The sequence below is a fragment of the Gopherus evgoodei genome, chromosome 1 (assembly GCF_007399415.2).
Source record: "Gopherus evgoodei ecotype Sinaloan lineage chromosome 1, rGopEvg1_v1.p, whole genome shotgun sequence".
NCBI lineage: Eukaryota > Metazoa > Chordata > Testudines > Testudinidae > Gopherus > Gopherus evgoodei.
In genome coordinates, this window is record NC_044322.1 from 153,398,594 (window position 1) to 153,462,207 (window position 63,614).

The 63,614-nt window shown below is 44.1% G+C and overlaps 1 protein-coding gene across 1 annotated transcript; it reads right to left on the reverse strand.

Moving 5' to 3' along the window:
- Positions 1 to 28,837: 28,837 nt before the first annotated feature.
- Positions 28,838 to 51,382, reverse strand: LOC115643911 (protein mono-ADP-ribosyltransferase TIPARP-like). The gene is made up of 6 exons (XM_030547954.1): positions 51,322 to 51,382; positions 36,842 to 37,241; positions 32,107 to 32,278; positions 31,729 to 31,916; positions 29,986 to 30,258; positions 28,838 to 29,279 (listed from the first exon to the last, which is right to left on the reverse strand). Exons 1-6 carry the CDS (start codon positions 51,380 to 51,382, stop codon positions 28,838 to 28,840), a joined length of 1,536 nt encoding a protein of 511 aa, XP_030403814.1.
- Between the last annotated feature and the right edge of the window lie 12,232 nt (positions 51,383 to 63,614).

Here is a 63,614-nt window from a genome sequence, read left to right on the forward strand (position 1 = left end):
AAAGGGGCACATACACTCTAGCCAGTTCATTACAATATACTGTAGGGACCAATTCAGCAGAGGGTGCAGTTTGCTCAGTTCATTTGCTCAGAGCTGGAGGGGAACAGACCTGCAGCCCACAGATCCAACAGAGCAGAGCCGAGGGAAGCCTAAAGGCTCTGACATAACTGCCCAAAGGGGCCCTCCCTTTGGGGAGGGAGGACTCAACCCAGAGACAACCAGAGAGAGAAGTATCCTGTGACCTTGGATGTTGGTAACTCTCTCTTACTTCTTTTGGTTTGGCTTTCCCTACCAGGGGAAGGCTTTGGACTGAGCTGACCCTGGAGGAGAGGGAGGAGGACAGCCTCAAGCAGCCTTGGTTGCCAAACTACTGGTAGCCCAAAGGACCCTGGGTTGGAGCCTGGTGGAGTGGGAGGGCCTGGGCTTCCATCCCGTCAACCCCCTTGGCAGTCGGGTTGCGGCAAAGACCACTAGGCCATGCTCCCCAACCAGATCCCAAGTGAGGACCATTACACCTGCGTTGTTCTGCCTTCGCTGCTCTTGTTACTTGTGCTAGCTGGATTCACGCCGATGCAGGTAGGCTAGGTGGCATATAGCTTTTTCTGTGTAGATATAGCCACGAAAAGACAGGCCTGTAGCCCCAGTTGCTGATGCTCTAGGGGTGAACACCCAACAAAGTGAGCATCACAAGGACATATAAGCCTCCCCTAGGCACATCAAACATCCACTGCGTGCGCTGGACTCGGGCTATATTGCTGGTCAAGTGGTGCATCTCTTAACCTCCATTTTGGGCTTGCAGCTTGAGGAGAGCTTTTTGAAAATGAATTTGGCTAAATTAAACTGAAGTAAAATAAAAGTAAATTGAGTAAAATGAAGAGGATTCAGATGGCCTACTAAGAATACCCACTGTGGCAGCGTGTTCCTATGCTTTTCCTATGCTCCAGCTGTTATGGTTGTGAAGAAAACCTACAAGAGATGACTGAAATGGAACTGATGCAACAATATCATCCTGAATTTACACAGAGACTGAACCAATAGCTCTGATGCGTGAACAACCCCAATCATTTCAATAAGTGCTAACTCAAATGCAAGCAATGATCCTTTAAATGTCAGTATGGTTAACTACAAACCTGAGAGAAAGTATCCTATTATGAAGATCTACACAATGTACTGTGAGTTGACTGCTCATGTTGGGTAGCTGGATGTGGAGAGATTGTGATTAGTTTCATTTTCCGTAAGTGGGGTTCAGCTTCGAAAAATTTTGGGGAGATGCCTCAAAGTGCAAAAGGAAAGGCTTCTTTCTACTGCTCTTTCCCATCTTTCAATTAATCGGTGGATTAATGTATTAAAATAAAACTTGTTTAATTATTTGGCCAGGGCTAATCAACTAGCTGCCTAATGTACACAGAACCCAGACTTTCTGGTTCTTGCCCAAAGTTACAGATAGATACTTCATGATCCACAGGAAGTGGACTGCTTACTGCGGTGCCTAATGGCATGCAGGTATTTGCATGGCTGTTTGGTTCTCAGTGAATCTCACATTGCAAGGTTTATGTAAATGAATGTTTTTGCAGGCTCCTGTAAATACTTGTGATCTTTCATATGTATGTGTGAGAAATATTTCCTCCAGGCCCTGGGAGAAAGAGACCTGAAGTGACTTCGTGCTGAACCCAGCTCCCTCCCATTAGCATTCAAACTGCTGCTTGGCTCTGCCAAACTGCTTGGCAAACTCATTGTGGTTTTTATTTTTATTTATTAGTAGGCCATTCAAGTGTGGACTTTACAGCTGTGACAAAGCAGGCACTCACAACACAATAATCTAGACAGAGGTACAAAATGACTGCTCTATATCTGACCTCTCAGTCCTCATCCTCGAAGGAAACCTCCATGACACCTTCAAAAAACAAACCTATGAGCTTAAATTCATGATACTGCAAAACACTAAGGCTATCTCTGCACTACAGCTTATGTTGGTATAACTTATGTTGCGACATGAGTTACACCATGCCACCATGCCACCAGCCATAAGTGTGGCTGTGGACAGCCTTATGGCAGCAGGAGAGCTTCTCCCACTGACATAGCTTCTCTCGCTCATGGGGGCTGGAGTAGTTAAGCCAATGGGAAAGCTTGCTCCCATCAGTTTAGATTGGCTACATTAGAGAGCTTACAGTGGCTCATTGGTGCTGCTGTGAGCTCTCTAGTGTAGCTGTGGCCACGTCCACACTACAGAATAAAATTGAAATTATTAAAATCGATTTTATAAAACAGGTTTTATAAAATCGATTTTACGCGTCCACACTAGGGCACATTACTTCGGTGGTGTGCGTCCATGGTCCCAGGCTACCATCGATTTCTGGAGCGTTGCACTGTGGGTACCTATCCCATAGTTCCTGCAGTCTTCCCTGACCCTTGGAATTATGGGTTACTACCCCAGTGCCTGATGGGGCAAAAATCACTGTCGTGGGTGGTTCTGGGTACAGCCTCACCCCCTCCCTTCCTGAAAGCAGCAGACAGCCATTTCGCGCCTTTTTTACTGGGTGAACTGAGAGCAAATGCCATAGCACATCAAGCATGGACCCTGCTCTGATCAGTACTGCGATCATGGACATTGTAAACAGCTCACGCATTCTCATGCTGTCTATGGTGAACCATGAACTGCAAACGCAGGAGAGGAGGAGGCAGCTACGGCAGCGCGGTGACGAGAGTGATGAGGACCTGGAGACTGATTTCTCCCTAATCACGGGCACCCGCGCTTTGGAGCTCCTGATGGTAATGGGGGAGGTTCTACCCATTGCTCGCTGATTTTGGGCCCGGGAAACAAGCACAGACTGGTGGGACCGCATAGTTTTGCAGGTGTGGGACGATTCGCAGTGGCTGCGGAACTTTCGCATGCGTAAGAGCACTTTCTTTGAACTTTGTGACTTGCTTTCCCCTGTCCTGAAACGCCATAATACCAGGATGAGAGCAGCCCTCACAGTGGAGAAGCGAGTGGCAATAGCCCTCTGGAAGCTTGCAACGCCAGACAGCTACCGGTCAGTTGGGAATCAATTTGGAGTGGGAAAATCTACTGTGGGGGCTGCTGTGTTGCAAGTAGCCAAAGCAATCATTAAGCTGCTGCTATAAAAGGTTGTGACTCTGGGAAACGTGCAGGTCATAGTGGATGGCTTTGCTGCAATGGGATTCCCTAACTGTGGGGGGGCCATAGATGGAACCCATATCCCTATCTTGGCACCGGAGCACCAGGGCACCCAGTACGTAAACCGCAAGGGGTACTTTTCAAGGGTGCTGCAAGCACTGGTGGATCACAACGGATGTTTCACCAACATCCACGTGGGATGGCCAGGAAGGGTTCATGACGCTCGTGTCTTCAGAAGCACTACTCTGTTTAAACGGCTGCAGCAAGGGACTTACTTCCCAGACCAGAAAATAACAGTTGGGGATGTTGAAATGCCTGTAGTTATCCTGGGGGACCCAGCCTATCCCTTGATGCCATGGCTCATGAAGCCATACACAGGCAGCCTGGACAGTGGCCAGGAGCTGTTTAACTACAGGCTGAGCAAGTGCAGAATGGTGGTAGAATGTGCATTTGGCCGTCTAAAAGGGCGCTGGAGAACTTTACTTACTCGCTCAGACCTCAACCAAACCAATGTCCCTTTTGTTATTGCTGCTTGCTGTGTGCTCCATAATCTCTGTGAGAGTAAGAGGGAGACCTTTATGGCGGGGTGGGAGGCTGAGGCAAATCACCTGGCCGCTGATTACGCGCAGCCAGACACCAGGGCGATTAGAAGATCACAACAGGAAGTGGTGCGCATCAGAGAAGCCTTGAAAACGAGTTTCATCATGGGCCAGGGTACGGTGTGACTGCTGTGTTTGTTTCCCCTTCATGAACCTCCCCCCTGTATTGACTCCTGCTGCAAGCAACCTACCCCCTACTTCCATTACAGCTTGCTTATGGAAATAAAGTCATTCCCTGTAACCAATCCACCCTCCCACTTGCTTTGAAAAGCATGTAATTATAAGAAGAGTAAGAGAAATAACAAGGTACCCCGGGAGTGGTTTGGGAGGAGGGAAGAAAAAGGCCATTAAGGACATTTCAATATAATGACAGCCTTTTGGTTGGACTGTCCAAGGGGGTGGAGTGGGCGGGTGCAGAAAGCCTTCCCCCACGCGTTCTTACACATCTGGGTGTGGAAGATATGGAACATGGTGAGTACTGAGGGAGGCTAAACATGGGCTGGAGTGGCACTCTGTGACCCCGCAGCTCTTCCACCAGACTTCGGAGGATGTCAGTTTGATCGCTCAGCAGCTGCAGCATTGCATCCCGCCACCACTGATCTTGCTGCCGCCACATCTCATCTCGAGCGTCCCTCCTGTCCTCACGTTCACTGGCATCTTTCCTGTAGTTTGCTACCACGTCCTTCCACTCCCCCCAGATGAGCTCTTTCATTGCGGGTTACTGCCATGATTTCTGTGAACATTTCATCCCGTGTCCTCTTCTTCCTCCTCCTTATCTGAGCTAGCCTTCGGGCTGGAGTAGGGAGGCTTGAAAAATTTGCAGCTGCATGAGTGGGGGAAAAGAGTGATAGAAGGATCATAAGAGATACATTTCACAGAACAATGGTTACTCTCACAGTGAACTACACTATTCACCGTACATAGCACATGTCACTTCACTACAAGTTCGCCTTTGGATTCTTTTAGTATTTAGTGCCTGCAGCTGTGGTGTAACAGATCAACACAGACGCAGGTCCGGGGATTACAATTCAGCTTGCAGGCGGTCATGGTAAGGCCTACATCTAAAATGGCAGATCACCCTCTCCCTTCCCCCTGCAACCCCCCCCGTGTGGCTATTAGCAGGTAAAATTCCTGCTGGCCAGCCAACTGCTAAAAAGCACATCTTTTGCTTTTTTTTCTTATGCCTTCAGAAGGAGCAGCAGAGGAAATACTGTGAATTGTGTTCCCCCCGACTCCGCATGTCGGCTATAATGGCAGATCACTGAAACCCTCTCCCCTCCCCCTCCCCCCCCCACCGCGTGGCTATTAGCAGGGAAAATTCCTGCTGGCCAAATGCTAAAAAGCTCAGCAACATTAAAGACACCTCCCCGTAGGAATCGGCAGCTTTTTCCCTTCCCCCCGCATGGCTACCTGCAAGGGAAGGATTTCTTTTAAGCCGCACGAAAGCATCACCGTAGGAATGGTCATCTCTGTCCCCTTAATAAAATACATTAATTTTCACTAGGTGACCATGAACGATATCACTCTCCTGAGGATTACAGACAGAGAGAAAGAAATTATACTTCTTGAATGCCAGCAATCCCCGGGACCATACGCAGCTAGGCTTTGTCATGCAATGATACCCGATTCTGTGCTCCAGGCATGGCATGGTAAAGTTTCGTACCATGGTGGACGGAATAAGGCTGCCCTGCCCAGAAACCTTCTGAAAAGGCTTTTGGAGTACCTCCAGGAGTGCTTCATAGAGATGTCCCTGGAGGATTTCCGCTCCATCCCCAGACATGTTAACAGACTTTTCCAGTAACTTTAATGCCAGCTAATGCATGCAAGCCCTCATGGCAAATCAATCATTAAAAAACGCTTGCTTTTAAACTATGTTTTATATTTAAAAAGGTACACTCACCAGAGGTCGCTTCCATGGCTTCACTGTCTGGGCTAGTGGCTTGGGAGGGCTGGGAGTTTAATTCTGTCTGGGTCACGAAAAGCTCCTGGCTGTTGGAGAGAATGGAGTGCTGTGTGCTTTCAGCAAGGTCTTCCTCCTCTTCCTCCTCGTAATCTTCCCCCTCCGCTGAATCCTCAGCCATGGGTGAGATTATTACCCCCACTTCGGAATCCACAGACAAGGGGGGGCTTGTCGTGGCGCAGCCCCCTTAAATTTTATGCAGCTCAGCGTAGAAGCGGCATGTTTTTGGCCCAGATCCGGATCTGCCATTTGCTGCTTTGGTTTTCTGGTAGGCTTGTCTGAGCTCCTTCACTTTCACTCTGCACTGCACTGAGTCCCTGCTATGGCCTCTCTGCCTCATGGCATTAGAAATTTTTTCAAAAGTTTTTTCATTTCGTCTTCTGGAACGCAGTTCTGATAGCACAGAATCTTCTCCCCATACAGCGATCAGATCCAATAACTCCTGTGTGGTCCACGCTGGAGCTCTTTTCCTATTCTCAGGAGACTGCATTGTTACCTGTGCTGCTGAGAGCTCCACGCTGGCCAAACAGGAAATGCAATTCAAAAGTTTGCGGGGCTTTTCCTGTATACCTGGCCAGTGCAGTAGAGTTCATTTACCTGTCCAGAGTGGCCACTGGTGCACTGTGGGATACCTCCCGGAGGCCAATAACTTCGATTTCCGTCCACACTAACCCTAAATCGATTTAGTAATATCGATTTTAGGGTTACTCCTCTTGTTGGGCAGGAGTACAGAAATCGATTTTAAGAGCCCTTAAAATCTATTTAAAGTGCCTTGTAGTGTGGACGGGTACAGCGTTAAATTGATTTAACGCTGTTTAAATCGATTTAACGCTGTAGTGTGGACCAGGCCTGAGCCTTAAAAATCATGGATTTAATAAAGATACTGGTTTTATGGATCATTACAGCAATCTGTAACCCACTATGCCTCTTCTGTCCTGCCACTATAGAGGTGTTAACTGCCCACTCTCTTGCAACATGTGTTAAATCTTTATCAGTCCCATCCTTCTATTTAGCTGTCACACTTTTCCAGACCTGAAGAAGAGCTCTGTGGAAGCTTGTCCCTCTCAGGATAAAGCGTGTAACATAATGACTGGTGTAGACAAGGCAGATAGAGAACTTTATTCTCTCTATCTCATAACACAAGAACAAGGGATCATTCAATTAAATTAAAAGGTGTTGTCACAGGGGAGCGGGCCCTCTATAGGGGTTGGGGCTCAGTTTCACTTGTACCAGGCTTAGCCTTTCTCCTCAGGTAAAAGAAATTACAGCAGCAATCACGTGACAAAGACGAGCCTGTGAGTAGAAAATAGGCTTTTGAGGGACTATAAAGACAGCCTGAGCTGACCCAGGGTGAGTTTGGGAAGGGAGCTTACTAGGTAGAGGGAAGGTAGCAATTGTCCAGAGCTCCTGAGCAGAAGGATCTGGTGGGGCAGGAACCTGTTGAGGGCTAAGTCTCAGCTGAGGGGCATGCAGGAACCAGGATCCTACTGAATTAGAAGGGAATCAGAAGGAAACTGCACAGCCAATCCCACTGCTGGCTGTATCCACTGCCTTGAAGGGTGAGAGAGACTGTGTTGTGCCTTAAGAAGGTCTGTGCATGTATAACATTTTATCACCATTTACAAGTTACAGAAAGGAAGTACCACAAGAGCAACCTGCCATATTTATCAGTGATAACATAGCCCAGCGGCTGAAGGACCATGAATGAGTCTGCACTCACTTTTCAAAGAACACTACAGCCTCTCCTACACGCCTGGAAACTGGATATAGCCAGGAATGGCTTCAGCAGCAAAGTGCTTGCCTGCACTCTGCAAGCAGGTCTCTATCTACTGTGTTCCCTCTGCCTCTGGGTTCCCCTCTCCCAGCCACCGTGCGGTGTATGGCTCAACCTTCAAACCTGCTGCTGTGGGACATGTGCAAACAAAATGTGTGACGTGTTGTATCTGTATGTGTGGAGGCTGGTAGGGGCAGTGTGCTGGAGGAGAAGCTGAGCCCTGAGTAGGGGGTGGGGCTTCTCTGAATAGGTGTCCTATAAAGGTAATTAGGCAGCAGCATAGACAGCTGCAGTGGCACAGGAGCCAGCAAATAGAGTTGTAAACAGGGGAGTTTGAGCGGGACTTTACAGGAGGAATTTGGGGGAAGACTAAGAGAGGCAGGCAGAGGAACACACAGGCTACTGAAGGGAGTGTGCAGTGTTCTAGCAGTGTCTTGGTGCTTGTTGGGGGTTTGTTTTGCTGTGGGTGGTGGTGTTTTGAGTTGGTTTGTGTTTCCCAGATTTACAGGATTTAGGTGGGAAACCTATGACAGATACAGAGGCAGCAGTTGTAGTGACCCAAGCAGTGGAAGGCACAATGAAGATTGTGTCTGGATGTGGAAGCTGTGGCATGTACATGATCCTGGGGAGTGTACCTGAAGAGTTCTGTCTGCATGAAGTGCCACCTGAAAGAGCTGATGGAAGAAAAGATCCGAGGATTGGAGATGCAGGTGGAAACTCTGGTCGAGTTTAGAAGGGGGTTCGAGTGGATGATGGAGCAAAGACCTGATGAGGCTGAAGGGAAAGCTCAGACTTGCAGATAGAAGCAGGACCAAAGAACTCTGAGGGGAGACTGCTGGGTGAGGAAAGTGGACGGTGGAAGCATGTCACTAAGGGAACCAGGCAGAGGAAAAGACAGGCTAGTGATGGAGCAATAGAGCTCAGGAACAGGTTTGCGGAGTTGGAAAATGAAGGGACACAGCAGGTGGTCACTGAAGGTGAGAGGGCAAGGAAGAAGAGAAGAGCAGCTAGCCCTATAAGGAGAGGGGACGAGTCAATGGAGATGACACCAAACATCAGCCCCAGGAGGATACGGGATGGGTTGCAGAGAATTGCAAAGGTGAATAGGAATCGAGAGGACTTGCAGCCAGAGGGAACAGGGGATAGACCAGAGTTTAGGATGAAGGCTGGCACAATTGATTAAGAGAGCTTTAAACTAGGAATTGGGGGGAGATGGTTGGGAGATGTCCAGATAATCTCTACGCCGGATTTTAACATTGAGAGGGAAGAAAACGAAGCAAGAAAGGATACTGTCGTGGGTAGGAGAAAGGACATATGGAGGAAGGGTACTGTAGATACAATTCTAATAGGTGATACTGGCAGTAGAATGTCTGGGCCTAATCGGGTAAAGAATGTGAGGGAAGCCAAACAGCAAGAATTAAGATGTTTGTACACTAATGTGAGGAACCTAGGTAACAAAACGGAGGAACTAGAGGTACTGGTGCAGGAAGTGAAACCGGATATTATATGGATAATAGAAACATGTGGAATAGTAGTCAGGACTGGAGTACAGGTATTGAAGGGTATCTGCTGTTTAGGAAGACAGAAATAAAGGCAAAGGTGGTGGAGTAGCATTGTATATCAATGATGAGGTAGACTGTAAAGAAATAAGAAGGGATGGAATGGATAAGACAGAGTCTGTCTGGGCAAAAATCACATTGGGGAAGAAAGCTACTAGAGCCTCCCCTGAGATACTGCTTGGGGTGTGCTACAGACCGCTGGAATCTGATTTGGATATGGATAGAGACCTTTTAATGTTTTTAATGAAGTAAATACTAATGGGAATTGTGTGATCATGAGAGACTTTAACTTCCCAGATATAGACTGGAGGACAAGTGCTAGTAATAATAATAGGGCTCAGATTTTCCTAGATGCAATAGCTGATGAATTCCTTCACCAAGTAGTTGCTGCACCAAGAAGAGGGGATGCCATTTTATATTTGGTTTTGGTGAGTAGTGATGACCTCATAGAAGAAATAGGTGTAGGGGACAACCTTGCTTTGAGCAATCATGAGCTAATTCAGTTTAAACTAAATGGAAGAATAAACAAAAATAGATCTGTGACTAGGGTTTTTTAATTTCAAAAGGGCTAATTTTAAAGAATTAAGGAAATTAATTAGAGAAGTGGATTGGATTGAAGAAGTTGGGGAACTCAAAGTGGCGGAAGCCTGGAATTACTTCAAGTCAAAGTTGCAGAAACTATCAGAAGCCTGCATCCCAAGAAAGGGGGAAAAAATCATAGGCAGGAGCTGCAGACCAAGTTGGATGAGCAGCCATCTCAGAGAGGTGATTAAGAAAAAGCGGAAAGCCTACAAGGAATGGAAGCTGGGAGTGATCAGCAAGGAAAGCTACTTTATTGAGGTCAGAACATGTAGGGATAAAGTGAGAAAGGCCAAAAGCCACGTAGAGTTCCCTTGTAAAGGGAATTAAAACCAATAGTAAAAGGTTCTATAGCCATATAAATAAGAAGAAAACAAAGAAAGAAGAAGTGGGATCGCTAAACACTGAGGATGGAGTGGAGGTTAAGGATAATCTAGGCATGGCCCAATATCTAAACAAACACTTTGCCTCAATCTTTAATGAGCCTAATGAGGAGCTTAGGGATAATGGTAGGATGACAAATGAGAATGAGGCTATGGAGGTAGATATTACCACATCTGAGGTAGATGCCAAACTCAAACAGCTTAATGGGATGAAATCGGAGGGCCCAGATAATCTTCATCCAAGAATATTAAAGGAACTGGCACATGAAATTGCAAGCCCATTAGCAAGAATTTTTAATGAATCTGTAAACTTGGGGATTGTACCGTATAACTGGAAAATTGCTAACATAATTCCTATTTTTAAGAGAGGGAAAGAATGTGATCCGGTCAACTACAGGCCTGTCAGTTTGACATCTGTAGTATGTGAAGTCTTGGAAAAAATGTTGAAGGAAAAAGTAGTTAAGGACATTGAGGTCAATTGTAATTGGGACAAAATACAACATGGTTTTACAAAAGGTGGATCGTACCAAACCAACCTGATCTCCTCCTTTGAGAAGGTGATGGATTTTTTTAGACAAAGGAGATGCAGTGAATCTAATTTACCTCAATTTCAGTAAGGCATTTGATACAGTTCCACATGGGGAATTATTAGCTAAATTGGAAAAGATGGGGATCAATATGAAAATTGAAAGGTGGACAAGGAACTGGTTAAAGGGGAGACTACAAAGGGTTGTACTGAAAGGTGAATTGTCAGGCTGGAGGGAGGTTACTAGTGGAGTTCCTCAGGGAAACGCGTGCCGCCCTAACTGCACATGGACTGCCCCGCAGTCCACGGTGGCAATTTGGCGTGCTGCTTGGGGCGGCAAAAACAGTAGAGCCAGCCCTGCTTCCATCTGATGCCTCCCCATCTTATAACAATAGTTCTTGTTGTTAATCCCTAAATGCATGACCTTGTACTTTTCATCCTATTACTATTACTCCAGTTTACAAGGTCATCCAGATCTTCCTGTATGATATCCCGGCCCTTCTCTGTATTGGCAATACCTCCCAGTTTTGTGTCATCCACAAATTTTATTAGAACATTCCCACTTTTTGTGCCAAGGTCAGTAATAGAAAGATTAAATAAAATTGGTCCCAAAACCGATTCCTGAGGAACTCCACTAGTAACATCCCTCCAGCCTGACAATTCATCTTTCAGTATGACCCGTTGTAGTCTCCCCTTTAACCAGTTCCATATCCACCTTTCAATTTTCATATTGATCCCCATCTTTTCCAATTTAACTAATAATTCCCCATGTGGAACTGTATCAAATTCCTTACTGAAATCGAGGTAAATTAGATCAACTGCATTTCCTTTGTCTAAAAAATCTGTTACCTTCTCAAAGAAGGAGATCAGGTTGGTTTGGACTGATCCACCTTTTGTAAAACCATGTTGTATTTTGTCCCAATTACCATTGACCTCAATGTCCTTAACTACTTTCTCTTTCAAAATTTTTTCCAAGACCTTACATACTACAGATGTCAAACTAACAGGCCTATAGTTACTCAAATCACCTTTTTTCCCTTTCTTAAAAATAGGAACTATGTTAGCAATTCTCCAGTCGTACAGTACTGATTCATTAAAAATTCTTGCTAATGGGCTTGCAATTTCATGTGCCAGTTCCTTTAGTATTCTTGGATGAAGATTATCTGGGCCCTCCGATTTCATCCCATTAAGCTGTTTGAGTTTGGCGTCTACCTCAGATGTGGTAATATCTACCTCCATAGCCTCATTCTCATTTGTCATCCTACCATTATCCCTAAGCTCCTCATTAGGCTCATTAAAGATTGAGGCAAAGTGTTTGTTTAGATATTGGGCCATGCCTAGATTATCCTTAACCTCCACTCCATCCTCAGTGTTTAGCGATCCCACTTCTTCTTTCTTTGTTTTCTTCTTATTTATATGGCTATAGAACCTTTTACTATTGGTTTTAATTCCCTTTACAAGGGAACTCTACATGACTTTTGGCCTTTCTCACTTTATCCCTACATGTTCTGACCTCAATAAAGTAGCTTTCCTTGCTAATCCCTCCCATCCCATGCATAGGTGGCAGGTTTGTATAATTTTTGGTGGTGCTCAAAATGGTGGTGTCCCCCCGCTCCTGCCCTGTAAGCCGATATAAAATGAAGCTACAATGCATGGGCACCACAAGATTACAAGGGTCAATTAAAAGTGGAAAGTCAGAAGCAGCACTTGCCTGCTTCAGTATATGGTATTATATTTTGTTGCACCTGTTGTGACAAAGTGAGAATGTTCTTTATGTTTTCTCTGAATACTGTGTGGGTGCCTCAGTTTCCCCTGCAAGGTGCCAACTGAAGGTGTTGGGGACAAAGAGATCAGGTGTCCTCCTTGTCCAGAAGAGACATAAAGGCCAGAGGAGGGAGTGCCAGTTTTGAGCTGGCTGGGGAAATAGGGAGAGGCCCAGAACTTGGTCCTGACTGAGGGGTCCTGTTTTCTGTACCTGCAAGCTCTGTTTTAGACTGTGTTCCTGTCGTTTAATAAACCTTCTGTTGTACTGGCTGGCTGAGAGTCAAGTCTGACTGCAGAGTTGGGGTGCAGGGACCTCTGGTTGCCCGAAGATCTGCCTGGGCAGACTCACTGAGGAAAGCGCATGGTGTGGAAGGGTATGCTGAATGCTCCGAGGTCAGATCCAGGAAGGTGTAAGCTTCTTGCTCTGGAGACAGTATGCTCAGAGAGAGGAAGCTCCCCCAGAGTCCTAACTAGCTTTGTATGGAGTAGTTCCAAAGAATCCCAGCATCCCCTTCTACACCATGCACTTCGCGGAAGTCCGCACAGGCACTGACACTCCCTCCTCTGGCCTTTGTCTCTTTTCCAGGCATTAGGAGGCCACCTGATCTCTTTGTTCTCCAACATCTTCAGTTGGCACCCTGCAGGAGAGCAGCCCAGGACATCAGTTGCCCTGAGACAGAGTTTCAGCCATTCTCTGTGCAGATGGCATCACACTGGCCCTCTAGGGCTCTACAACAATCACACCCCCTTATCCCACCATCTAGATCCTTGAGAAATGCACAGGGGAAACTGAGGCACCCAGACAGTATTCAGAGAAAACATTAAGAACATTCCCACTTCGTAACACCTGTATACGACTAGTTATATACTTTAAAGGGTGTAAAATAATCAAGTATTATGCGAAACACAATGATACTCCAAACTGACCAGCAAATTTAAGTTGCATGTTTTCCCCCTCAGGTGAGGGCTCTGGGGTGGCTGGGGATGAGGGGTTCACACTGCAGGAGGGTGCTCAGGGTTGAGGTGCTGGGGGCTGCCCCAGGGCTAGGGCCAGACTCTCCTCCCCACCCACGCCACTGGCAACAGCAAGCTTCAGGGGAGGAAGCTTGCTGTTTTTCCCTCTCCCCCTCCCCCCGGCAGCACACTCACTCTGCACCATGGTCACTGCACATGCTCCTAGGGCCTCTCTCAGGTCTCAAAAGCCCACTCGCCTCCCCTATGGTGGGTACCGGGGGGAGGGGTTGCCATCATGTGTCATAGACTCATAGACTCATAGACTCATAGGTCAGAAGGGACCAATCTGATCATCTAGTCTGACCTCCTGCACAAGGCAGGCCACAGAACCCCACCCATCCAATTTTATAACAACCCCTAACCCAGGACAGAGTTATTGAGATCCTCAAAATTGGTTTGAAGACCTCAAGCTGCAGAGAAACCACCAGCAAGCGACCCGTGCCCCACGCTGCAGGGGAAGGCGAAAAACCTCCAGGGCACCTGCCAATCTGCCCTGGAGGAAAATTCCTTCCCGACCCCAAATATGGCGATCAGCTAAACCCTGAGCATGTGGGCAAGAGTCACCAGCCAGCACCCAAGAAGGAATTCTCTGCAGTAACTCAGTTCCCATTCCATCCAACATCTCCCCGCAGACCATTGAGCAGACCTATCTGGTGGTAATCCAAGATCAATTGCCCAAATTAACAATCCTATCATAACATCCCCTCCATATACTTATCAAGCTTTGTCTTAAAGCCAGGAAAGTCTTTTGCCCCCACTACTTCCCTCGGAAGGCTGTTCCAGAACTTCACTCCCCTAATGGTTAGAAACCTTCGTCTAATTTCAAGTCTAAACTTCCTAATATCCAGTTTATACCCATTCGTCCTCGTGCCTACATTAGTACTAAACTTAAATAATTCCTCTCCCTCCCTAACGTTAACCCCCCTGATATATTTCTATAGAGCAAGCATATCCCCCCGCAGCCTTCTTTTGGCCAGGCTAAACAAGCCAAGCTCTTTGAGTCTCCTTTCATAAGGCAGTTTTTCCATTCCTCGGATCATCCTTGTAGCCCGTCTCTGAACCTGTTCCAGTTTGAATTCATCCTTCTTGAACATGGGACACCAGAACTGCACACAGTATTCCAGATGGGGTCTCACCAACGCCTTGTATAACGGTACTAACACTTCCTTATCCTTGCAGGAAATACCCCGCCTGATGCATCCCAAAATCGCATTTGCTTTTTTAACAGCCATATCACATTGGCGACTCATAGTCATTCTGCTATCAACCAGTACCCCAATGTCCTTCTCCTCCTCCGTCGCTTCCAACTGATGCGCCCCCAACATATATCCAAAATTCTTATTATTAATTCCTAAATGCATAACCTTGCACTTTTCACTATTGTATTTCATCCTATTTCTATTACTCCATCCCTTGCTGCTGCCCCTCACCCTAGCCTCACTGGGGATGGGGGATAAGGCTGCTCCTTGCCCAGCGTGGGGCAGGAGTGGGGACAGTAGGGTGGTGGCTCGGGGGGTAGAGTGTCACAAAATTCACCCAAGCCCCAGCTGCTCAGGTCTAGGAAGCCCCCATCTCCCCTGTGGTGGGTGGGTGGGTGCTTGGGAGGGGACTACCATCACATGTGGCTTCCTTCTCTGCTGCAGCCTGCTGCCCCTCACCCTAGCCTCACTGGGGATGGGGTTGCCCCTTGCCCAGCATTGGGCAGGAGTGGGGGCTGCGGGGGGGAGGGGTGGATCACAGGGTCAAACCTCACCGAAGCCCCAGCAGCTGCTCAGGTGAGTGAGGTCCACTCCAGATGTCCATCTCCTGGCCAGAAGTCCCCCTGGCGTCTCCTCCAGGTGGGTGCTGGGGGACAGGAGAGAGGGCTCCCAAGCACGTGCGTGCCTCCTCCGCCCTTCTCTCTCCCTCTCCCCCTCCCCCTCCTGAGGAGCTCCAACAGTCTGCCCCGCTGCTCTTTATAGCCTTAGGCAGAAGCAGTGGCAGGAAGCAGGTAGCAAAAGCAAGGGAGGGACAGGGGCTGTTTTTTTTCAGGCAGGGAAGCTTTGAGGCAGGGGAGCAGGGCCGCTCCAGGCAGGGCCAGGGGAGAAACCCAGCTTCAAATATTGGTGGAGCACAGCCCCCAGCCTTGAATATTCCTAGTGCTCGGGCACCACAAGCCTATATAACCTGCCACCCCTGATCTCATGCCTGCTTTGTCTTTTTACTAACTCAAACATAATATACACATAATAATTTCACATACATTTCATGGTGACATTAATTACGAGTGTGCTATTAGTTTTCAAATGGTATATTACAAGACATCTTTTAAATAAATATGACAAGTAAGTACTGAGCTGGCCAGGCCAACTGAGATTTACTGTTCCACACCAGGGAGCCCACTGGCATCTAGAATAGGGGTGCCCTTAGGGTCACAAGGTGTTACAGAAGCATTTGGTCTTGAGGTCTGAGCTGAAGGAGGCAAGTGTAGCAGCATCATAATCTGCCTCCTACCAAGTTTATGAGGCCCTCACTTTCATGAACACTAAAAATTCACTCCAATAATGATTCCACTAGACATGAAATATCACAGCTGCGTGTGTCATTCTGTGTGTTTCAGAGGCTCACTGTGCTTCAGGAGAGCATTTGAACTCTGCTACAGAGACAGCAGTTTAATTCTTACTGTAGCACCAGAGTGGAAAATGCAATTCACAATAGCTACAGGAAGTTGCAGTACAACAGGCTTGTCTATTTGACCAGTTGCCTCCAAGGGAAAAGAAAACCAGGGAGATTATATTCATTCTTCCAGCACCACTGCTTATTTTGTCAGTGCAATAAACTCCATTAGCAGGACTGCAATCAAAGACTCAGCGAAAAGATTAAACAAACAACAGCAAATGAATGTAACAGTGTGACTCTAGGCTTATTTGTTTTTAGTGTCAGTGTAATTGGACATTAAAGAGTGGGGTAATTTTTTGTTGCTGTTGTTGTTTCTAATTTAACAGTAGAGAGGTTGGTGGTATCTGCACTAAACTCAAAGCCCCGTAAAGAGAAACTCTGGATTTGTTTATTTTTCAAAAGAGACAATTACAAGAGTCATGAACATAAAAAGTGACCACACACTCTCCCTCACCCACACAACTCCAGCTGCCTATCAGAGGCACAGAAAGGCAGAAAATGTTTTGCTCCTCAGACTGTTTAAGGTGCAGTTAGTTATTTCTTGTCTAGTTTGCAGTTTTTACTTCTATATATATATATAAAGTCACTTGTTTGTCAATTCCTTTCCCACAGCTCACACATATAACTCACCACACATAACAGAACATAAGGACATCCATAGTTTGTCAGACCAATGGTCTATCTAGCTCAATATCCAATCTTCCCACAGTGGTCGGTGCCAAGTACTTCAGAGGGAATGAACAGAACAGATAATCATCATGTAATCCTTCACCTGTAGTCGACTCCTAGCTTCTAGCAAACAAAGGCTAGCGGCACTCAGAGTATGGTGTTGCATCCCTGCCCTTCCTGGAAAATAATCATTGATGTACCTATCCTCCAGGAAATTAACTAGTTCTTTTTAGAATTCTGTTATACGTTTGGCTTTCACAACATCCCCTGACAGAGTTCCACAGGTTGACTGTGTGTTTTGTGAAGCAATACTTCCTTTTGTTTGTTTTAAACCTGCTGCCTAGTAATATCATTGGGTGACCCCTAGTTTTTGTTTTATGTAAAGGAGTAAACATTTCCTTATTCATTTTCTTCACACCAATCAAGATTTTATAGGCCTCTATCATATCCCCTCTTAGTCGTCTCTTTTCCAAGCTGAAAAGTCTCCATCTTTTTAATCTCTCCTCATACAGAAGCTATTCCAGACCCCTAATCATTTTTGTTTTCCTTCTCTGAATCTTTTCCAATTCCAGTATATCCTTTGAGATGGGATGACCAGATCTGCATGCAGTATTCGTGATCTGGGCATACCATGGATTTATATAGTGGCCTTATGATATTTTCTGTTTTATTATCTATCCATTTCCTAATGAGTTCTAACATTCTGTTAGCTTTTTTTTAAGTGTTGCTGCACACTGAGCAGATGTTTTCAGAGAACGATCCACAGTGACTCCAAGATCCCTTCCTGCAGTTGTAACAGCTAATTTAGACCCCATCATTTTGTATATATGGTTGGAATTATGTTTTCTAATATGCATTACTTTGCATTTATCAACATTGAATTTCATCTGCCATTTTATTGCTCAGTCACCCAGTTTAGTGACAGCCCTTTGTAATTCTTTGCTGTATGCTTTGGACTTAATTATTTTAAGTAATTTTGTATCATCTGTAAATTTTGCCACCTCACTGTTTACTCCTTTTTCTAGATCATTTATCAGTATGTTGAACAGTACTGGTCCCAGTACAGACCGCTGGGGTGCCACTGTTTACCTCTCTCCTTTCTATCTTTTAACCAGTTACTGATCTATGAGAGACCTTCACTCTTATCCCACAACACCTTACTTTGCTTAAGAGTGTCTGGCGAGGGGCCTTGTCAAAGGCTTGTCCACATGTTTGTTGACCCCCTCAAGAAATTCTAGCAGATTGGTGAAACATGATTGCTCTTTACAAAAGCCATGTTGACTCTTCCCCAACAAATTGTGTTAATCTATGTATTTGATAATTCTGTTCTTTGCTATAGTTTCAACCAATTTGCCTCATACTGTAGTTAGGCTTACTAGCCTGTAATTGCTGGGATCACATCTGGGGCCTCTTTAAAAAATTGGCATAACATTAGCTGTCCTCCAGTCATCTGGTACAGAAACTGATTTAAATGATAGGTATATCACATTTAGTATTTCTGCAATTTCATATTTGAGTTCCTTCAAGCGCTTAAGTGAATATCATCTTGTCCTGGTGACTTTTTACTGTTTAATTTATCAATTTGTTCCAAAACCTCCTCTAAAGATACCTCAATCTGGGACAGTTCCTCATATTTATCACCTAAAAAGAATGGCTTAGGTGTGGGAATCTCCCTCACATCCTCTGCAGTGAAGACTGATGCAAAGAATTCACTTAGTTTCTATGCAATGGCATTATCTTCCTTGAATGCTCCTTTAGCATCTTGATCATCCAGTGGCCCCACTGGTTGCTTAGCAGGCTTCCCGCTTCTGATATACTTAAAAAAAACTGTTGTTACTTTTTCAATCTTTGACTAGTTGCTCTTCAAATTCTTTTTTGGCCAACTAATTATACTTTTATACTTGACTTGCCAGAGTTTATGTTCCTTTGGAAAGATAGTAGTGCAGAAATTTCTGTAGTCAGGAGAGATCTTGTTCAGGAGGAAAAACATACTGACAGGACAGATGGTAGAGCTTTTGTTAGTAGCGGGGGTCACAAAATCCTTGTGCCTTTGGCTAAAGTGCATATGGAAACAGAATTTGCAAGCTAAATTAACAGTTGCTGCTGTTCCCCCTAACCCAACCCAAACATTAATGGGAAATGACTTTTTCAATGTGGCTCAGACTATCCAGGGCTCTGTCAGAAACAAGAAGGAATCTTGTGCTAAAGCCCCAGAGGGAAAGACTGAAGTTACAGAAACTGCTGGGGAAATGGGAGAGTGTCTCTTTAATTCCTCTGCAGTAGTGGAAAATAGCTTGCTGCCAGGAGTGGGTGTGGTTGAGACCAGCTCCTACCTGGTGGCTACAGACAGGTTTTTCTCCAGGGGAAAGGGAAAGTTTTGCCTACCTGTCCAGGTTGCAGATAAGAAAGGGATGGACCTCAGTCTAGAATGCTTAGGGAGATGTCTCCTAGAGGGAAGTCCAGAGGAGAGGGATGGAATCCTAGGGACTGCTGAAGTAGGTGAGGGTTCCATGGGCCCTGTAACTGGAAGCAAACCCAATTCAAAGTGGGAGGAGGGTGTAGTGCTTACTAGTGAAAGAACTGTTCTGACTGTTAGCTGTGAGCGCACAGTTGAACAGGGGATAGATGCCACTCTAGAGAACACAGAGGTGTGTGCCTTAGAAGGGGACCCAGAGAAGCAAGTTAGAAAGGGATGTGGAAGAGTGCGGGAATGTCTCCTCACTGATTACATGGGAGGATTTACCAGTAGAAATTTGCTGGATTAGTATCTGGGTTTCCAGGCACCCTACCGGTGGCTCAGGTTTTAAGAGGAACTGTGTAACTGGTATCCCGGAGGGGAGCAGTCATACAACAGACCTCTCAGGAACAGAAAGAGGGGAGACAGAGGGTACCACAATCCAGTTCCCACTTTTACACAATGTTGTTCCTGATGTACTTGTGAAAACTAACTCTGTCTCTTAAAGGCAGAATGAGGGTCTTTCTAATGACTTGTGTGTCAGTGAAAATGCTAATAACCCATCTGACAAAGGGGAGGAGGCAACCATTTACCAGGTAGGTAAACTCCTCCCAATAGCTAAGCATGGATAATGGGAGTGAGAAACACAAAAGAACCGTGGGGGGGGCAGGATTCTTCACATGGGCTTAGCCCTGAAGATGAAATGCAACTCCACGGGGGAGGGCTAGTAACATGCCAGGTCTACTTACACCCTTTCCTTTCCAGAACCCCAAAGACATACATGAATTAAGAACCTTTACTGAGGGGAATACTGAACAAAACACTAAAGAGGAAGGAAAACCTGTATCTGAACACATACCGTGGTATGGGAAGGAGTTGAAAAATACAATAAATGCTGAACAAACAGGACTGTCTGAACAGAAGGCATGGTATGATAATCATACTTGGAAGCACCTCCCTGTCATGAATTTACTGGTGCAGTTATGTCTCTTAATACACAGTCTATGGGCTGAGACAAAGAATTTGGTACTGATGGTAAATCCTTTAAAAATGTGTAACATGCATGATTTTTGGAAGAAACTTTGTACGTGCCAGGAGTGGTAACAAAGTCCTATAAGAATACTGCTTCTCACCTTGTGTTAGGACTACAGCAGGGTTTTTTTCTTTTCTCTCTCTCTTACTGCATTGTATAGAACTCCAAATTGTATGGCTACAGCTTGTATCAAAGGAATTAACACATTTGTTTCTGAAGGGGTGTAACACATCATGATTTAAAACACCCTTGTCAAATTCCGGTTGGAAGGAATACAGTACTTCATTGTTAATGCATTCCGTTAAGATACAAGAGAGAACACAGAGCTACTATGACCTCCTTGACCTTCCCCAGGGGAAAAAAACTACAACTGTAAGTAACTTTAAGCATTAAAGGGATCCCTTGGGAGTAGCTGAGCAGAAGGAAATGGTATGTATGTGCTGCTCTTCTAATGGCGACATAGTGAAAACGTACTGTCTTCTACACATTTCTAATGATGCTGATCTTGTAATTGAGAAAAATACAAACTAGACAGTAGATCACCAGGGGCTAAATTCAGCTCTGGTGTAAGAAGGTGTGATTCCACAGAATTCCAGTGACTTCATTGGGATTGTCTTTACTTAAATTAGAACTGAATTTTGCCCAGGATGTACCTTATTACAACAGGTCCAGACGGTAAAGTTACAAAGTTGCCGTTTAGGTTTTATTTTTTTACAATTTTTTTCCCCTATAAGATGCTCTTCCATTGTATAAATCACAGGAAAGATATATGCAGTGGATATTGCTCACAATCAGAGTCTGCATTCATTTCAACCTCCCATATATTTCAGTTGTCTCATTTGAGTTCTGTACTGATTTTTATTGCTGTGTATAATTATTAAAGAGTACAAACATCTGAGGAGACTCTGAAACCGACAGGCTGTGAAAGCCTTAGTTAATAGTATGCACAAGACACTGATCTCACCTGACACCCAATGTTGCACAAAGACAAAAGCAATTTTGCTTGAAGCAATCATGCTCAGAAAGAAGCAGCACAATAGTTTGGGGTCTTTACATTGACTCTGAGCATCTGGGATCATGAAGCAGGAGCAGTGTGATCCTGGTTGAATGCTTTCAATCAGCAGAAAACTATATGTACTTCAGATATAACATATTTTTAAAATATCCTAGAATCAGCCAAAACTTACCATTATATCTTCCACTTTGATGTCATTTTAAGATAATGGAGGTTGTGAGTGCTCTGCTAGTATGAAAACCAGGCTCAAAGTCTCAGTTTCAGCTTTCAAAATCAATGGCCATTTTTGAAAACTTGTCTGGAAGTAATTTGTCCAAGGTCACAAAGGAAGTCAGTGGCAAAGGTTGGGGTAAAATTTGGAATACCTAATTGACACACCGGTGTGTGGGTCATTAGTTCACACTTCTGATCATAAGATTATTACTTACACTTCTGATAAATGTGAAAAATTAAGTTTTTCAGAGTGAACATTTGGAAAATTCACATAGATTCATAGATTCACAGACTTAAGATCAGAAGGGACCATTATGGTCATCTAGTCTGACCTCCTGCACAATGCAGGCCACAGAATCTCACCCACCCACTCCTGTAACAAACCCCTAACCTATGTGTGAGTTATTGAAGTCCTCAAATCGTGGTTTAAAGACTTCAAGGTGCAGAGAATCATCCAGCAAGTGACCCGTGCCCCACGCTGCAGAGGAAGGTGAAAAACTGTATCTCATTCATATCAGACAGTGTTTTAACCATCTAATAGTTCAACCTGTGCAATTCCTATCTCCAGACTTCTAAATATGCCTCCTCCAAGGAAGGCTCAGAGAGTTTATATATACAGTTGAGGGCAGAATCTCCAAGGCTGAATGACAGCTCTCCCTTGATACTGATCATTAGCAGAGAGCTTTAAACATATAGAAGCACTTGAGGTAGAAAAGAGAAAATAAGCTGAGACTTTGAGGTTTCTTCATCCGAAAGAAGACAGGCAAGAGAAAAGATTATGCATTTAAAAAAAATAAAATTGCTTAAAGGAAACTGCTCCAATAACACCCAATGGACTAACTGGAGATTTCACAGCCTTTTGTTGCTGTGATGTGATGTAAAATATTTCAATAAGTCTTATGTGTACCACTCCTTCAACCCCATCAGGTACCGTCAAAGGTTGCAAGGTATGGATCATGGATTTTATGGTATGGTATGGTATACACTCTGAGATGGGAAGAGGTTGGTACCTCTGTAAAATAATGCCAACAGCTAGCAAGTGCCTCCCTATACTCCACATTGTTCCACTGGGATTTGATGCTTTCCCAAAAACTAGTTCCAAGATTTCAAAAATTGTTTTTGTCCTGAATTGGGACAAAAATTCAAAATCTTGGAATTTTTAGAGGAAGGAAATATTCAAAAAATATTGCATTTCAATCTTATCAAAACAATAAGAATGAAATGCTTTGTTCATGTTGAAACATTTTCTTTTAACTCTATCATCTCAACTTTTATATTATATTACATTTATAATGTAAAAAAGTTGTAATGATAACATCAACATTAAATGTTTTGATAATTTTCTGTGAACATTTTGACATTCAATACATTTCTGTGACTGAATGCACCCCTGTATTCACACCCCATACATTATTGTAATAATCTTTGTACTAAATATGCCTTGTGAGGTATCATTTGAACAATAATAATCACTAGTCAATATCTTGATCAAATGTGTGTAGCAACAGTATATGTAACGTTATGTATATAGTCTGAAGTCATGACTGAAGTGTGTTTACCAGACAAGTCTGGGGAGTGGGTAAATCTGTTTGTCAAAGACAAAGGATAAGCTGGTGCTCCAGCCAGATGTCATGAAAGTTGATGGGTAATCACCTATCAAGTGGTCATTCTTTGGCAAGGAAGATGGTCAGGAACAAACAGATCTGCATCTTAGCAAACAACAGTATGAAACCTCTTTCATCATGAGACTCCATCACTACAATCTCAAAATGGGAATGAACTTTATCTAGGGGTAACCCTCAGGAAAATGTGTTTCAAAGGACTATAACAGGCAGGGCAAAAACACTTCAAGGTATCTTTCTCTATCCATCTCTTGCACTTTCACCTGAGAAGACAAAAGAAACAGGCCCATTTGACTTTGGGAGAGATCCTGGCCTGAAAATTGGTCAGCTTTGTTGCTGGGAGCACATGGTAGGAATTTTATCTTGAACCAAGTCTAGTTTGTTAAGCTAAATACTAAGAAGCATTTTATTTTTATTTCTCTTGTAACCATTTCTAACTTTAATGCCTTGTACTTGTACTCACTTAAAACCTATCTCTTTGTAGTTAAATAAACTTGTTTTATTTTTTAATCAAAACTAATCCAATATTGTGTTTAAACTGAATTTTGGGGGTAAGTCAATTTAAGGAAGCAAACTGTTGTATATTGATCCCTTTAAAAGGACAATGAACTTAAAAATATCTGAACTGCCCAGGAGTGGGCTGGACAGTGCAGGACACACTTTTTTAAAAAAATGTGGGACTAGGAATGTGTTGGGGGCACCCTGCAGGTAGTAACCAAGGCTGCTGGAAGCCAGAGTGTGGCTGGTGTGCTGCTGACAGGCTGCTGGAGTCAGAGTTACTGGACCAGAGCTGTAGCAATACACAGACTCTCAAGGTGTGACCTGAATGCTCTTTGCCTGTTTGTGAGAGACCCAAGTTGGAAGCTACAACAGAAAATCATTGTGAGGCACCCCAGGTTGCTGAGTAGGGGTGACACAGCCCCTCACTGGTCTGGATTGCACCCCAGAATGTCATAGTTCCCCAAACATTTCTGATTCATGGAATCAGCAAATTCCAATCGAAAACTATTCTGTTAGAAAACTATTGACCAGCTACAAAAGATGGACTTTGTCAGGTTTTCTGGTTCTCTTTTGAAGGTGAAAATTTCAACAGGCGGATTATGAACCAGTGGACTTTCCTTTAAGGGGAGTAGCCTGAAAAACCTCTCATCCTTTCCTGTTTCTGGGGCTTAGGCTTCAGCAATAAAGGGTAAAGCCAGTACAGGTGTGAGCACACAGGAAACATGGGAAAGGGGAGGCACACAAAATACAGTGAAAGTTGAGTGCTTTAATTCAAAACCAAACCAAACTGAACTTTACTTATCTGTATTATATGTAGGCTTGGAATAAATTATCGGTAAATGTTGCTCTCCCTATACTCTCATAACTGACGAAAAATATTTCTATTGATAGTAACTGACATTTATAGATGGACAATGGAAGAACTTGAGAACTTCTTAGAGTCAAAATCCAGTGACTTAGACTTTTGTATTAGGCTTCTTACAAATGGACAAGCAAATGAATAATTTAAAAAAGGTATTTGTTGATTTAAGGATATTTACTTTGTATATTTTGACATGTGATGTTGACAATTTGTGTGTTAATAGTTTATAAAGCTTTGACTTTTTGAATTTCAACCTCTTCTATCCTTAACTATCTGACCCTCCTCCCCCATAATTTCCTGCAACTATGAAAATACAAATTGATAAAAATCTAAAAAAAAATTGCTTAAAAATAAGCATTGATATCATCTGTCAAAAGTATAACAAAAACTGAATTCTGCTAAGTCTAATTATATGGCAATTTGTAACCACTCCCCTTTTAGGCACATTACTATCCCTGCATTCTCAGCTAAAAGAAACAATAAAGTTAAAAAAAGTGAAAAAGTAAGTTGAAATTCAGAGCACCCAGGAACATGTACATTCTGTTTTCCAGCTCTGCGTTACCTCCCTCCCTCTGCCCCCTTGGTCTCTCTCAATATTTTAATAAGGTAAAATAACATATTGGAGTGTTTTATGAAACTCTAATAACTTGTTTAGGCCTGAAAAAGATCATGTGTAGTGCCTGCTAATCTAACAATTAATTATCATTATTTCAGCTGAGACTTCCCTTTCCTTTAAAGAAAAACCATACTACCTCTAATGCTTTTCAACAGTATCAAATGGACTGTGAGATTTTCAGTAAGGATAGTTAGAAAATGCTAGATCTATTTATGCAGGGAACAAAGAGGAAAATAGAAAAGCCAGTCATTATGCACAGTGCATAAGCAAAGTATTCAAAACACTTTTACCAACTGCATATTTGTAAATATTCCCCTGGGCAAAAGGATTCAAATCCAGGGTTTCTTTAGGAACACCTCTTAGGATTTAAAAACAAAATCTTCACAGAACAGCTGGAGCCATTTGCTGTGACAAATCTGATGCTACTCTCCAAATTTTATGGGTAGCTAAAGCCCTGCAATAGATGGCATATCATACACTTTTGCTGTCTATATTCTTGTGTTGTGAACACAGATATTGTAATTTGACAATGAGGAAGAAAAAAAAGATGGCTCCGGTTTGCAATGGCAAAACTATACATTCTCTCAGCACTCACTGTAATTATTGTTAGTGGAGTTTAGGAACACCTATTTGGTGAACATGCTTGAACTCTGGTTTTTCCTGTATTAAGGTATTATTCTGGGCAGAAAACAGTCTGGCTCTTCTATTGCTTCTTGAATGCCTGCTTCCTGGACCTCAGTCTCACACAGTTTCCCACAGTCTCTCCACATTTATAGAGAGAACCTGATAAAAACAAATAAGAGGGGGGAAATAAGCTACTTGAGACAATAATTATGGAAATTCTGCAAAGCAAAATTGAGGTGAAATATCAGTGAGATTCTTAGGAAAAGGTGGAAGTTTCACTACTTGGGACAAAGCTCTAATGAGAATAATCTACTGAGGAGATATTATTGTGCTGTATTTAGCTGTATAATTACCTTGTTTTCTGTGTATTAAATTTCTTGGGGTCTGTTGTTGGCTGAGGTGGTTGCTATATTTTGAAGGAGAGTGGATATAGCATTACAGTACTTTTTCAATTTGTCCTTTTTGTTGTTAGTATTCATGTTATAATAATATTTATACTAATTTATACAGTGCTTTGAAATCCTCCCAGTTTGCTGTTAGTCAAGATTCAAAAATTCATTTTTGTTGGCAGGGAAATCACATGCTAAAATTATAAGAAATAATTCTAGGTTTTTGGCTTTTTTTATTGTTTATTTATTTTTGGTCTGGAAATCCAATAATAATATCTCCCTTGTTGGCTGCAGGAGACTTTCTCTTCCAGCCTGTGATGGGGCATCTGTCCAACAAAGGAGTAAAAACGGTCAACCTCAACAGGCAGCAGTTGAGATGAATCCTTTGAGTGGCCTAGAGAGGCTGCCTGGGGTACAGCCAATAGGAGAGAGGCTGTAAGGAGCTGCCAGTCAAGGCCCAGCAGGCTTACATAAAAGGAGCTGTAGGTCAGAGTTGAGGTCAGTGGTTCCTGGGTGCTCAGGGAGTGGGTACTGTGTTCCTGAGAGACTGAGACAATAGGAAGCACCTTGGACAGAGCAGTTGGTGGCAGGGACTTGGGGGAGCTCCTGGTGAGCTGCAGGGGTTGAGCAACTGAATGCCCTGAGGCAAGGGTGAAGAAGGTGCTGGGGCCATGGGGAAGTAGCCCAGGGGATCATAGCAACGTTGAGAGGATCTAGATGCTCAGCAGGAGGCTGCTATCTCACAGATTCCCTGGGCTGGAACCCGGAGTCTGGGTCCCTGCCACTTGCAACAGGGAAGTGGCATTATTATTGGACTGTGACACTAATCCCTGGAAGGGGAAAACACAGATGATGGCACAGCTGGAAGGCTGAGTTGCGAAGAGAGCACTGCAGTTCCTGAAGCTGCGAGAGGGGCTTGCAGATGCAGAGATGGAGGGATGGTGTGCAGACCATGGACGGGTGCATCGGCCTTGAGCTAATCCCCACAGCTACCAGGAGGAGGTGCCAGTCTGGTGGTGAGTGGAAGGCATGCTTTGTTTTCATCAGATCAAGCTGTTTTTATCTGTTTAAAATATGTTTTTATGTTTAAATTGTCACCCACAATTCTAAGCATCAAACTAATACTATTTTGAAAGCTATTTTTAAATACCAGAAACCAGTATAACATATGATAATGTTTAGACTTACAATACACAGTATCAATGAACAATTCTTTACAATTAGAGATAGTGTTTAAAAATGAATAGAGTAACCCACAGGACACTGGCCAGTTCCTAACAGTCAGGCTCTGGCTGTTTGCAAGAGGTTTTGTGGCTCAGGTAGAGGGAACTAGCACAAGGGAAAGTTCCAGAAATTGTGAGAGGGAGCACTTGGCTAGAGCTAGTCATGACCTGCCTGTTCCTACGGCTGCTGGAAAAAAGCCAAAGGTCCAGCCTGTGCTCTCCATGTGATCCACCAGATACAGGAAATCGCTTAACATCCACTCCTACATAATCTCTTGTATTTGTCCTCACACCGTCTCTCTTTCTCTTTCTCACTCTCTCTCACACAATACCTTAAATAAATATCACACATCTACTTGTTTTAAAAGCTAAAAAAATGCAAACAGTTCTAAATACCAGAGTAGCAGTATTTTTAAAACAACCACTGAAACAGGAGACCTTAGCAAGCAAAATGACACGTGTAACTGTGTTCAGTAAAGAGCAGGGCAAGGGGGTATTTTGGAGCATGTGTGGGAGGGAAGGAGAATAGTATTTTATAAGCCAGAACTCTTCTACGTTGCAATTGTTGGGGAAACTATATTCTTTAAAACCCACAAGAAATCCAGGAGGGAAGGGTTCCTTCTTCTGGCCTGTGAATAAAACAGCATTTGAATGGCTTCTGGTGGTGGGTCCTGTGCAGGTGTTCTCATCTGAATGTAGCTAACACAGAAAGTGTATGTCTACACAGTAGCTGGGAGGTGTGATTCTCTGTGTGGGTAGACATACATGGGCTAGCTCTGCTTGAACTAGTGCCTAAAACTAACAGCGTGCCATGGTGACACAGGCAGCGGCTTGGGCTAGCTGTCCAAATACAATCCCATCCAACCTCCTGAGCGTGTACTCGGGTGGCTAGGCCAAGCTGCCACCTGCGCCACGGCAACTATGCTGCTGTTTTTAGTGTGCTAGCTCATGTATCTATACCTGAGCTGGGAATTAAACTGTTATTTTAAACAGCTGTTGTGTAGACATACCCAAAGAGATACCAACAATGAAGTGGAAGTCAGGGTGGGAAGGGGTGGAGTAGACTGTCAGGATTCTAAGAGGAACAAAGGGAGACTCTCTGATAATGTATATTGGAAAGATCACATGCACCAGTAGCAAACCCTTGCTGCGTATGCCCCTGGGATGTTTTACTGAACATTTTAGGAGTATGCTTTAATGGGAGGAGTGTGGAGGACACAGAACAGATCCCTAGACCCCTGGGGTGGTTGTTCTGATCAGCAAAGCCACCATGACGGTTGTTCTTTGTATCAAATGCTTTATGAATAGAACAGTATAAATAACTGATTTTTGATTCAGTGGCCAAACCAAAAAAATGGGGGGTGGGAATTGCTTCTATGTTTCTATGAACCAAAATGTCAATGTTTCATTTTGTTTTTGAGGGGTTTGAAGTGTTTTTAAATACCATTGAGGGAAAACCTGAAATGAAACATCTTTCCAAAAAAGAAAAATTGAAATGTTTCATTCCAGAAATGAACTGTTCTGACGTTTCTGAAATACTTTTTTCGTGACTGAAACAATTCACTGAAACTGACCTGAATTTGCAAATTGTTTCAGTTGACCTGAATCTGCATTTTTCAGTGGAAAAAAAAGGTTGTGCACAAAATTTTTTGGCCAGCTCTAATTATGAACCATCTATTGCAACAGGGTCGGAAAACAGCTTGTAGAGGATCAGGAAATATGGGTAGGACTGGCTACTGTTAAAGATCACGTAGATACTGTAAGTGGAATCAACACATGAATCAAAGGGTGGGCCATTAGATCTTATTTTTGGGGGTTGACAATAACTAGCATTCCCTACAGCAGACTTTCCCACCAGGACCTTTGCCAGAAACATATAGCGCAGCCCAGCCTTGCATGCTGTACAAAATCCATTTGAGTACTGGGCATTCTTGGCAAAATAGCTGCCTTTGCCAAAGGCTGCAAGATGCTGTCCTGAGAGACGAGGGTCAAAGCCCATCTGACAGATGGAGTTCTTGCTGTCTGCTGAGGTGCCATGGAAGAGATGCCGTTCTAGCTGTTTTTTCTCTTCTGTTGAGAGTCCTCGGGACATTATTTCCTTCTGACTGAGCAGAGAAAAGAACACAGAAATAGGGGAGTTAGGGTTACTGCTGTGAGGGAACATTTGCTAAGGGGCTGGGAGAGAATTAGAGACCTAGTCCTACTTTTGTGTTCTCATTCCTCTCTGCTTACTCAATATCTAAAATACTCAATCCTGAATTCGAAGCACCAAGGGTTCAGTTACCTATAATTTGAGAGAGTACAGGATACCCCACACAACTAATCACACCCACACCTGTGTGTGATCACTGTTGTGCACAAGTTCTACTCCACCCAAGCTCAAAGATCGCCCATCAAAAACCATGATGCACTCAACAGTGCATTAAGATTCACCCACTGACAAATATGTTCACTCTAGTACAGTGGGATCTGCATTCAGTTCATTAATGATAAGATCTATGGTTTGCCACCAAGCACAGCAGGATCTTCATTCTAGGGTACTAGCACATCTGAGATTCAGGTTCCAAGATTTTTGAGGGCACCAGGATCTGCAATGCACTATTCCCAACCTAGATCCCATGGTACATTCTATAACCTCATGTATTCCTTCAGTGCAGAGGCTAGCCCACTGGGGGCCCTAAGCAGAAATATCCCCCTTTCCTACCCAACACATACTAATAATTAACGGGGGGCCTCGTTGAGCTGCTCAGAGCCCTAAGCAATTGCTTAGTCTGCTTATGCCTATCATCAGCTCTGTATTCCTCTTTATACCTGCTGTATTTTTGCCAAAGATACTCCTGCCTGATCCTGTAAATCCCTAAAACCAGAAATGTATCCTCTGAGAGAGATTTGTGGAAGAGAGTATAAACTGTGCGGTACACTGCTTCTGATGGTGCTATTTCACGTTGCACATAAGTGAGTCCTTCTGGGGGGCATGAGATCCATGATGCAGGATATGGGCCAGAGTACCCATCAGTGGGATCCTCCCCAGGGATGTTGGAAGCATAAGGATTGAGATGTCCCTTACAACCATTTGGAAGTGTCCTAAGAAGAGAACAGAACAAATATTTGTTTGGTTTTAATATGTTCTGGTTACCTTCATTTTCCTATCCTATACCCATACCTACATGTTCCACCTTCTTTTAATTTAGACTATAAGATCTTTGAGGCAGAGACTGTCTTACTGTGTTTGTAGAGTGCTTAGCACAGGGGCCCAAATCTTGATCTCGGCACTACTGTATTATATATGATAATTACTTACAAAAAAACTAAGTCACAAAGTTAGTTAAGTTGCAAAATCAAGCACTTAAAAGTTAAGAAATATAGATTTACAGTTGCCATGCAAACCTAATTTTGTCTCTTGGTGCATTCAACCTGTGCACTGAGTGACACAGGTTCCTGTGAAAAAAATAGTATGTGATCATGTAAAAACTGCCTTAATAAAAAGTTAAATAAAGAACCTGATCGTAATGCATATGTACAAAGAGGATGAATTAAGGTTGCACAGGCTTTCATAACTTTCAAATTCTTGACTTTGCAACTAGAGCTGGGCAAAAAACTGATTTTTTCAGTTTGCTGGCATTACCCTTCCACTCCCTCCCAAAAAAGTTGGTTTGGTTGAACCAAATCTAAAAATTGTGAAAAATTTTGGTGAATCAAAAAGACGTTTTGGGTCGAATTAAACATCTTCTTTGGTCCAAAGTGTTTTGTTTCTGGGCATTTTTAAAGGGTGAGATTCAACACAACAATGCACTACAATACCTTATGACTTTTAGCCCAGATGTGGCAGACTGGGTTTGCCTGATGTGGGGAAGGAATTTGGAGCACCCTAACAAATGGGCTATAGGTATTCCAGGATAGGTCTCTGTCAAGCTCTTCTGTTGAAGCTGTTCCACTTTGTATAATTGATTAGTCATTGGAGCAGGGACTTTAACGTAAGCTTTCCATATCCAAGGTGAGTGTCCTAGCCACTGGGAAAACCATTGTCACCCTTGTTCCTTCACACAGTAACCATTCATTGTCATGTACAGTCATTCACACTGAGTCCAGGGAGAGATGGCTGTGGGGGGAAACCTAGCCTTGCCTTCTTCCCACCTTTTGCTCCTCCAGTAGCTCCCAGAGGAGCTTGTGATGCTGCTACTTTACCAGTGGCATGGGCCTGTCCTTGGAATATTTGTGGTGTTATCATGGCATACTGCCAACATTTTCCTTAGGAAGGCAAGTGAGAGAAGGGAAATGGCAAACAGTCTGTAAATAAGCTAAACCTGAACAGAAATTTGAGAGAGAAAAGAAAGGAACTTCTCTAGCCCAAGGGCTTTCTCCCTGCTTTCTATCAAAGGCCTGCTGAAAACAATGGATATGTGAGAACTTTTCTCAAAACATCACAATAATCCTTTACAATAGAAAGTGTTAAGCAATTTAAATATATTGGTGCCCTCACCAGTTCCCTATACAATTATCTGAATGGCATTTACACTTTTTTTTAGAGGGCGTATTGCAGGTGGAGTTGCTTACTGCAGATGTGGTACCATGTCGATAGGTGTGTAGTAGGCAGGACGGCGCTGGATGGATGACTTTTGTTCTGTTGTTGAGTTAGTTTGTATAAGGTTCTTCAAATCTAGAGTGTACTGTTGCCCTTCATGACTGAAGCTGTAGCTCTGTAAGCCACTCTCAAAGGCATTAATTATTTCTTGGGAAATTGGCTGTGCAGAGAGAGAAATTGGGGGTAGGGGGAGAAGAGATGGAATCAGAATACGATAAGGAAGAAGCCAGTTTTCCTTTCTGACACTTGGCCTATAATAATCCAGTTCTACTCTCATACACACTACTTCCCACTTTGCAACTCCCAGCTCTGCCCTGGAGGGCATCACCTTTGCCTCTTTCTTTCCTGACCTCCTCATATTCCTTCCAATTGGTTTCATCAAGCCAGTACATGTGCCACTCTGTGTGGAGATGTGGGTTATGCTGTGGATCATGGGTGTTGGAGAGTCTCCGTATTTTGCCATAAGGACCAAAGGAGTACAGTTCCATCGCATTTAGGTTGACTTTGCCTTTTGAACCATCCCTGTGGAAGAAACAGAACTTGCAAGAGGTTTTCCTGCTGAAAGAAACTGGTGTTGAAGCATGAGCAAGCATCATTACTCTTGCACCATCCGCCACAGCACCTCCTGCTGAGAGATGCTGAGAACAGAGTAGCTTGGAATTCCCCATTCAGCCAGTGCTCTTGCATTGCTTCCTACAGCAATCCAAAAAGAATATGCTCTTATAGGACTATGTACAACCAGTAAAAGATTTCAGGCTAGAGTAGTGGGACAAGCTGCTCTCACACATCAATACAATCAGAATCTGCAGCATAGAAACTACTTTTTTAAGTTTCTAGCTTTTATGGTTGAATATTACCAAAGTTGGACTATCTGAAACCACATCCATACTAGGGTTGCCAACTTTCGAATCACACAAAACTGAATACCCTAGCCCAGCCCCTTCTCCGAGGCCCCACCCCCACTCACTACATTCCCCCTCCCTTTGTGGCTCACTGTCCCCCCCTCTCACACACTTTCACTGGGCTGGGGCTGGGGCAGGGCACTGGGGTATGGGAGGGTGAGGGCTCTAACTCAGGGTGAGGGCTCTGGGGTGGGGCCAGGGATGAGGGGTTTGGGGTGCAGGATGAGGCTTGGGGGTGGGGCCAAGGGACTCAGAGTGTGGGAGGGAGCTGCAGGTTGGGGCAGGGGGTTGGGGTGCAGGAGAGGATGAGGGCTCCTGCTGGGGGTGCAGGCTCTGGGGTGGGGCTAGTGATGAGAGGTTTGGGGCACAGGAGGGGGCTCCATGCTGGGGGTTGGGGCAGAGGGATTCAGAGTGCAGGAGGGGCAGGGCTGGTGCAAGGAAGTTTCACGCCCTAGGCAAAACTTCCACCTTGCACCCCCAACCCAGCTAACCCCGCCCCCCCTCACGGCAGCTAACTCAACATACGACTTGGGGAGCGCACCCCCAGCAGCTACCCCCCCACCACAACAGCTAACCCCCCCACGGCCCCCCACGGCAACTAACCCCGCCCAGGGAGACTCCCACACCCCCTCACCATAGCAGCTAACCCTGCCTGGGGAGACTTCTCCCTCTCCCCCCCCGCCCCCCGCGGAAGATAACCCTGCCTGGGTAGCCCTCCCCAGCTCACCTCAGCTCCGCCTCCTCCACTGAGCATGCCGGCGCTGCTCTAATTCTCCTCCCCGCCCAGGCTTGCGGCGCTGATTGGCGGAGACTTAGAGCTGGGCTGTGTGCTCAGCGGAGGAGGCAGAGTGGAGGTGAGCTGGGGTGGGGAGCTGTTCCTCTGTGTGCCTCCCCCCATTACTGTGGGCAGCCCTCCTCGCGTGCCCCCCCACCCAGCACACATCCACTCCACCTCCTCGCCTGAGGGGACTTTCTGGCGCCCCCAACCACTAGGCGCTTTAGGCGGCCGCCTAGTTTGCCTAAATGGTTGCACCGGCCCTGAGGAGGGGGCTGTGGGTTGAAGCAGGGGGTTGGGGTGCAGGAGGCAGTGGGGCCAGGATGAGGGATTTGGTGATGTGGGAGGGGGTTCCAGGTTTGGGGGGACTCAGGGCTGGGTCGGGGCTTGGGGCTTGGGCTTGAGGCATGGGCTTACTTCAGGTGGCTCCTGGTTGGCGGTGCAGTGGGGTTAAGGCAGGATCCCTGCCTGCCCATACCCTGTGCTGTGCCCCAGAAGTGGCCAACAGGTCCAGCTCCTAAGTACGGGGGCCAGGAGGCTCAGTGCGCTGCTCTTGCCTGCAGACACCACCCTCACAGCTCTCATTGGCCGTGGTTCCTGGCCAATGGGAATGTGGAGACAGTGCTTAGGGCGGACCTGCTGGTCGCTTCTGGGGCACAGCACAGGGTCTCGCCGCTTCTGGGGTGCAGTGTGGAGACAGGATAGGTAGGGACTAGCCTGCCTTAGCCCCGCAGCACCATCGACTGGACTTTTAACGGTCCAGTCAACAGTGCTGACCAGAGCCGCCAGGTTCCCTTTTCGACTGGGCGTTCCAGTCAAAAAGCAGATACCTGGCAACCCTAATTCATACAACAAATTTTACCCTTCTTTTAACCAGTTAGAGGATGTAGTTGCCTAAAAACAGCACAAGGTTAATAATTAGTTAATAGTGTGTTAATTTGAACTGGGTACTATCCTTGCTAATTTCCTGGTCTGGCAGAAGGATCTGTTCCTTCCTGTTACTAATTAGATTTATGTTAGTTTTGCTAGTTAGTTTGCTGTATGGTTCAAGTCACTAATTACCTGATTACCTCTTCCATGGCTATGTCAGCTGGAAACAGACTGATTTAAAAAATGTTTGTAATTTGTTTTACTGGACATAGAATTCACACTATTCAGATTCATGAATTACAAAACTACTGCATCTATCTATATTAGGGTTATTTGCTGCCTCCCATCACTTAATATCTAAGAGCATCTACTACTTCCCTATTGTGGAAAAGTTAAGACATAGGTCTTGATCCCTACTTTGGACCAAGGATATCTAGGTATTGAAAAGAGGAGGGCATCTTGCCCATTTTGAATTTAGCAAAATTCAGTCAGAAGATATAACAGTAGATCTTTGATCATTTTGCAGAGAGTGGTAGATATCTGATAGACTGCCATGCACTGCTGGGAAAAAGTCTTTGAAGGCTCAATCCAGTTTCTGGCAACTATGTGTGAGTTACGGTGACCAGACAGCAAGTGTGAAAAATTGGGATGGGGTGGGGGGTAATAGGAGCCTATATAAGAAAAAGACCCAAAAATTGGGACTGTCCCTATAAAATCGGGACATCTGGTCACCCTAGTGTGAGTGCTCCTAACCAGACTGACCCACAGAATTAGTGAATCTTTTGGACAGCCAGGAACTCAAAGCAGAGGAACTATTGGAGGATAGGGAACACGCGATTCAGGTATTATTTTTACACCCTTACTATTGCATGTTTGTAAATGCAATTTGTGGTATGGATGCACTTGGGGTAGAGCAGTAACATATCAGTGGCTCCTGGTGCATGTTCAGTGGTCTTGTTACTGTGCTGGCAGAACTGTCCTCATGTGAGCATGGAAACTCCACCCTCCCACCCCCAAGTGTCCAGCACAGAAAACACTTTTTCTCTCTCCATACCTGCAGTTTATATATACCCAAAATACAAGTTAAGGATGGATGTGCCTTTGATACTGCTGGCCCATTACTCCCATCTCTCCATAATACTGCAAACAAGTCACACTTAAAAATGTGATGTAGTTGATTGATGAGTTAGCTTACAGTTTATTTAGGTAATGGGGTCAGGGTGCCAACACTAGTGCTAACTGCTGCTGCTGCAGAGTCTGTTATTAGAGTCTCATGACTTGGCCAATATACAAATGATGTCCTGTTTTGTAACTTCTTTAAAATATTCATCTGGGATCATGGAGAACTTTCCTAACATTCATTGTTCTCAGTCCTAAACCACAAGTAATGTATATAATTCATTTAGCTCTGCCTTCTTTTCAGGAACCACCTCAGAGTGTTTTATATTCTGTTATCATTGCTGCTTGATAGTCTGGAAGAATAAAAATCTCCAGAAGCTGGAAGATAGATCTCACTGAAATACTTGGTTGGTTTCCATGATGGAAAATGAACACTGCAACCTTTGAAGTAGGATTATGGGATTTGCATATGAAATCTGATAATCTTACTCAGAAAGTATGTGTGGGTTAAAAAATACCCGCTGCCTTGGTGTCCCTGTTGCATTTTGGGCACTGTGGTGTAGTTTCCGAGAATAGGCTCATAAAAACAAAAAATCGCAGTTGTGATGGCAGAAAAGCAGTTGAATGGATCAACCCAAACTGTTTACATTGTAACAGATTAAATGGAGCATGCCTCTAACCAGTAACAAAATTGCAGTTGTAGCTGTTGTGTGGACATGGTCTGAGTCTACAGACAGTTGCCCTGTACCATATTGCATCTGTAGCTGGGAAAGGCTGAGATTGGAGTAGCAATGATCAATGTCATGTCATTTAGGTCATGGAGGTCACTGAAGTCACAGAATCTGTGACTTCCAGAGACCTCTGTGACATTTTCTGCCTCAGCCCCTGGGGCCGTGGTGGGACTGAAGCTGGCAACCAGCAGATCCTTGGCAGGGTTCCAGTGATAGGCGACAGCCTCCTCAGGGTTCCCCCACAGAGTTCCAGTCACAGGCGACAGCCTCCTCAGGGTTCCAGTGACTGGCGACAGCCTTGTGTGGGGGGAGGGAGGAGGAACCCTGCAGCTCCCACCCACTATGGTGGTGGGGGTAACCGTGGAGCTGCAGCACCAAAAGTCACAGACAGGTCACAGTTTCCATGAATTTTTGTTTATTGCCCATGACCTGTCTGTGACTTTTACTAAAAAGAACTATGAAAAAATCTTAGCCTTAGCTATGATCTCCCTAGAATTATTGCTCCTGCACTATTCCATAAGCAGCCGCTGCTGGGATTGGGTATGACTGGAGTAGTTATGAACTTTCTACTTCTGAAGCACTACTATTCCAGTTGGGGGTGAGGGAGGGGGGGGAGTTGTCTAGGACAAGAGCCTCTGAGAGTTGCCTTCTAGGAGAAGCTGGGTCTGGAGGTTTTTCTGTCACTTACTTTTCCACCAGTGTAACTAGTGAGTCATTTACATTGCTGTAAAGTTTCTCCAGGTGCTGCTGAGCTGATTCATTCACGCTCTGCCACACTCCTTTCTTCTTCCGCATCACCTGCCAGTGGTAAGGGTAGCGTGTGTGGTGAAGCTGGCACCTCTCCCCTTCTTTGCAGAGGCCAAGCAGAAAGCGGTCACAGATCCTGATGCCATTTGCCTGGTGGATATGAAATGGTATCCCATTCTCATCCTCGAGCTGCTCTGGAGCTACCAAATGGCTTTTAGAATCATCCCCATGCTGCATATTGTGGACATGGAGTGGAGTGAGTTCAGTGGAACTGGCTTCACATTGGCTGAAGTGGTAGGGGTCTAGGGCAATTGGAGTAGAACCTTTTGGAAGAACAATTTCTGGGAGAAACAAAGGAAGAAAGGCTGAATACCTGGTGAGCTGTTCTGCTGCAGTGTCCTGGGCTTCAAATTCACCATCCTCTTCTCCCCCTCCCCCATAACATATAAAATGTATTCCCCGTAAAACTGCCTCTCCCAGACATCTCCTGGATTAACCACAGTTCACATCCAGCTATCTCCCAGCTGTACTTCATTCACATACCTGCACACAAACATACACTGCACAAGCCCAGTAAGACCTCACTTACCTGCTCTTTCCCTCAGCTTACACAGACTCTTCCCTAAAATAAATCATTATTTTCTGATCTTCAACCCCCAGCACTAGCATTTCTCTCCTCAAATTGATTTATTTTTATTTGTATTACCATAGCACCTAGGAGCCTAAACACAGACTAGGACTCCATTGTGTTAGGTGCTGCACAAACACAGAGCAAAAAACTTCTCTCCCAGTGGACACCCCTTTTCCTGGACTTTACCCTCATAGCACCCTCCTGGCTACTCCAAAATGATGCCCCCTCTCCCTGGCTTTCCCCTGATAGGACCTCCTCCCATTTCTGATTCATCCCTGTGGGCAGGCACGTGCACTGCTTCCATCATTTTCCAGGGGCTTTACACTAATCACCCAGTAGGTTCCCATTTAATAGGGTTTCATCCTTCCAACATCCACCCTGCTCCCTCAACAGAACCTCACTCCTAGGATTCACTTCCAGGTCCATCATGCTATTACCATAGGATTCCTCCCTCTCCTCTGGGGATTCTTACGTACACAGCACCCAAAATGAATATTTACCTGATTTTATCTGACTACAATCTGTCCCTTTATATTATGTATGTAATGGGCACCCACCCCCATGATAGCTAGGGTCTTATGAGTCAGGTTACAAGTCACCCTTTCAGACCCCTCCAAACTGCTTCTGCAATGGGACACTTCGGGGCCATACAGTGCAAACACAGGTCACTCACTGACCAAACACACAGTGTTTCCAAACACTGTGGTCTCCAAACACACAGTGGTCTCTCAGGGTATATCTACACTACAAGTGCTACAGCAACACAGCTATGGCACTGCAGCTATGCTGCCACAGCGCAGTGGCAGACACTTGCTACAGCAATGGAAGGGATTTTTCCATCATTGTGGTAAATCCACCCCCTCCAGAGGTGGTAGGTAGGTTGATGGAAGAATTCTTCCATCAGTCTAGCAGTGTCTACAGCAGGGCGAAGGTTGGTTTAATTATCTCTCTCAGGGTGTGGATATTTCACACCCCTGAGCAGCAGAGCTAGGCCATCCTGTGTTTTAAGAGTAGACTGGGCCTCAGTGGAAGCATCTCGCCTGAGCTTCATCCCACTTCCTCCTGGCCCTGCCCTGCAGGGATGGGACCCCTCTGCAATGGGAGCAAAAAGGGGAGTTAATCTCAAGGTATCTCTGGTGGGCCAGTGAGTTTCACTGCTTTAGGCCAACAGAGGACGGACCCCCCAGTAACATGTCAGGATGTTAATGCCGGGCTGTGCTGGGTGGGGGAGTGATGTGTGTGTCAGCTCCGGCCACGCTCACCCCTCCTGCTCTCAGAAATATCCAGCAAGGTAGCACCCAACCTGGCTTCTCCTTAGTCTTAGCTGCCCTAAAGGCTCTTCCCTCACTGCTGCTCAGCCCTGATCCTGTCTCCCCAGAGATCCCTCCCTCCCTCCCTCCCTTGTCAGCGGGCTGGGTCATGCGACCCCTGCCTCAGCAAATCTCAAGAACCCACTAAGGCTCCACACCGGCTAATGGGTTATAGTCACCTCCTCTCCTAAGCTTGTGTGTTGGGGGGTGGAAAGCAACACGTGAGTCAGCTCTGGCCACACTCAGTCCTCCTGCTCTCTGTGCATGGGGTGCACAAGGCAATTCTATCCATCAGTTAAACTGCCAAACATCCGTCAGTTAAACTGCCAGCCCCATCTGTCAGTTAAACTGCCAGCCCCAGCATTCCAGGCTGCCCAGCAACACTCTGCGCCTCTCCCACCCGCTGCCCTGGAGGGGCGAGATACTGCATGCGGCATGGAGGGCTGTAAGCTGTAAAGGCATGGAAGCTTCACTTTCCCCAGCACGCTCTGACACTGCCCCCATAATGGATCTTGAGCCTGCCCTGCAGGGACTCCCCCTCCTTCTTGGGCTGAGAGGGGAAGCCAGTCTCAGTGTAGGTTGGTCTCATCTGGGGATTTCAATCCCCCTCCCTCTCCAAATTTTTCAACCTCAATCATTTACTTTTGGGGCTAGCTGGCTTTGGGGGAGTCATGCATGGATCAGCACAGGATCATGGTCTCTCTCTCTCTCTCTCTCTCACACACACACACACAGAGGATAAGCAAGGCAAACTTCTGTGCTCCTCTCTCCCTCCCCATGCCCCACAGAAAGGGATGCTGCTGGAGTCAACAGGGACTTTATGGTGTCTTGTATCATCTCTCTATTCCATTCCTTTATGTAGCGTGAATGTCAGTCTGCAAGAGAGTCTAGAAAGTTTGCAGTCCTCTCCCTACTCCACCATAAACACACTGATCCGCAACAGGAGACTCCTCTTCCTAGGTTCACTCACAACCATTGCTCCAACAGCAATAATTAATAACGGACTCTCTTTGGGCATAGGGATTGGCTGTGTATGTCTGCAGGGGAGCTGAGAAGTACATATAATGGCAACCACTTGTCCCCAAAGTCCTGAATCAGTGGACACTGCCCCCAAACAGTCAGATGGAAACCCATTTCTCCATAGCCTCTCCAAAACTGAGCCAATAAAAATGTCTCAAGAAAAAGGAATAGGCACCAAAGAAATTTAATAAGTTCTTTATATTTAACCTTCAGAACATCTGATCAAAAAAACTGGGAGCTTCTTCATTAGACACCTAACTATGCATTTAGAAGCTTAACATTAGGCACCCATCTTTTAAAATCTTGGCCAGAAGTTTTAAGGCTATATTGTGCCTTACTCCTGTGCACATGGGAAGGAGGGTGATTTCAAGAAGCCTCCCCCCGCCTTTCACACCCTCCTCCTCATAGACAGTGAGGGAGCTCTTCAGAGCAGAGGCCATTCTTTCTGAGTGTTTGGAAAGCACCTTGCACATAGTGAGCTCTACCATACTTATTGATCAGAATAACCCACTCAGTCATCAGGGACTGTTGAATTCTTTGTGCTTCCTGCAGTGTACAGGCTACCTCCTCTTAGTGTTCTGAAGGTGCTAGCCAGCACAAAAAATGCTGGGAGAAAATAGGGTCATGGCCCCATCACTCCTTGTCACCAGTCAGTACAGATAACTGGATAAACAGAGTAGGAGAGGTTCATCTTGTTAAGTCATGAGCATGGCCTCATTTTTCACTTGGAAGCAGGGTTGGATTTAGGGGCAGGCAACCCAGACAACCGCCTGGGATGCCAGGCTTGGGGTGCGCTGGTCTCAGGGTGTTATTTTTGTTTGAGACAAAAGGGAAAATAGAATGTTTGAAGTAAAATGTTTTAGGTATTCTGTATGCAGATTCATTTTTCACTAACTTCCTAGAAAATTCTGGGCCTTTGTAGAATCTCATGGATCCTTCCAGACTTTTTGAGAACAACATTTTTCTCAAATACTGCTGTATTCTGTGAATTACAAGAACTGGTTGTATTTTCTGTCTACGCAAAAGAAAACTGAGAGCAGCCATCATAGTCTGCACAAACATAAAGAGATTCAAATACTTTGCACTTATACAGCACTTTACATTTTCCAAGCATTATGCAAACAGTAACTAATTAGGTCTCCAAACACTCCTGTGAAGTGTGTAACTAAGAATTATCCCCACTTTATAGATGAGGAAAATAAGGACAAGAGAATAAGTGAAAAGATATTACCTCACCTACCCAGGGGCAACCCGTCCATATAGGTGAAGTAGGTGGTTGCCTAGGGTGCCAAATTAAATGGGGTGCCAAATTTGAGGGGAAAAAAATCAAATTTAAAAAAAGAAAAAGATGAAAAAAATAGAAATAAAATAACAAAGATGTCATTATTTCAATTCCTGTGCACATACAGAGGGAATAGGAATTATAATTTCTCTAAATTTCTGAGAATTTATTATGTCAAATCTTTTATTTACTGCAAAAATAATATTTTAGCTAAAAAAACTTTCAATTTGCAATGTAGGGTCAAGATGGCCCACTCCGCAATTTTAATAAGCAATAACTCAGCCACAGTGAAACACATCCACCAGCGGCAAGAGCTGCAATGCTAGCAACATCTAACTCAAATATACATCAAGGTTGCATAGCCAGAAATTCATGTAGAGCGGAGATATTGCGAGTTGATACATGTCAAATAGTCATTTTAACACACATTGCAGTAGATGGTTAACAATTGAGCGAATGCTGTGGGAAATTGTTTCTTGGTGCCAAAGAATAAAGAATAATGTCTTTCAGCATTACAAATCCAAAATGTGAGTATCTTTAAGTGTTATTAAACCTTAGTGTTATTATCAGGCTATATAATTATTAACTTCTCTTTGTTATAACTGGTTCACATGTAATAAATAAGGCCCATAAAAGAAAATTAACAGTGTTAATGCTTAATAGACTACCAAAGTGAAGACGTCACTCCAGGTGGGTAACCATGAGGAAGGGGATTGCTTTCCAAACAACCAGTGTTGGATTATAACGTTGAAAAAGGTCATTTTGTTTCCGTGTTTCCAGATGAAGGAATTTTACTTGGAGAGGAGGTTAGCTCATATCTACGTGGAAGCAGTTTGGAACATCAAGATGCAGGTATATTATTCTGAGATGAGAGTAGCTCACATCCACAAAAAAGGAGTTTGGAAACTCAAGATGATGGAAACTTACTTCTAGATGAAGGCCACTCACAGCATCAGATTGATATGGAAGTGGAGAAAATTTATTACCTTCAGAGACACATGCGGAAATTGAAGTAAATGAAGTAGAAAGAAAAAGGATGAAGTTACAAACAAGTTATAGTATGGGAACCCAGCTTCATGGCCCATATATGATGACCATGTGCGGCAAATTCTTGTGGAACATGGATCCGAACAAGTTCATGAATTTCCTTTCTCTAAGGATGGAAATAAAAGAAAATTCTCTGCTCAGCATTACAAGAGGAAACTCATGGGGAGGAAATTCATCGAAACTGGTTACAATATTCAGTGTCGAAGGACTCTATGTTTTGCTTTTGCTGCAAGTGGTATAGAAATCAAGCAATTGGTACATCACTTACTGAAAATAGTTCGAAAGACTGAAAAAACATATCTTCAATTCTCTCTTCACTTGAAAGAAGTACAGAATGTTTGGAATGTTTTCAAATTGGAAAGAACTTGAATTACAATTGAAAAAAGGAAAAACTATTGATAAAGAAAATTTACATGTAATCAAGGAAAAAGAAGAATATTGGCAACAGATATTAAAGCATCTGATTGCTTTAGTGAAAATTCTTAGTGGGCAGAATTTAGCATTCAGCAGCCATGGTAGAAATGAAAAATTATACACTTCAGGTAATGGAAACTTTTTAAAATTTGTTGAATGCCTAGCTTTATATGATCCAGTCATGAAGAAGCATCTATGTAAAATAACTGATCATGAAACACAGGTTCATTACTTAAGAAAAAATATGCAAAATGAAGCCCTTCAAAAGGGGGAGGGATAGCTCAGTGGTTTGAGCATTAGCCTGCTAAACCCAGGGTCATGACTTCAATCCTTTAAGGGGCCATTTAGGGATCTGGGGCAAAAATCTGCCTGGGGATTGGTCCTGCTTTGAGCAGGGGGTTGGACTATATGACCTCCTGAGGTCCCTTCCAACCCTGATATTCTATGAAATCCTAGCAAATGCCATTAAAAAGAAAATCATAGAAGCAGCCCATTCCCCAAAATACTTTTTAATAATACTGGACTATACACCAGATGTGTCACGTTGAACAAATGACAATGATCATTCATTTTGTGGATATGGAAAAGTCTGCAGATGAAGATAATGTTGAAGTGCTCATAAAGGAACATGTTTTGGTTTTCATACCACTGAAGAAGATAACTGGAGCATTTATGAATGAAACTATTCTACAAGAGCTTGAAACAATGTCATTATCTGTTGAAAACTTACGTGGCCAAGGCTATGATATAATGGGAGTAATATGAAGGGTAAAGACAATGGTGTGCAAAGGAGAATCATGGAAATCAATCCTAGGGCCTTTTTCATTCCTTGCAGTTTGCATTCTCTGAACTTGGTTGTCAATGATGCTTCTAGATACTGTTTGGAGGCAAAGTAGTTTCTTTGACCTGGAGCAAGGTGTTTATGTGTTTTTCTCAGGCTCAACATGCTGTTGAGAGATTCTGACTTGCCATGTGAATTCTCTAACTGTGAAACCACTTAGTCAGACAAGTTGGGAGAGTCGCACTGATGCTTTGAAGCCTCTTTGCTATGAACTTGGAAACATTTATGATGCCCTAATTGAAATTTCTGATGATACTACCTTTACTGGATCATCTGGCAATACAGCACTTTCAGATGCAAAAGCTCTTGCAAATGGCCTTTCCAAGTTCAAATTTGTGACTTCACTCATTTTGAGGTATAATATCCTTTTTGAGATTAACCTCACTAGTAAGCAACTTCAGGAAAAAACTTGAATATACATTGTGCTATTCAAAAACTTCAGCAAACTAAAAATATTCTGGAGGAATTCAGAAGAGATGAAGGGTTCGAAAGAACACTGGTAGATTCTCTTGAGCTTGTTGAAGAAATAGACTTTCCAACAAAATTTGAACCAGAGCCAGTTCACATTCGGCAAAAGAAACAGCAGTTTTCATATGAAGGATGAGACCCACCCATTCAGAACCCAAAACAAAGGTTCAAAGTGAATTTCTACTTCACAGTCCTTAATACTGCTATTCACGCGGTTGACAAAAGATTTCAATAGATGCAGCAGCTAGAGTCAGTATTTGGCTTTCTATATGATATCCACAGCTTGCAAAAGTGAGCTTCAGGCTTGTAGTGAGCTTCAGGCTTTTTCAAGATGACTTAAGAAACATTCCACTCCTGAAGAAGTACTGAAGTTTGTTTGTGAAAATAAACTCATAGACAATTTTCCAAACATTTTTATAGCTCTACGCATTCTTTTAACTTTGCCAGTTTCCATAGCTAGTAAGGAACGTAGCTTCTCAAAGTTAAAATTGATAAAAACATAACTGTGTTCAACCATGCTGCAAGAGAGACTTGTTGGACTTGCCACAATGTCAATAGAGCATGAAATAGCTGGAAAACTGGATCTAAAAGAACTAGTGACTGAATTTTCAAAACTTAAATCAAGAAAAGTCATGTTTTAAGAGCACAGAGTGTTTTTTATTTGGAGTGTTTTGTAAATACAGGTTAAAGTTCATTGAAGAGTTTTCTTATTTCTTTCTATATTGAATGTGGTGGTAATGGCAGTTAAAGCAGGGTAGCGCAATGGATGAGATTGGATTTGTAATAATAAAAATTATAATTAACATTTTAATGCATTTTTATTTGAAATCAGACTGAAATATCATCTAGCTGTTGTGTACAAATCTATTCTGAAAATTTCGTATCTCTATTTTATCTGATCTCAGAAACATTAGTTGGACATGGAGGGATGGACAAACCGAATAATTAAGCCTCTGTTTAAAAAACAAAACAAAATGCTTAAATATTAAAAGGAAAAAAGTGTCAAAATGTTTCCCAGTTTACCAAAAACCTCAGCCTAAAACTTCCCTTGGGATTTGGGGGTTGGGGGAGCCGATTGCATGGTTCACCTAGGGTGCCAATTGCTGGTAGCTAGTCTAGGGCTGCCCTGCACCTACCTTGTCACTCCAATAGCATCCAGCAAGTTAATGACAGAACCAGGATTAGAACATTATCCCTTGCCTGACACCAGATATAGCTATTTACACCAGTATAAAATCTACCAAGTCAGAATGGTAGAGTTTTATACCCAGCTCGCACTGATTTAAATAGCTGCATAAAGTGCAGGTCAATGGGAAATCGGTTCCCCTGTCTCCCAATCCCAAGCTCAGTTTACTAAATCACAACTGCCACTCTGTGCAGGGGATAGGGATCAGTTACTATCACCTGTTCTAGAGGACAGAAAAAGAAGTTCTTAGGTTTTCCCTGCTGCAGCTCAAGTCTAAGTTAAATATTAAATATAATTTGGATATACTTTAACTACAAGAACTATTAGGCAATGATGGGACAAACTATTAAGGCTTAGAGCCCACAAATACTTATACACGTGAGTAACTTTATGCACGAGGGGTAAAATTCTGGCCCTGTTGAAGTCAGTGGCAAAACTTCCATTGGTTTCAGTAGAACCAAGATAATGCCTCCAAAGTCTCATTGAGTTCAAAAGGAATGTTTACAAGAATAAGTGTTTGCTGGTCCGAGGCCCAAAGCTAGACTTCCATCTTCTAGAGATAGTTTAGAAATAATAAAATATATTCATCACCCTATAAGATTATCTAGATGACTAGGGGTAGCTACCAACCCAAATGTTTCTATTTCAGAACTCTTTTCATCATTATTGCTATGACAAAATTTACACTTTGTAGGAATCACTTTCTTAAAATTGAAAATGGTTTTACAGGTAGAGAGCCTGACATTAAGGTGTAATTCTGAGCTCATTTCCTACAAGTGATACTGATATTTTGCTTTCAGTGTTAAAAATCTGTATCATCTTTCCTGGCCAAATCCTGCTTTGACACGAACTTGCAAGGGGTGGGGTTCCAATTAATCTAGATGGGAGCTATGCATGAAAAGCAGAGGGCAGAATTGGTCTTCCTAATTTTATAATGACATTAAATTACTACTAGCAGCATTCTGTAGGATGTTGGTATTGATCTAAACAGTAAAACTGCATACATGGAGATTGTTTGTACGATCTAGTTCAAATCTGAACAGCTCACAAGAGATTATATATATAGTGAATTCTTATATGAATTACTCCAGTTTGACTAGGTAATGAAATAGCATAAACTGAAATGAGAAAAACGATACTTGATGATCCATACCTGTCACTAAAGCTGTAAGAAATAGCCAATGGAGATATAATGCAAATTAATGTAGAGTGGTGTGTTTTTCTTTCTGGAGAATTGCTTTGTCAATTCTTTGTTAAGCTCCTTGCCAAAGCTAAGGGCTGGCTGCTCCTCTGTCCCCTCTTCTGGTCTCTTCTGAGTACACTCCTACAGGTCTTCAGTCTCTGGGGCAGAATGCTGGGATTTTCCCACTCTCAGACCAGACCCAGTAGTACAGTACCTTGCATACTAACTGTGATTACTCAGCAGGTCCAACTGGACTCAGTACCTATCATTCTTCCCTGTGGGAGCCATGAGAAATGGCAACCCCAAACAGCCTTCTTAAAACTAAGTATAGTTTAATCTTAACAGTAGGAACAAGAGAAAGGGATTTTTAAAATCATGAAACAGTGTGTACGCCTCTCTATCTTACTTAAAAGATTTAGGTAGTCATATCTAACTCCAGACCTCTTTCTCCCTGGAGTCTAGGGGTCAGACTATTTCCCAGCAGTCTCTGGCTTAGTCTCCTTTTTAACCATCTAACATCTTCAGGAGACTATTTAGACTATGTCTAAACTTACAGCGTTACAAGGTCATAGTTGCAGCTACACTGCTATAGTGAGTGTCAACACCAAAGCACTACAGCAATGGAAGGAGTTCTCCCATCACTGTAGTTAATCCTCTTCCCCAGGAGGTGGGAGGTCAACAGATGAATTCTTCCACCAACCGTGCTCTGTCTACAGCAGGGGTTAGATCAGCATAGTTACGTCTCTGAGCGGTATGGATTTAGCTATACCAATGTCCATTTTCAGTGTAGATCAGCTTGCAGTCTTTAGACCTTTCTTAGGCACTGATCTCTTCCCCCTCAACGGGGGTTCAGACATTCCTGGAGAAACTGGTTTAGCAAGGCCAGTCGGGGATCTAGCCAGTGCATCATGGCCAACGGCTCCCGTATTGTCCCTCAAGTGTTTGAAGAGTGGCATATCCAGATTTCCCATCCCCCTCCTAGGCAACTTTTCCTGACAATGTTGCTAATGACTTAACACAATATGTGCATGAAGTGCAAAACACAATAGCCCAATCAAGATACAGTACTCATAAATTATTACATGCAGCTACAAAGGCATCACACTCCTTTTTACCAGTTATAGCCCTAGCTGCCTTTTTTGCAGTCACGTCAACAGCTCGGTAGCTGAGTCTTATTTGTGTCTCTTTTTAGAAGTCCTGACTGTACCAGAATGCTCTAGACTTTTCCATGGGGAGCATTTTTTTTCTTTCACTCGGAATCATTATCTGCATATATAAATATCTGTACACAGAAGTGCACACACACAGTCATATAAACAAAGGATCCATAAAAGCAGGCAAGCTGTTGAATTTTGTTGTCTGTTAGCATTGCTGCATAGTTGAATCAAAAGGAGGTGGTGCAGACTTTCCATTTGACTTTCTGCTCCTTGAATGCTGAGCAGCTTTCAGCGCTTCTGGGATGCTCATTTCCAATCTTGGATGCTGAAAGAATCAGGCTCCAGTTCTAAGTTAATGTCTCCTGGGATATTTGGCCAGAGGACAGTTTCAAAACAGGCTATGCTGTGTAAGATATCGGTTTTTTACCACTTGCTCAATTTAAATTGCTGCTTATTGATATTAAAATGTTAATACTTTTTCAGCGTTGGATCAGATTTTACTTATTTATTTGGAAATTAAACTTGAAATACTTTTGGCAAACATTTACTAGCGTTACAGTTCTGTTATCTAAGTGTGCTAGAAGCATATCCATTGCTCCTCTTCCTCATCCTGTTTTTAATACCGACCCTCATGGCTCTGTATTTTTCCCACCATCCTGCTAGCCCAGCAGGACTAGACATGTTTCCCTTTGAAGTCTGTAAACATTCTTTGATCACCCAGACTGTTAGCTAGCCAATTATGCAGACATTTAAATATCTATCTGGAGTACAGCTGGGGAAATAGTGGGAAAACGTATTCACAAATATTTGTGCAAAATCTGACTGGAGATTCTGTTTGGCCAGGTTTGTATACTTTTTTATTTGTTTTTCTGGCAAACATTGGGGTTACCACTATTTGTGCATAGAATTGCTGGGGGAGACAAGCTTTTTATTATGAGGATACAAGTGTCATACCCAATGAAGCATATGCTGCAGGACTATAGGAATTAGTGCTAGAAGTGTTGGGATGCCCTCCTCTCTGTACACTGTGTGATGGGGTGATCTGCCACCTTAAAGTTAGTGGTGCCTGGTGGGGCAGCCCACCCAATCATATACCATGGCCCTTTAAGATTCTGTCGTGTCTTATATGCAGAGGCCAAGGATCTGTTGGAAGAGAGGAAATGGTCCAAGGAATAAGTAGTGTGTGGGTGGAATCCCATTATTATCTCTTCAAGCACCTGGACCAGGACCCTTACAGAATTGGCAGTGCAAGGGTCCCCTCTCCTCCAGCCATTTGGGATGAGCTTTAGGAATGTGACCCGCATATATGCTGCCTCTCTCTCCTAGCAATGCAGGCATCAGCAGAAGAAAGCTAGACTGCTGGACCGTCAGGGCTTCAGAACTAATTGTTGAGGAAAGGCTCCGGCTAAAGGAGAGACAGACCAAGGTCCTACAGCTGGCCTAAGTGACTACTCCGGCTCCAAAAAAGAGAGCTGGATGGTTCTTCCCTGAATGAGGTAGACAGAGGGACTGTCTAAAATACAACCCCAGCCCTGGAAAGAGAGCTAGGGAAGAGTCCTGCTTGAAGGAGGGAGATTCTGATGGTTTGAGCCACAGCCCTAGCTCCAGGAGGAGGATTATGGGAACTCTGGCCTAAGGAGGGAAACCATAAACGTGGTTTGAAATATGGCTTGGTAAGAGCTAGAGAGGCTCAGGAGCCACCTAGTGCAGGGGCCTTCAGCAACAGACTAGTGTGGTGAGAAACCACCTAGGAAACCAGACCCTATGCAGGAGAGGATCACAGGATGCGAACCTGAAAAATGGCCTAAAAAAGGAGCACAGTTGGAAGCAGGCCAAGGAAATAGTAAGGGGTTGGGAGAAATTGGCCCCAACAGCCATATACGGGGTCTCTAGCTTGAAACCAAGAGATCGAATGAGCAAGCATGGTTTCCCCTGCCACACCCAACAAGAGGGTTTATTAAGGCCTTGAACAAGCAGGCCACAATCAAAGAGGCCAGGGACTATACACCTTCATGTAGTATGACTGGCCTGCTGTGGTATTGAACTCTTTACAACCCCGAAAGGGTAAAGGACTACCAGCAACCCAGTTGGAGGGCAGAGGTTGTGACAAAGGACCAAAAAGCAGGCCAGACAGCAAGAGATCCATCAGAGGGAAACTGAAGCAGTCTTATTGTAACTCCAGTTTTTGCCACAAGGGGGCACACAAGACTGAAGGCAACCAGTAGCACACTGGCTTAGCGTGTTTGGTAGTGAAGGTGTTAGGAGGTAGGGGGAGACCAGGCAACTGAGACAGCCAGCAATTTCAGCACAAATACAACTGACTTATCTGTGGTTATTGCAGTATGAGCAGCTGTGGGGAGGAGAAGGGATGTGTGAGCTGTGGAAAAGTCCCTTGCCTAGAAAAAAATTGCACATCCAGTCCTAGAACATGGAAAAAGGCATCTGTTCTTGGGCATGGAGTCCTCCGATTCCTGCCCCTCCTCAGTTTCTGATCAGACACCCTATGGAACCACCTCCATTCACAGCTGCATTCTTTTGTAGAAGAACAACATTTGTTTGTTTTTGGGGGAGGGAGAAATTGATAATTATTCAGTGTGCTGTCCAAAATCTGACTGAATGAAATGGGTAACTACTGACTGTATTGTCTAAAATCTATCCTCTCAAATGTAATAAGAGATCAATATCATACCAAAATCTAGGAATTAGTCCCAACTGAATTGCCCTAGTAGCATAATGATATATAATTGAAAAACTTTTAAATACCACTTTATAGCTCATTATCTGTGCCCAATTGAGTAACTGCTCTTTCTCTAGAGCACTTTAGATCCTGTTTTTGATTATTTTATTTAAAAATTAGATCTCTTTTTTAAAGACAAGCAAACTGCTTCATATAACGTAAGAACTGACATGAACGGTTACCCAACACTTGAAACAGATCCACGCTGAATCTCATTTATGATTCAAACAGTTTTGACAATGTTTTTAAAGTAACTTCCTCCCCCATTTCACTAATACCGTAACACTAATTTAGTGATCTAAGCAACTGGATGGAAACAATAATACTCCTTTTAGCCATTAGATTAAAATCCAACAGGTTTCATTATCTTAATACTATGGCAAGGGATACTCTGCAAATGCTTTGAACAGATACTCTCAGCCCTACATCCTTCTAATTAATTTTACGCTTGCAATTTTCTTATTGTGTTTGTTTTCAGCTGAGCCATGTAGATAATCAGTTCTTGCATGAGTTTCTGGATATGATCCATTATTTTCTGTTAAATATTATTTGTGGTTTGGTAGTGACTAGAGACAGAACCAATCAAGGATCAGTGCTCTATCATGCTATCTGATGAATAACATCCATAGATCAGTCCCCACCCCAAGAGTTTACATTCTAAATCTAAGACAGGAGCCAACAGGAGAGATACAACAAACCATGGTGTTGGGGTGGGGAGCACGAGGTAACCGTGAGACAGTTATGAAAAGCGTACATAAATGTTTTTATTTCATGATGTCTGATAATCTCATCATGCTTGTGTCCTATGCAAGACCTTCATCTATTGTATGCCCTAGGGGTGAATACTGCATTTCATATTTTAGATCACATCTTGAGTAAGAGATACATCATACACCTTTTTTTCTATCTCCCTCGAGAAGTCATCGAGGCCATGCCTCTGCAGTGAGGTAGGACCAACTAATCCTAAACCATCTCTGACAGATGTTTGTTCAACCTGTTCCTAAAAACCTCCAATGACAGGTATTCTTCGAACTCCCTTAGAAGCATATTCCAGAGTTTAACTATACTTACAGTTAGAAAGTTTTTTCTAATATCTAACCTAAATCTCCCTTGCTGAAGATTAAGCCCATTACTTGTTTTCCTACCTTCAATGGACATGAAGCACAAGTCATCACTGTCCTCTTTATGGCAGCCCTTCTCAGTCATCTTTTCTCAAGACTTAACATGCCCAGTTTTTTTAACCTTTCCACATAGGTTTTCTAAATCTTTTATCATTTTTGTTGCTGTCCTTAAGACTCTTTCCAATTTGTCCTCATCTTTCCTGAAGTATGGTACTCAGAATTGGACACAGTACTTCAGCTGAGGCCTCACCAATGACAAGTAGAGCAAGTCAATTACCTCCCATGTCTTTCTTACAACATTCCTGTTAATACACTCCAGAATATTAGCCTTTTTTGCAGATGCATAACATTGTTGACACATATTCAATTTGTGATTCACTATAACCCCCAGATCCTTCTCAGCAGTATTATCATCTAACTAGTTATTCCCTATTTTGTAGTTGTGCATTTGATTATACCATAGTATAAAATACAACAAACTGATTTCTTCTTAGTAGGTGCTGACTACAATATGACCTAGCACCAATCCTGCATTGATTTGTATGGACCATTCTGTACCTGACCCTTTAGAGGAGTCAATTTATATTCAAATTCAGTTACATGACTATTAATCAACTTGGTTCTGGCAATGATATAAATGCCCTTTGATGCATTACTCTTGGCAGTCTCAAAATAAGAATGAGTTTTTGCATGCAAATCCCATTGACTTCCCCGTAAAGAGAATCTTTGAGCAGCATTGGACTCAGACCTAATTATGAACCCAAGAATGACTGGCAAATGAACAAAAATTGTGACCATGACACTGCTGAAATAAGAGTAATAAAAACAATAATACAATCTCTTGAAACAATGAGATGATTATTTCTGTTCTGAACCATCATGCAGTAGATCTAGATTTCATTCTTGTTGGATTGAAATCCATCACTCTGCAGATGGATCTAATAAATCTTTATTAAGGCAAAACACTCAGCAATCAGTGATGAGTTACTTACAAGTGGGAAGCACATTAGGACAACGTACCACAGTCCCCTTCAGCACTGGACAATTTGCAGCTTCCCTAATCTTTTGTTCAGTTGATTTATGTCTAACTTTTTGTTATTTTTTTATACATATGTATTAGTCTCTCATTTTCATATAAACTTTCCTCCCATGTCAGTACAGGTTTTATGTAGGTTCAAACCAATTTCTTCTAGCTTTGGGGTTACTATATCTTTGGTTTTCCTAACAAACATGATTTCTCTGCATCTTCTTGCAGATGTGCGGCACTAAACATGTAAACACTACAATTTCTTACACATACACAACACTAATTATGCTGAGCTGTAAAACTGTTAAATCACAGCAGGCTTCTGTAAGGCCTAAATATGCCTTTGCTTCCAATAATTCTTGCCCCTGGTCTGCTGCTCCCTGTTTAAGCAGGGAGTGAGAGCGCTGTGGAGGCACTGCACTCAGCCCCTGAGGGACGCAGGCATCTCATATTGCTCTGCAGTGACTCTCCTCCTAAGGGGAGCATAGGCACTGAGTTTTTTTTTTTTGCTGGTGGGTGCTTTTGTATAGGTGTGTGTGTTTGGGGGATAGGGAGTGGCTACAAGGGGCACTATGCCAATTTTGTGGGGAGGCTATTTTCAGTATATTTATACACTTCTTTCATATTCAACTTATTGAATGTCTATCATTGGTATCTTTACTATTTTAATAATGATTACATTATTATGAACTACATAATTGCATTATCATGAATAACAGTATATTAAAATAATTGCAATCACCTACAAGCTGTCTTCACTGCTGTCATAAAACATTACATGTTAAGCATTGCCGAAGAAGTAACAGTATTTCTTTTATATTGTTCCATAAATAGGGGTTCAATAGATATCTCTGGCCTCTCATTAAATATGTCCTTTATTAGTGGCTACTTACATTCTTTAAGTCTTAAAACACAAGCACACTTTCAAAATTACACAATAAAACAAGGTTCACAATATCACAGCTAGTGTGTCACTTCACTTCACTTTGTTCTTATATCTCACTGACTGACTGGTGATGTCCTGCCCTTGATATACCCACGAGGGCATGGCTGACAACATTCTAGAGGTTTGAGGAAAAGGTAGTTCTTAGAAAGTCTGGAAGGTTCCACAAGATAACCTGCACATCCACTAATGTGTGATATATGCCATCATGTGTCAGCAATTCCCCTCTGCCATGTACATTGGCCAAATCTGAAAGTTTCTCTGCAAAAGAATAAATGGACACAAATCCGACATCAGGAATCATAACATTTAAAAACCAGCAGGACAGTGTTTCTCGGACTGGGGTTGCCACTTGTGTAGAGAAAGTCCCTGGCAAGACGGGCCTGTTTGTTTACCTGCCCCATCTGCAGGTCTAGCTGATCACAGCTCCCACTGGCCACGGTTCACCACTGCAGGCCAATGGGGGCTGCTGGAATCGGCGGCCAGTAAGTCCCTCAGCCTGCACTACTTCCAGCAGCTCCCATTGGCCTGGAGCAGTGAACCGTGTCCAGTGGGAGCCACGATCGACCGGACTTGCGGACAGGGCAGGTAAACAAACAGGCCTGGCCTGCCAAGGGCTTTTCCTACACAAGCGGTGATCCCAGTTTGAGAAACACTGCAGTAGGAGAATGCTTCAATTACTCAACAACAGACCTAAAACTGGCAATCCTTCAACAAAAAAACTTCAAAAACAGACTCCAACATGAAGCTACAGAACTGGAATTAATTTGCAAACTGGATACCATCAGATTAGGCCTGAATAAAGACTGGGAGTGGGTTGGGTCATTACAAAACTTAAACTTAATTTCCCCAATACTAATTTCTCCCTACTGTTACTCACACCTTCTTGTCAACTGTCTGTAATGGGTCACTCTCTTACCACTTCAAAAGTTATTTTTCCTCCCTTGGTATCCTGCTGTTAATTGATTTATCTCATTAGACTGACCTCACACTTGGTAAAGCAACTCCCATCCTTTCATGTATTTATACCTGCTCCTGTATTTTTAACTTCATGCATCCGATGAAGTGGGTTCTAGCCCACCAAAGCTTATGCCCAAATAAATTCGTTAGTCTCTAAGGTGCCACAAGGACTCCTCATTGGTTTTGCTGATACAAACTCACATGGCTTCCACTCTGAAACCTGTCAACATTCTAAAAGGTTAGTGAAAAATGAATCCACATATAGAATACACCTCTACCCCAATAGAACGCGACTCAATATAACACGAATTTGGATATAATGCGGTAAAGCAGTGGGAAGCCCCGGGCCCTTTAAAGTGCCACCTGAGTCCCGCTGCTTTACTGTGTTATATCCGACTTTGTGTGGAGCCCCGGGCCCTTTAAATCGCTGCCCAAGCCCTGCTGCTGGAGCCAGTTGGGCTTAGGCGGTGATTTAAAAGGCCAGAGGCTCTGGTCGCTGTGGGGAGCCCCAGGCCCTTTAAATCCCCCCCGAGCCCTGCTGCCAGAGCTCCGGCGATGATTTAAAGGGACCAGGGCTACCCGCAGCGGCTGGAGCACCGGGCCCTTTAAATCCCCACGGGGACTCTGGCAGCCGGTCTTGGGCGGTGATTTAAAGGGCCAGAGGCTCCCCGCAGCGGCTGAAGCAGGGGCAGCTTTATGTATTTTGCCACCCCAAGCACAGCAGTCAGGCGGCTTTTGGCGGCACACCTGCGGGAGATCTGCTGGTAATGCGGATTCAGCGGCTTGCCTGCAGGAGGTCCACCAGTCCCGCACCTTCGGCATGCCCACCGCCAAATTGCCGCCAAAACCTTGGGACTGGTGGACCTCCCATAGGCATGCAGCTGAAGGCAGCAAGTGGCAGGCCGCCCCCCCTGCGGCTTGCCTCCCCAGGCACACGCTCGGTGCCCTCGTGCCTGGAGCCGCCCTTGGGCCTTTAAATCAGCGCCGGGGAAGCTGGTGCAGTCCGGCATGGCGTACCAGACCGAAACTGATATAATGCGGTCTCACCTCTAAGGCAGTGAGATTTTTTGGCTCCTGAGGACTGCGTTATATCGGGGTAGAGGTGTACTTGAAACATTTTACTTAAAACATTCTATTTTCCCTTTTGTCACGGCACCCCTAGCCCAGCGTCCCCCAAGCCTGGCTCTCCCAGGTGCTTGACTGGGTTGCCTGCCCCTAAATCTGACCTGGGTTACTGCTGTGTTCTACTTTCTGCATCATGCAATATCTATTTATGATAGCTGGTGTTTATGGAATAAAATTGTTATCCCTGTCTCCGTTTAGTGGAGAAAAAGGGGGCATAAATTGGCCACGCTAGCCTTCTTTCAAAGTAATGTACTAAATCTGCCAAAGGGGAGTCATCTTGCACAATAGCAACCTGTATCTCGATTCTGTCAGCTCCCATAGCATTTTAAATATTTAACCAGGGTCTTAATACCACTCACATTCCAGGTGTTCAATCTAACATTCATTACTGCAGACTTTCAATACCTGTTGGAAAAGACTATATTAAGTCAGACAAATTTGATTTTCCACTCAGTTACAATAATTGTATACTGGTGTAACCACCTGGAAATCAGTGTAGTTCCTGGGTAAAGCTGGTTTGATGGAGTGGGGAATCAGACTCTGTGAACATAAGAACAGCCATACTGGGTCAGACCAAAGGTCCATGTAGGCCAGTATCCTGTTTTCCGCCAGGGGCCAATGCCCCAGAGGGAATGAAAGAACCGACAATCATCAAATGATCCATCCCCTGTTGCCCATTCCCCGCTTCTGGCAAAATAGTACCTGGAAACCAAATAAGTAAAATTGAAACAGAACGAAACAGTTCTGATGTATTAAGGTAATTTATATCCCATTAGCCAGAGAAACAGGTGCAAGAGACAATCGGAAGAGAAAATTAATTAAAAAAAGACATAAGCAAACAAGAGCAGTTAAAGAAATACAGGGTCTCAGCCTATACAGGAGGGTCTAGTGGATGTCACACAAGCTAGATTACTAATTTTTTCAAAGAATATAACAAATCAGAAAGGAAATTCTCCATTTAAACCATAACCACAAAATTCAGAAATGTGGAGGGAGATGTCAAAGCATAGAGTAAAAAAAATAAGCTGCCAATAGCACTGGACAAGGCGTCTTTGATGTGTGCTATGTTCATAACTGATTGAATAAGGAAAACAATTATTTGTGAATAGTTAATTGATGCCAAAATTTACAACCAGTTTTATTCACAGGATATTGCTTGACCTAATTTTCCTCTAAACTGCGTGGCTGCGCAGCAGGCTATCAAGGGTCGCAAAGGCAGGGGGAGATGCCTCCCCCCCAGCCCCATCCTTGGAGCTGCTGTGGATGGGGAGACACACCTCTCCCCCAGCCCCAGAGCTTCCCTGGCAGGGAGAGGTGCCTCTCCCCTGGTCCCAGGCTGCTGCGGTGAGAGAGGGCTGGGGGAGTCCCAACCCCTTATCCCCAGCCCCACCCCCGAGCCCACACCCCCAGCCAGATCCTTCACCCCCCAACCCTTTGCCCTAGCCCTGAGTCCTCTCCCACACCCCAAATCCCTCATCCCCAGCCTTACCTCAGAGCCCACACCCCTAGCCAGAGCCCTCACCTCCTCATATCCCAACCCTCTGCCCTAGCCCTGAGCCCCCTCCCACACCCCAAATCCCTCAGCCCCAGCCCCACCCCAGAGCCTGCACCCACAGCTACAACCCTCACCCTCCCACACACACCAACCCTCTGCCCCAGCCCTGAGCCCCCTCCTGCACCTCAAACCCTTCAGCTCCACTCCTGCCACACCACCGTATTGGTGCACGTAACTAAATTCATTCTGCACATGGACGTAAAAAATTAGAGGAAACACTACATGTGACCATCTGCAGAGCTGACTGAATAATGAAAAAAATTCATTAATAATCATTTGATTTAAAAACACCAAAATATGCAAAATTCCAGCTAAGTGAGAGAACTCACCACTGCTATAATAGCAGTCTGCCAGCCCTTCCCTCAGAGAGGGCCTCTGCTAACAGGTCATTCAGACATCTTATAGCCCCAGTGTCCACCTGGATTTACCCCTATCCCAGTAGCCATTGCCTCAAAAATGCCATGTGGTCGGTTTTATAGACCCCACACTAACAGGGAAGGTGCCAGACAGGATGTGGGGGCAGGACAAGCCCAACCCTTTTGGGCCTGTCAACCATGTGTGGTAAGGAGGAGGCCTTTAAAAGGAAGGGAACCACAGTCAACTAGGAGGGGGATTGGAATAGCCCTAACCCTAAACAAGAGACTGCTGTAGTGACTCCTGGAACCACACAGGGAGCTTCCAGCAGGGCCGCCCAGAGTGGGGGCAAGTGGGGCAATTTGCCCCTGGCCCAGGGCCCTGCAGGGGCCCCCACGAGAGTTTTTCGGGGGCCCCAGAAAACTCTCACGGGGCCCGGGCCCCCGGAGCTTCTTCTGCTCTGGGTGTTCAGCGGTGGGGGGGTCCTTCCGTTCTGGGGCAGAAGGACCCCCTGCTGGAGAATTACCGCCGAAGCGGGACCTGCTACCAAAGTGCCTAGTCTTCTGCGGTTATTCAGTGGCAGGGGGCCCCCCGCCGCGGGTCTTCAGGGCACTTCAGTGGTGGGTCCCAGAGCGGAAGGACCCCCCCACCGAATTACCGCCAAAGCAGGGGCCCCCCACCACCGAAGACCCCAGGCCTCCTGTATCCTCTGGGTGGCCCTGGCTTCTATCCAGGACATCTCCACCCTGACCCTACAGAGAGTGCAGTGAACTGCCAAGGTAAGCTGGAAAGATTTAAGAAGGACCACAATGGGCAAGGTGCCTTGCAAGTTGTAGGAGCTGGGGTCTATGCTGGAGAAAACTGGTATAAATAACTGGGTGCAGTTAGGTTATCCCATCATCTGGGAGAAAACATTCAGGGTACTTTGTTACACTCCCTTTTCCCTTTACAGGTGGGAAAAAGACACCAGCTTTTGCTCTCAAATTTGAACGTGGCCACAGTGTTCACCACATTTGTGACCTCTAAGATGATTTACTATAATTTTCTGTACCTAGTAATTAAACCTATAATCCTAAAAAAGCTACAACTGGTTCAGCAGCCCATTTGATCAGTTTCACGGGCCTACATAGATCTGTGAGCAGGTGCCTGCAGTGGATGAAGATAAAAAAATGGCAAATTCTTCTGTTTAACTGCTATTGTAAGCGTTTGCAAAAATATTTCATTGGGTTATATTTACTTTGTGTAAAAAACAAAGGGACCACCTACTATATGCACTGCATAGTCAGAATAACAATAAAAAAGCAAGTTGGATTATATACTATCTTGTGCAACAACAAAATCATCAGCCGAATTCTGAGTCCAGAATTTTTATAAGGTGCAGAAAACATTTTCAGATCCCAGACTGAGTTTGCAGCACTGACCGTTTAAGAAGCTATCTTTTTACTTAGGAGTAGCAGTGTGCTAATGAAATTTGCTGATGATAAAAAGTTGGGAGGCATTGTCAATACATAGGAGGATTGGATTATTAACCTTAATATTATACAGGAAGCTCTGGATGACCTTGAAGACCGGAGTGACAAAAATGGGATGAAATTCAATAGTACAAAGTGCAAAGTCATGCACTTAGTGTCTAATAATAAGAATTTCTGCTACTAGCTGGGGGCTCATCAGTTGGAAGCAACAGAAGAGGAGAGAGACCTAGGTGTATTGGTTGACAGGATGACTACGAGCCACCAATATGATGCAGCTTTGAAAAAGGCAAATGAGAACCTAGGATGTGTTAGGCGAGATATTGCCAGCAGAGATTGAGAACTATCAATGCCATTTTACAAGGCACTAGTTAGACCTCATTTGGAATACTGTGTACGTTCTGGTCACCTATGTTCAAGAAAGATTAATTTAAACTGGAACACTTGCAGAGAAGAGCTACTAGGATGATGGCAGGAATGAGGGCCTGTCTTGTGAGAGGAAAGTGTAAGAACGTGGCTTGTTTAATCTAGCAACAAGAAGGCTGAGAGGGGATATGATTGCTCTCTATTAATACATTCAAGGGCTAAACACCAGGGCGGATGAAGAGCTATTTAAGCTAAAGGACAATGTCGGCACAAGAACAAATGGATATAAACAAAATCAGAATGGAAATTAGAAGACAGTTTCTAACCATCAGAGGGGTGAGGTTCTGGAACAGCCTCCCAATAGGAGTTGTTGGGCAAACAACTTAATTAGTTGTAAGAGAAAGCTGGACACATTTGTGAGTGGAATTGTATGACACGGTTTTTTCTGATAGTAGGGGGCAGAGCTCAACAGTCTGGGGCTTACTTCTAGTTTATGTCTTATGATCTTATCATGCTTTGGGGTTTCAGCTGGACACTGGCAGGGTTTAGAAAGAGATTCTCTGCCCCCACCCCCACTGTATTTTGGGATGGTTTTTTATCTCCTTTGTCTGAAGCATCAGGGATGGCCATGGCTAAAGATATGACATTGGACAGGGAGAACCCAGGTTCTGAGGTGGCACCAAGAATTCTTTCTCTCAGGTGCTTAACTTGCTCACATGCTCAGAGTCTAACTGAACACTATATGTGGGGCTGCGAAGGAACTTTCCTCTATATCAGATTGGCAGTGACCTTGGGTTTTTTTGCCTTCCTCTGTAGTGTGTACATGTGGGTCTCTTGCCAGGATTATGTGGGTATATCACACATAATCATTTCCCAGCCATTGTGGGGGCCTCAAGCACTGGTGTGTCTCAGACACGCCTGTGGCACACAATAGTTTAGTCTGCTGTGGGTTACAATACTTTGGTCTCATTTCAGTTGTTGGGTTTGGTGTGCAGACGTTGGGTGGTGTTGATGGACTGTGATATACAGGAGATCAGACTAGATGATGTAGAGGTCCCTTCTGGCCTTAAACTCTATGACTCTATCATTCTATGACCCAATTTGATAGAAAAGCCAGTGAGAGGGAATAAATATAGAAACCTACAATTTCATTTTGTGTTACTTTTCTGACTACACCTATGCTCTAGCATGATTGTGTAAGGATTGAGAGCCAAACTCTGGCTTGGAAAATCTCCCAGAGGTCTCTGGCTGGTTCTCTCCTTTACTTCATGGAAGGGATAAAGTATTGTGTCTGTGGCATCATCCCTTCCCTACCTGGCTTGTTGTGGATGCACCTCCTGCCGTGTATAAGAATTGGGTAGTGTCTCTTTAAATAGTGACTCCTTTAGTCATGGCCCTCACTGTTTCTGAAGCACCTGAACTTTGCCAGAGTAACAGTATATCTATGTAGCTAGACTTTGCATGTTCTGTAGGTGTAGTTAACATGATTATTTGGACTCCACTATGTCCATGTTGCTCCTTCTACAGTATCATATATGTATTGAGCAAAAGATAGGCTTTTTGTGATAAAGGGTTCGGCATATGTCTGAGGACTGGGATTAGGCCGGAGCTGGAACCAGAGAGTTTCTTGTGTAGAGAAAAACATATCACACTAACAACAACTAAAATAAGCAAATTATTCCTCTCAAAGAGAGGACGATGAAAGACAGAGAGATACTGTTATTTCATTTCCTAAGCTTTATACCAGTGATGAATGGGGTATAAGAACCTAGATAAGGCCCCTCTGGAGCTGTAATAGAACTAGGAGCTGTTACATCTTCCAGAGTTCTCTCCATGTTTGCTGCTGAGCAGCCACGGGCGAAATCTTCCCAAAATGGCCCCGGGCCCGTTCAGAAGCGAAAAATGGTGAGAAGTAAATGGTTGGTAGGATTATGATGCCCAGGTTTAGGAAGGGTGGAGTCTCCAAAATCCATGACCTGGGTAGCTTTCCCAGAAGAGATGGAAAGACAGTGCAAGGGGAGACACACAAAGTTTTCTAGACCCCTTCCATAGATTTTTCTATAGAAGGAAGTGTTCCAATTCTATGCCCTAAATAGGAACACACAATTCTTATTGACTTTATGAAATTTGTGTACAATTACATTAGGGTCAAACTTGACCCCAAGTGTTAAATACCATAAAAACGTGAAGAAACAAAATATATACTAGCAGCATGATACACCAGTCTGAGTGAACTGGCAAATGCAAAGTGTTAATTATCTCGTTACTGATGAAGATAAAGATTATAAAATTGTATGGCCCTGTTGTCTTGACACGTGTGATTAAAAGCTATACAATTTGTTGCACATAATTGTTTCTCCTAGAATAATATGTATGTCTTTTGCATTTCTTTCTGTGTTATTTCCTCCTGTGACAGATGACTTCTGAGCATCCAGTGTGATGTGTACTATGTCTGGTAATTGTAATTCTTATCATTATGATAGTTATGCTTCATCACAGATGTATTGCTATTGGGCTACCTGCAAAGGGGACGCTTTCCATTAGCATGGTAATGAAACACTTTGTAAAAGTGTCACAGGCAGTCAGAAAGGCTAATGAGACTTTATGCCAGTCTTTTAAGAAAACACTATGGATGTATCCCTTAAACCAAAGGAAATGGGGTGGGGGGAACATATTATTAAATGCACATAATTATCGATATAACTGATAGGCTGAATGCTGTGTGGGTGTTTGAAGGGAAATAATTGAAAGATATCTTCTCATCCTTGCGCCTGCTGTGTAGCAGCTGGCTGCAGCTATGGCTGTTGTACCTACTTGAGCACAAGAGCTGCTTAGAGCTAGTGTCCATGAGGGCACTAAGATCTGCAAAAAAGGCAGAGAAGGCTGAGGAAAAGACAGGGCCCTGTCTCCAACTCTCTTCTGAACTGGAATGCAGTTGTGGGGAGGAGGGGGAGGAGCGTGTACTTGACCGTCCTAAGGGATGGCATAGCAGTAGGCTAGGTGACCGGTTTTTGACCTGAACACCCAGTTGGAAAGGGACCCTGGCGGGTCCGCTCCACACTGACTTGGCCTTTAAATGTCTGGTTGATGGCATAGGCAGGCTGCCTACCTGGCTTGCATGGCTCCAAGAAGCTGCCTCATGTCCGGCTCTGCAGCTCCCATTGGCCGGGAATTGCCAAGGCCTCCGGGGAGGGGCAGCGAGCAGAGTCCCCTGGGCCCTCTGCTTAGGATCTGGACATCAGGCAGTTTCCTGGGAGCCACCTGAGGTCAGCGCCACCTGGAGTCTGCACCCTAAACCCCATCCCGCACCCCAATCCCCATCCCACACCCCAACCCCCTGTCCCAGCCCTGAGCCCCCTCCCACACCCAAACTCCCTCCTGGAGCCCACACCCCCTCCTGCACCCTACCCCCCTGTCACAGCCTGGAGCCCCTTTCTGCACCCTGAAACCCTCATTTCTGGCCCCATCCAGGAGCCTGCACCCCAGCCAGAGCCCTCAGCCCATCCCGGACCCCAATCCCCTGCCCCAGACAAATGAAAATGGGTTAGTGAGTGATGGTAGGGGAGACTGAGCAAGGGGGTATGGAGTGAGCGGGAAGGAGCAGGGCTCAGGGAAGGAGCGGGGCAGGAGTGGGGCAAGGGTGTTCTGTTTTCTGCTCTTAGAAAGTTGGCAACCCTACATAGCGGCTATACTCACCAGGAGCTGTAGGAGGAATTGCAATGCATACCAGAGCCCTTCTCGTTGAGGCGTGCAGAGTTGCACCACCTCTTACTCAGGTGCAATGTTGTGCTAACCAAGAAAAAGAAACAGAAATGCACTGCAATGGAGTTTAAGAAAGGAAAATGAACTGGAAGCTCTTGAAACAAAAGCTAACGTAACAGAAAGAAATGAACTGTGTCATAGTCTATTGATCCAAGAACAATGTCATCCCACAATAGTGCTGTGACCTGTGTAAATCTCACAGGCCAAAGGCAGTCCTAGTGTGACTCCACTGAAGTCAATGAATTTGTACCAAGTCTAAATTTGCTTCCTCATATCCATGTTACAGGACACAGGATAAAGGGTCAAATTCAACCCTTGCTGTATATGGGTGCAACCCCTTTGATTTCGCTAGGGTTGTTTGGCTATTTTAAATAATTCTTTGAGATTTGCTGTGTAACTTTGGACTTCCTTAGGAACCTATGAAACCTGACACTTCCTTGTAACACAGACTTTGGGGTTTGGAGCTGAGAAAGTGATCTGCAGCAAGGCAGCTGTGAGTCACATAAAAGATTGGCTGTTCTGCAAGGGCTCTGCTTTGATAAATAATAAATTACAGCTCACACGTGTGTGTGTGTTACTAAGATGTGGGGCTGGTTAGGCTTGTCCACGGACAAATTACTACAACAAAACTGTTATCAACTTTTATTTCATAATTTGCTCTTTGTTTTCTGTGTCTTGCCAATAAAAATAACTTTTATTGGAGAGGCTGCAATAGGTCTTAGATACTGTTAGCTGGGGACAATCACTGGCAGGCAA

Bases quoted from the DNA above. Each gene is read 5' to 3' on its own strand.
- LOC115643911 (XM_030547954.1), bottom strand. From the start codon at position 51,382: ATGACTGAGAAGGGCTGCCATAAAGAGGACAGTGATGACTTGTGCTTC. The intron at 37,242-51,321 runs GTAGGAAAACAA...TGTTTCTCCCAG, and splicing joins GTGCTTCATGTCCATTGAAG to AAATTGTTCTTCCAAAAGGT. The intron at 31,917-32,106 runs GTCAGGAAAGAA...CTCTCTGCACAG, and splicing joins ATTGGAAGGAATATGAGGAG to CCAATTTCCCAAGAAATAAT.